A 55,474-nucleotide genomic window follows, 5' to 3' on the forward strand; every position below is an offset into this window, starting at 1 on the left:
GAGACTTCTTCAACATCTTCAACCCCAACGCCGCTTTCACCCTACTAGTTATCGCCATCCCAACCCCGGTCGGTTTCGGTGATCCGGGACCCGACAAACCCGAACCCGACCCGGATCCATTTCCATCTCCCGATCCATCCGATGACGAAATTGCTGCCGTTCTACCACCAAACCCCGGCGATGACCTACACGCCGTGAAGAAAATCTCGTAAGCTGCCTCTCGAAAATCGTCTCGATCGAGTCCTTCCAGATCTCCGAATGGCCATACGAGATCGACCACGATGATCGGGTCATCCGATTGGTGAGGATTCGGGTCAGATTTTTTAGCGGGCTGAGTTTTTATTGTTTGGGGAAGGTAAAATTGAGGCGGCATTGCGGGTTGATTACGGCGACGACGAGGAGAAGTTTTTATTTTATTTATTGTCGAATGTCAGGCGGAAGAGGGAAGCAGATGAGCATTATATATTGAAGTGGAAGCTTTTTGTGACGGAGAAAATGGAAGAAAAAAAATAGAAAAGATTTGATTGAGACAAAGAGAAATGGAGAAGAGAAAAGAATGGTTAAATTTTGATTTTTTTGTGAAGAAAATGAGAAGCAAAGGCCGTTGCTAAGTGGCGCGAAATACGTATTTTTCGGTTTATCATGCAATGTAAGGGGCGGAATTAGGTAGAGCTAAAGAGGTTTATTCGAATTTTTTCTTCGAACGAAAAATTATAATATTTGTATATGATTAAATAGTGTTTGCACAGTATAACTTAATTAATTCCTAAATTGTATATTGGGATTTTGAAACTCAAGCAAATTTCTTGAATATCATGAATCGTTGGTTGGTTTTATTTGTTAATCTTCGAATTCTAGCACTATTTGTTGGAGGGATTTTGTTCAATTTTTTATTTTTTTGGGTGTCAAAGAAATAGTTAATAACTTTTATAAAAGTAGCTAATATTTGATAACAAGTACTAAAAGTGGCTCTATTTACTAAAAAGAAAAAATTGGATAGAAAAATTATCTAAATATATAACTTATTTTACTATATTCTCTAAAATTTTCTACCATTTGAAAAAATTATAAAAGTCTCTATTCTCTCTTATTATCGGATACATCACTTTACGTGATATACTAGGACGTACGTGATGTATCGGAATGTTGAGTGATGTATCCAAAATTGAGACGCGATGTATCGGGACGTTGAGGAATGTATCCAGAATCGAAACGCGATGTATCAAGATTTTTTGGGATGTATCCGGATTCCATCAAATTTAAGAGATTTTTGTATTGAAAAAAAATAGAAATAGAATATAATTAACTGTTAACACTATGAGATTTGTGTAATTCCTACCCAATATGATTAGGGTTGCTCAAGTTATTGGGTCGAAGCTAGAGTTAATGCCCAACCTAAACTAGATATCCATTTGATCAGCCCAAATAACTGACCTATTGGGCTGGGATTGGCCATTCTTGTAAAGGCAATGTTCATTTGAGTTGTAAATCATATTAATTAAGAAGAAAAGAATGAAAGTTTACTAGCAATGGTGGGGATCCTTAGTCAATTATATCGTATTTGAGCTTTGAAAATTGAGAATTTCTTAGTAGAAAACGCTTTACCTTGTATAGTAGGCATACCTAACATGAAACCAAATTAATCTGGTTCATAATTTTGAAAATAGATGATTATATATATATATATATATATATATATATATATATATATATTATTTTAAAAGAAAAAGAGTGTTTGTTTGACGGGTAACTTACATAAATCTCATTAGTTGAGGAGCTAATTATTTAGATACACACTAGTTTTTAATATTACGAACCTTACCACCAAATTTTGGTGCGATCAGATACATGTATCTCGAGATACATGGATTCAAAATTAGGTGTAATTTGTTCTAGATTTATTGTATCGAAGTGAAATTGTATTTATTTGGGACACATAAATAAATCTCGCTCGCCTCCCGCTCATCTCGTTCGCCTCCCTCCCATCTCGCTCACGTATTTGGTATCCCAGATACATACATGTATCTAGTGTGATTCGCATTCATATGGGATACATAGATCAATCTAGCTCGCCTCCCTCCTGTTCTCGCTCGCCTCTCTCTCTATTTCAGTGTATTTAGTAGCAAAAAATATGCATCTAGATATATCTGACATGAAATTTCATATGAAATTATTATTAGTGATATAAAGTGTAATTATTTCAAACTATAAGGAGAATTAGTAAATATAGTAAGAATGTTTGTGTAATTAAGTAGTTTCTCCTTATATGATCGGATGCAGAATAATCTTTGATAGGTTCATTTACTAGGGTTATCATGGGTGAGTTATGTTAAATTTAGACGGGTTAAAATGAATTATTTTGACAAATGGACGAGTCAAAAGTTTTGAATAAAAATGGCGGATCATAAGTACCTAATAATTTTTTTTAGAAAATTGTCAAAAAGTGTCTATAATTTGAGGTTTATTAGCAATCTATATTTTGGATATTTATTATTTATCATTCATAACAATAATTTGAGATGCTAGGCAAAAATTTAAATTAAAAAACTCTATCAATGAATACAAGTTATATGCAGATTCTATCAATGAATATAATTCATATCAACAAATACAGTTCGCATGTATACAAACAAAAAAAAAAAATTACAACTTGTTGAATTTCTTTTAGATGGATACATATGTCGAATGGGCTAAAACAATCATTAATTCGTTAATCTAGACTTTGACATATCATGGGACGGTTAATCCAACTATAAAACAAATACAAACCTAAACATAAAAAAATGTCATGCTGCTGTTAAGTCCAGTTGGTTAGGTAGGTAGTCGATTTAAAAGTAACATGTTTTATTTTTTAAATATTTTTATACATTAAAATAACATATGTTATATAATGCAACTTGATCTGCAATATTATTGTAAGACGTAAAAAAAGTCTTCGTTGAAATGACCACAAAGACTTCAAATAATTTGGTTAATCATAACATATTTGAATTATTAGGTATTTATATTTTTTATATAAAATTATCATCAATTATTTATTAAAATAAACTTTATTGAATACAACAAATATTTAAATACAATCATCAAAAGATGTGTAACAGATTAATCCCATAAAATTCCGTCCACTTGAAAGCTCATTAATTTTGATATGATGGACAGAGCTGTTTATCATTTTTCTACTATAAGTTTGTTAATAATTTAAGTAATGATGGACTTGAAAGAAAATAAAAAGTATAAGGATTCGTTTAACTACGAGAATTATTTAGGTCTTTTAAAAAACAAATTATTTCTGTTGTGATTCGAGTCTACACTCTGGTCAAGCCATGGTATCTAAAATCATAAGTGATTCCAAGCTAATTTTTGGCATAATATATTTAAGCACATCATAAGAAAATTAAAGTGGAAGCTATAACAAATGTCAATATATGATACTTAAACAAATAGTTTAAATAATCCATGAGACTGAAAATCTATTGTCTGAAACAGCATATACTATCTGGAACAAGAAATACATTGTCGGGAGATGACCCCCAACTACCTTTAAAAAAAAATCTAAAGACTACATAAAATAAATCTAACTATTAAACCCGTGGAGTCCTTAAATGAGTAGGACTCACCAACTGACTGAAAATGGTGCAACTTTACTAGCCACAAGTTTGAGAACAGTACTAGAGTCCACATCATAATATGATCTAGCACAAAGAAAAGTATGCATCAGTACGTGGAATATACTAAGTATATAAGGGAACACTGATATAATCATATTAAATAGTATATGTAGGAACAGTGAAATAGGATTTCCAAAATCATAAGACATTATAAAAGAATCGAAAGAAAAACAATCGTAGTTCATGCATAAGTATCAAGTAAACCTTCATTTAAAAGCATATGTAAGGATGGATCTAATTCAGTAGCCTTGTATAATCATATTCATAAAATAGCATACTTAAATAAACCATATAAAGTTAAGAACATATCGTAAAAAGATGCATAAACTAGAGAGTTTCTGATAACTTAGGGTATAAGATCATATCATATCTATGTGGATCGTCTAGTTTGTGCCTCTTAAGGTCATATGGAATTGTCCGACAAAACGGTATACTCAAGTCCTACTATGGCACGCAGCTATGGAACTTAGAGATGCTACTAAAGGTCCACGGACGTTAAACGACAGATGAATGGCTTGATTCTACTTTTTTTTACCTATTGATCGACAGTCTAATTAAATAATAGTTACATATATTTCCACTCTTATCTTATCTTTATCTTAATAAAGAAACTCAATAACTAAACTTCTCCATTGTCTTTATCCTCTTGTTCTGAGCCTTCCACCTATCTAGCCGAATAGAGCCTTTCACCTTAGGTGCTACAACTTCACTCTTAATCTGTATTATTTGATAAAAGCAGAGAAATAATTTTCTTATTCCGATTCAGTTTTTCTCTTCGATACAGAAATTAAATCTAAAAATTTCAATTCTTACAAACCTTTTTGCCTAGTGTCTTTCTAATATATTGAATTATCATTCCTAATCTAAGATATCATGATGCCACCAACAATCGATCGATTTGTTAGATTGCTCCCCTTAATTGAATCTTCAGGCCTATCAAAGACTGTCCACTTACAAAATAGGCCTAAACCTATATGAATGAACTCATGACATCCATACACTAAGTCGTCAAATGACGCACATTAACAAGACCCAAGCTTACATGCACAGGCTCATCCCACAAAGTCCTACATATTAAGACTTGGGCCTATTAAATCAACTTTCCTCAATTCAAGTCCAGTGAAAAGAAAAGCATAAGAAGAATCTAACGATAGCCGGTCTTTAAAGGCCCTTAAGAAAGAGGCTTAAGTCATTCATTTCAAACCGATAACACTTTTCTTTTTGTTGGCATGCCGCTTCGCGAGCAAGGAGCAAGCTAAGTTAAATCTTACCTAAAACTGAGTGAGATTCCATTATTTTTTCTTTGCCTTTATGTTTTGTCATTTTTTTCCTCTTTGATCCCAATTAGAACACATGAGATTTAATGAAAGAGGGATAAATATGGAAAAAAAATAACGAAGGACAAATATAATTTATTTTTAAATGTACAGGGGGGCAATCTGACCTTTTTCCTCGTAGATTACTCATCTACTTCAAGGGGAACACTAAACAGACAACATAGAAATGTTCTAAAACGTTTTCATTATGTCTCATGAACATCCAATACTAACGTGACATATAAATTTTGAAGTTGCTTAGATGATTATTTTGTAAGTAGGAGTATTCAACTGACACATTAGAGATGACTTGAGGTGTTTAAATGAGTATACTCAAAATTGAAGTGTTACTTGTTCAAGCTAAATTCAAATATTTGTTTATGTATTATGCTTAAAATAAAATACTAGTAATTTGTTAGAAATACATTTTAAATTACGACAATTAATAATATGGATAATGAGTTCTAATAAATTAATTGAATTTCCTTCGCCAAAAAAAATATATTATAGATCTAAATAAAAAGAATTATACGATATTTACAACTTGTTGAATTTCTTTTATTAAAGCTGTTGGCTATGTGTTGGTCTCTGACACTATGATGATTCAACATTTGCAACAAATTAACAAGGTTAGAATAATCATTCATTAATCTATTATTGACATGTTAGGGGAAACGTCTAAACCAATTTAGTTTTTTTATAGAATAAATACAAACATAAACATAAAAAATATCACGATCTAATGGAATCTAATTGGTTAGGTAGGTAGTACTTTTACAAGTTACATATTTTATTATTTTAATATTTTTATACATTGGTTATATTATGCAACTTGATCTGTGTATTCTATTCACTCACATATGAGTTATGACCTTTCTCAATTTTCTATTATTTTCATTTCTTCAAGAAAAAACTAGACCAGTTATAAATTAGTGTTTTTTTATGGTAATTAACTAGTTATGCATTTACAAATAGATAATGGTCAAAATTACTTTTTTTCCGAGCTTCGTATTTGAATTATTAAGTATTTGTATTTTCTGTTTAAACTATCATCAACTATTTATAAATAAAAAAAACTATTTATTAAATCATACCTTGATGCTAATTAGACCTAGTATTTGAATACAATTGCCAAAATACGAGTGACAACTCAATTTGCCCATATTAAAATTTCGTTTACATGACAACTTGATCGTCATATTGTATTTTAAGACATAAAAAGTCTTCGTTCAAATAATTTTTTTAATCAATAACATGTTTGAATTATTAGGTATTTATGTTTCATATTTGACCTATCATTAATTATTTATCAAAACATATCTCGAAAACTGACAAGATCAAATATTTGAATACAAGAGCCAAAAAATACGTGACAACTTAATTTGTCCATAAAATTTCGTCCACATGACAATTCATTGATTTTGATGCGTGTTCTGATTCAAAAAACTATCCACAACTTAATGAATTTCTTCTATTATATTACACATATATAAGTTAAAAATAATAATACTAATATATGCAACTTGTTGAATTTCTTTTATTATATTACACATATAAAGTATATATATATATAAAAGTGTACCCCCAAACTATATTTCTATCTACAGTTTGAATCATTCCAATATTCCTCTACAACCTGTTGGTGCTATAGTTGCGCGTCGCAGATTATGTCACGGCCATGCAAAAATTCTTCAGGTACCGGCCAGATACGTCGGTATCCCAATTCCGATAGCACCATCATCCCTTTCATTAAATTCGGTCCGTTGTTTGGACAAGATGAAGAGGGCAGTAGTGTCAAAAGAGCTAAAGAAGCAGCATGGGAACATGTTGTGCAGTTCTCCTACTCCAATACGGCAGCTGTCAAAGAGATGTACATATCTTCCATTAGAAATATCGAAGATAAAGCAAAAGAGTCCTATGTCCCGGATCCTGTACTGGACGAACTGTCCAATACAGATTTCCGGGACATGATGCTAAAGGATAGTTGTTTATTCCTCCAACTTTCTTTCTCTCTATTCGGTAAAAGTAGTGTTGACAACAACAACCATGATGAGGTCAAATTAGTTGATTTTCCTCATCTGAGAAATATTAGCTTATCGAACAGGAAAAAATGGGTCGAGTCTATGCTTCATGTAGGAAACCAGATTCCCCTTGTGGTTATAAGGGAAGTACTAAAAATGAGTTACTTTAGAGAAGTTGTTAAAAATGAAAATTGGAAGGAGCCTTCTTTTGATCCGGTTAAAAAGGCGTTGTTTCGAATTTTGCTTTCACCAGCTCTACATAATGGGTGGCACATGAAATTTCCTTGTGTTGGACAACGCACCGAAAGATTGATGCATTGGACACAACAGTTGAAAGAATGTTGTGATGTGTTACATGGTATCCACTTACTCCTCCTTGGACCAGAAATTGATCCTGAAAAAGAAGAATATGACGATGATGATGATCATCATGATGATGATGTAGAAGAAAACAAAGGACTTAATGATGAAAACATCGTGACAAATAATAACAATGCTGGAGGCAGCAATGCTAGTGAAAAAAAAGATAATAATAATAATAATAATGGTCATGATGACGCCTACACCAACCTTAAGAATGTCATAAAGTTGAAACAAGCGGGGATTCATTTTTGCTTCACAAAAAAAGAAGGGATCAGAGGAATCAGATTCAAAAGCAATTTGATTTACCCTAAACTTTACTTGCCCCCATTGTTTATTGGATCACATACTCAACTTCTTCTTGAACGTCTCAGACAGTACGAGCTAAACCTCGATCCTAGCCTACGTGAGGTTAACTCGTACTTGATGTTCATGCGCGATTTAGTTCGCACATCTCAAGATGCCAAAATTCTTGCCTCAGATGGGATCATAAAAGGAAACCGCAAGTATATACAAAAACTACCAGCCATTCTTGTAGACCTTGTTCCTCCCAATGACAAAATAATCGATACGAGTACTCTCGGCCCTGTAAGGATCGAAATCAACAGCTTTTACCGCCCTCCCTGGGTTACCGCCTACTTCACCATTGCCTTCGTAATCACCTTTTTCACAATGATAATCTCTATTGTTCAGACAGTTTACGCCATGCTAGCGTACCACAAACCCGCTCATAAGTAACATTTTTCCAATGTATTCTCCTGTATTGTTTGAATGAATTCAACGATTTGTATCGCTTTTTGTTGTTACGTATATAATGTCACACATTAACAATTTAAAGAATAACCTATAAGAAAAGTAAAGTAATGATGTGATCACACCAAATCGGTCGTCACTCAAACCCATTTCCTCGGCTTTCTCTGGTTGGGAGTTTGTCCTTAGAGGAACAAAGGGAGATAGATCAGTTGGTTCGCCAGGAAAGTAAGGAAGGGGATCTTTGATGCGGCATTGCAAAGGGCTGACTTTCCATTTTGGAGAGTCAACTTCGCTTTCCCTTACTAGGTTTAGGAATCTGTAATTCTTCAAGAAGACGAGATTAACCCGGATCAAAAGAAAGCTTCTTATTGAGTGACAGATTACCTCAAAAGTGATGTGATTCCCGGAGGGATCAGGAAGGAGATATAGCACTACACGACCTATTTTGAGCTTGCATTTTTATTTTGTTACGTAACAATAAATTTAACGATACGATAAAATTTATGTAACAACACAATACAATAAAATAGGTAACAACTATTCTATTAATGTATTCACCGCCAAAGACTAAAAAAAATCAAATTAATCTTTGAGACTTTGATACGTGTGCACATATATTACGAAAAAAGAATCATATTTGTTTTTGTATTCTATGTGACATGTGGGTTAGATTCTTAGTATATTTAGTTAGATTTTTATGAAGCCAGAATAACCGTGAAGAAGAAAGAATCGGGTCGGGTCGGTTTTTAAAATGGATTTGGGTAATTAAAATGAGTGATCAAATATATTTGGAAAAGAATTCATGTTCTGAATGACAAAATTTAGGTGCAAAAAGCTTTTTTCTGATGAACAGCTTGATTCTATTTTTCTTACCTATTGTTCACTAGTCTAATTAAATAATAATTACATATATTTTCTCTTTTATCTTATCCTTATCTTAATAAAGGAACTAAACTTCTTCATTGTCTTTATCCTCTTGTTCTCGGCCTGCCACCTATCGAGCCGAATAGAGCCTTTCACATTAGGTGGGGTAGCTTCATTCTTAACCGTCATTATTTAATAAAAGCATAAAAATAATTATATTCCCTCATTCCAACTCAATTTCTCTCTCTGATACAGAAAATCTAGCAATTTCAATTCTTACGAACCTTAACAAGCGATCGATTTGTTAGATTGCTCCCTTTAATTGAATCTTCAAGCCTACCAAAGACTGTCCACTTACAAAATAGGCCTAAGCCTATATGAATGAACTCGTGACATCCATACACTGTTGTCAAATGACGCATATCAAGAAGACCCAAATCTACATGCACGGGCTCATCCGACAAAGTCCTAAAATGAAGACTTGGTCCTATCAAGCCTACTTTCTTCGATCCAAGTCCGGTGAAAAGCAAAGCATAAGAAGAGTTCAACAATGGCCGGTCTTTAAAAGTCCTTAAGAAAGAGGATTAAGTCATAGATTCCAATCCGATAAAGCTTTTCTTTTTATTGGTATGCCACTCCGCGAGCAAGAAGCAAGCTAAGTTAAATCTTACCTAAAAATGAGCGAGATTCAGTACTTTTTCCTTTGGTTTTTTGTTTTGTCATTTTTTTTCTTTATGATCCCAATTAGGAAACATGAGATTTAATGAAAGAGGGATAAATATGGGGATATATAACGAAGGATAAATATAATTTATTTTTAAAAATACAGAGGCAATCTGACTTTTTTCCTGGTATATTACTCATCTATTTCAAGGAGGACACTAAACAGACAACTTAGAAACATTCTAACTCGTTTTCATTGTGTCTCATGAACATCCGATGCTGACGTGACATATAAATTTTGAAAGTGTTTAGATGGTTATTTTGTAAGTAGGAGTATTCAACTGACACAATGGAGATAACTTGAGGTGTCTAAATGTGCATACTCAAAATTAAAGTGTTTACTTACTTGTTGAGGCTAAATTCAATTTATTTATGTATTATGCCTAAAATTAAATACTAATAGTTTGTTAGAAATACATTTTAAATGTACGACAATTAATAATATGGATGATAGAGTATTAACGAATTAATTGAATTTCCTTCGCCCAAAAAATTGTATTAAAGATCCAAATAAAAAGAATTAAACGATATTTACAACTTATTAATTTTTTTTTATTTATTATAAAATAAACTAACTTAGTAATTTAATAAGAAAGAGAAATAGTAATAAACAGTAAGAGAAAGAGAGAATTTTGCAGTGAATTCGTATGTTATTGTTGTATAACTGCAGTGGTTATTTATAGCCACTGCGAATGGAAAAAGTATACAAGTTGGGGGAGGGGACAAAATTTGGTGGAGGAAAAAGGAGAAGGAGAAAAGAAAGAAAAGCAAAAAAGGAAAGGGACGTCCACAAAGTGGGCATCCACTTTCACAACTCTCCCCCTTGGATGTCCACTTGTAGTGTGTCTCATTAAAAACTTTACAATAAACAATATACATAGTTATCTTGAACACCCATAGATATTGTGCCTTATTAAAATCTTACTAGAAAAAATTCAATGAGAAAAATCCTAGTGAAGGAATACGAGTACACACATCTGGCAATACGCCTTGAGTGCTGCATCATTAAAAACCTTACCAAAAAAATTCAGTGGGACAAAATCTTGGTTAAAGAAAAAAGAGTACAGCGCGTATTTTATTCCTCTTGATGAAAACTTCATTTGATATTTTGGAGATGACGCATTCCAATCTTATATCTTAGTTTCTCAGAAGTTGATGTTGGTAATGCATTTGTGAATAAATCTACAAGATTATCACTAGAACGAACTTGTTGTACATCAATATCACCATTCTTCTGGAGATCATGTGTGAAAAATAATTTTGGTGAAATATATTTCATTTTGTCTCCTTTTATGAAGCCACCTTTCAATTGAGCTATGCACACAACATTATTTTAGAATATAACTATGGGTACTTTGACATCACTTTCCAGGCCACATCTTTCTTTGATGAACTGTATCATCGATCTCAACCACACACATTCTCTACTTGTTTCATGAATTGCTATTATTTCAGCATGATTTGAAGAAGTAGCAACAATAGACTGCTTTGTAGATTGATGTGATATAGCAGTTTCTCCGTGTGTAAATAGATAGCCTGTTTAAGATCGAGCTTTATGTGGGTCTGATAAATAACCTGCATTTGCATAACTAATAAGGTCTGCATAGCCTTTGTTAGTATAAAACAAACTCATATCAATAGTACCTTTTAGGTATTGCAAAATATGTTTGATACCGTTCCAATGCCTTCGCGTTGGGGATGAACTATACCTTGCCATCAAATTAACAGAGAATGTTATATCAGGCTTGGTTGCGTTAGCAAGGTACATCAGTGCACGAATAGCACTGAGATATGGTACTTCAGGACCAAGAAGTTCTTCATCATCTTCTAGAGGTCGAAATGGATCTTTTTCCACTTCAAGTGATCGAACAACCATTGAAGTACTTAATAGATATGCTTTGTCCATGTAAAATCGTTTTAAGATTTTTTCAGTATAGGCAGATTGGTGGACAAAGATCCCGTCTGCTAAAAATTCAATTTGTAGACCTAGACAAAATTTTGTCTTTTCAAGGTCTTTCATCTCAAATTCTTTCTTTAGATATTCAATCGTCTTTTGGACCTCTTCAGGGATTCCAATGAGATTTATGTCATCAACATAAACGACGAGTATAACAAACTCTGATTCCACTTTCTTAATAAAAATACATGGACAAATGACATTATTTGTATAACATTCATTTATCAAGTACTCACTAAGGCGATTATACCATATACGCCCTGATTATTTTAGACCATATAATGATCTTTGCAGTTATATGCTTCAGGCAATTTTAATCCTTCTGTATTTTCATGTAAATTTTATTATCAAGTGAACCATAAAGGTAAGTTGTAACTACATTCATTAGATGTATTTCAAGATTTTTATGTACAACTAAACTGATAAGATATCAAAATGTTATTTCATCCATAACAGGTGAATATGTTTCTTCATAGTTAACCCCGGGTCTTTGAGAGAATCCTTGTGCAACAAGGCATGCCTTGTATCTTACAATTTTATTTCTCTCATTTCATTTTCGGATAAAACCCCATTTATAGTCAACTAATTTTACACATTTAGGGGTTTGGGCTACAGGTCCAAAAATCTCGCGTTTAGCAAGTGAGTCTAATTCTGATTGAATTGCCTTTTGTCATTCTGTCCAATCACATCTACGTCGACATTATTCGACAGATTTAGGCTCAAGACTTTCACTATCTTGCATGAGGTTAAGTGCAACATTATATGCAAAAATATTGTCCACTGTAATTTTCGATCGATCTAAATTTATCTCATCACCAGTAGAACTTATTGAAAGTTCTTCATTCACTTGAGTCTTAGGTTCATTGATTTCTTCAAGAATGTCAGGATTACTCAAATCTTGACCTTCTTTGGGGGTTTCTTTTGTAGTATTATTTTTGTTATTCCTTAAGCTTCTCTTTCTAGGATTTTTATCTTTTGAACCCAACGGTCTACCATGCTTCAGGTATGTTTGGAATTCAGAAGCTATGATACTAGTAGATGGTCCTTTTGGAACATCAATTCGGATAGGCATATTCACTGTAAGGATATGTGACTTAGTTATCCGTTTCAAATCAGAAAATGCATCTGGCATTTGATTTGCTATGTTCTGTATGTGGATGATCTTTTGGACCTCCTACTCACATGTGTGGATACGTAGATCAAAATGAGATAGTGATGAAACCTTTCACGCAATTTCTCTTAGGGGTCTTTTATCTCTCCCCTTAATGGCGAAAAAATTATTTCATCAAACCGACAATCTGCAAATCGAGCAGTAAATAAATCTCCTGTCAACTGTTCAAGATAGCGAATTATGGAGGGTGAGTCAAACCCAACATATATGTCCAACCTTCGTTGAGGGTCCATTTTTGTACGTTGTGATGGTGCTACAGGCACATATACAGCACAACCAAAAATTCGTAGATGGGCTATATTTGGCTCATGACCAAATACTAATTGTAATAAAGAGTATTTATTATAATGTGTCGGTCTGAGATGTACAAGTGCTGTTGCATATAAGATAGCATGACCCCAAATAGTAATTGGCAATTTGTTTTCATTAGTAAAGGTCTGGCTATCAATTGTATGCGCTTAATAAATGACTCTGCAAGGCCATTTTGAGTATGAACATGAGCAACAGGATGTTTAATTTTTATCCCAATTGATAAAAAATAATCATCAAAAGCTTGGGATGTAAATTCTCCAGCATTATCAAGTCGAATAATTTTAATTGAATAGTCTGAGAATTGTGCCTTTTATCTTATTATTTATGCTAACATCTTCGCAAACACCAGGTTGCGAGATGATAAAAGGCACACATGAGACCATCTAGACGATGCATCTATTAGGACCATAAAATATCTAAACAATCCACTAGGTGGATGAATAGGTCCACATATATCTCCATGTATACGCTCTAAAAAGTCAGGAGATTCGATTCCAAACTTCAGGGTCGATGGTCTAGCAATTAATTTGCCTTGATAACAAGTAGCACATGAAAATTCATCATTCGTAAGAATCTTTTGATTCTTTAACGGATGTCTAGTTGAATTTTCAAGAATTCGTCTTATCATTATTGATCCAAGATGACCTATCCGATCATGTAATAGCACAAATATATTTAGATTAGTAAACTTTTGGTTTACGATCATATGTGCTTCAATTGCACTAATTTTTGCATAATATAAGCCAGATGAAAAAGTTGGTAATTTTTTCAAAATATATTTCTGGCCTGAGACACTTTTGGTTATACCAAGGTATGCAGTATTCATTTCATATAGTGTCTCAACATAATATCCATTTCTGCGGATATCTTTAAAACTTAACAAGTTTCTTGGGGATTTAGAAGAGAATAATGCATCTTCTATAACAATCTTTGTCCCCTTAGGCAGAAATATAGTAGCTCTTTCGGAGCCTTCAATCATTTTTGAATTACCAGAAATTGTAGTAACATTTGTTTTTCTTCTAAGTAAGTTGAAAAAATATTTCTCATTTTTAAAAATGACATTAGTTGTTTCACTATCAATTACACAAATATCCTCATGATTGATCATTGATCCAAACAAAATTTGAGGCATATCCATATTTTTCTTCAAAAAGAAATAAGGTAAATATTATAATTAATACATGGCTCATTATACAACTTTTATTTATTTACATGGACTAGAAATACAAATAAAAAGAAAATTATTTAAATATTTTTAGGGTTATCAATATTCATATTTTCTTCTGGAAAATTAAAGAAATCAGCTACATCCAGATGCATAGGCTCAATATTATCTTCAGAGATAAAGTTTGTCCTTGAATTATTTTCTGCCCTCTTCAAGGATGTCTGATATAGCTGAACCAGACATTTTGATGATCGGCAAGTCCGTGAGCAGTGCCCATACCTCCACATATATGAAATATATTTTTTGAATTTTTCTTTGGTAAAGCTTCTGGCTTTTCACTCTTCTTTTTGTACTGTTGATCATTTCTCGGTGTCAACCGAGCATCATGATTATAATTTCTTCTTCGATAATGACCACGACCACGACTGGGGCCATGACCTATTTCTCGTTGGTTATAATTTTCTCTGATTCACTTCAAGGAGTGGCAAAGAACCAGCGGGTCGACTATCATGATGTTTCATTAACAGTTCATTGTGGTGTTCAGCAATAAAAAAGTGAAAAAATAATTCAGAATATTTTTTATGAAAAAAAAAAGGAAAGAGAAAAGAAAGAAAAGCAAAAAAGATAAGGGACAAAATGGACATCCACAGCACAACATTATTAAAATTGTTGGCTATGTGTTGGTCTCTGATACTATGATTGATTCAACATTTGCAACAAATTAACAAGGTTAAAATAATCATTCACTAATCTATTATTGACATGTTAGGGTAAACGTCTAATCAAATTTAGTTTTTTTATAGAATAAATACAAACATAAACATAAAAAATATCACGATCTAATGGAATCTAATTGGTTAGGTAGGTAGTAGTTTTACAAGTTACATATTTTATTATTTTAATATTTTTATACATTGGTTATATTATGCAACTTGATCTGTGTATTCTATTCATTCACATATGAGTTATGACCTTTCTCAATTTTCTATTATTTTCATTTCTTCAAGAAAAAACTAGACCAGTAATAAATTAGTGTTTTTTTTTGGTAATTAACTAGTTATGCATTTACAAATAGATAATGGTCAAAGTGCATTTTCTATTTAAACTATCATCAACTATTTATAAAAAAAAAACTATTTATTAAATCATACGTTGATGCTAACTAGACCTAGTATTTGAATACAATTGCTAAAAGGCGAGTGACAACTCAATTTGCCCATATTAAAATTTCGTTTACATGAAAATGACTCATTAATTTTGATGCATATAAATAATTGATAATAATTCAAATAAAAAACACAAACACATGACGGTTCAAAAAATAAACTCACAAAAAGAGAATCTTGCACCATACTCTGTATGTTTCTTAGACACCTAAACGATAACTTATATTTTCATGTTTTCTTGCAAAGGCAATATGCCCAACTTGCAAAACTCTAAAATTAATAGGTCCCAAATAGACGATACAGATGGGCTTATACTTTTAAATTTATGAATTTTTATAACGATTTTAAATTAATATACAGTAATAATTACTAAATTATGATTGATTATTCATTAATATTTAATAATTTTTGTATTACATATAGAAAGTTCACGCATAAGCTACTGATCGTTCACATAAATCTATAAGTTTCTCTTAAGATCCACCCTGCCCTGCCCTGGATAATGACGAAACTATATACGGAAAAGGGTCAAAATTACCCCTGAATTTTAAAAAATAGTTTATTTATGCCCTTCGTTATACTTTAGGGCCAATTATACCCTTACCGTTATACTTTGGGCCAAATATGCCCTTGAATATAACGGAGTGCCACATGTCGGTTTCTCAGTGGCCAACTTATTTCCCCTCTTATTTACACAAATTTTAAAAAACAGATTTAAACAAATAGATTTAAAAAGCAGATTTAAAAACAGATAAAAAAAATAGATTTAAAAAACATATAAAAAAATAGATTTTAAAAAACAGATAAAAAAACAGATTTAAAAAAATAGATTTTAAAAAATGATTTAAAAACAGATAAAAAAAGGGAACAAATTTAAAAAGTAGATTTAAAAACAGATTAAAAAATAGATTTAAAAAACAGCTTAAAAAATAATAATTTAAAAACAGATTTAAAAAAATAGATTTTTAAAAAAGATTTAAAAACAGATTAAAAAACGGAACAGATTTTAAAAAAAACAGATAAAAAAAATAGATTTTAAAAACAGATAAAAGAATAGATTTTAAAAACAGATTTAAAAAAAAAACAAAAAAAAACAGATTTAAAAGGGGAAATAAGTTGGCCACTGAGAAACCGACACGTGGCACTCCGTTATACTCAAGGGCATATTTGGCCCAAAGTATAACGGTAAGGGTATAATTGGCCCTAAAGTATAACGAAGGGCATGAATAAACTATTTTTCAAAGTTCAGGAATAATTTTGGCCCTTTTTCGAACTATATATGTATGTTGAAAGAGCTAAGTTTAATCAAATTTTCTTAGTCAAATATTAATTAAGAATAAATTATCTACAACTTGTTGAATCTCTTCAATTATATTACACACATCTCTACAACTTGTTTAATTTTTTTTATTAAGATTACTGACTCTATCTAAACTATTATGTTCATATAAATCCATAAGTCAATCAATTTATTTTAACCAATTTTTTTTATTGAATTTCTTTTTATATGTTTTCTTAATATTTTAGGTGAGTTATACATCTGTCAACAGAGCTAAGACAATCATTAATTCATTAATTTAGCCTTAACACATCATGGGACGGTTGATCCAACTACAAAACAAATACAAACATAAACATAAAAAATATGAAGGAAACTCTTTAATTCTTTATCAGGATAGCTATTCTTGAATCTTACCACAAAATCTCTTGTTCTATCTTTTCTATATATTCTATATTTTTTGTATTTTTTTTGTGTGTTTTTCTGTGTATTGAAAATAACCTACCAACATCCTTATTTATAATAGTAAGAAATCAAATTAAATTAGGACTATAAAGCTTATTCCTATATAAACTAGGACAAACAAATTCTAACTAAACATTAATTAAACAAATATCAAAAATAATAAATTCTAAACAACTTAAAATTCCTATTCCGAATTATTATTCCAATAAAATATCATGCTCCAATTATGTGTAGTTGGCTAGGTATCTAGTCTATTTAGAAGTAACGTGTCTTATTATTTTAATTTTTTTTGTACATTAAAATAACATATGTTAAGACATATTATGCAACTTGATCGGCCTATTGAATTTTAAAACATAAAAAGTCTTCATTCAAATAATTTGGTTAATCAATAACATTTTTGAATTATTAGGTATTTGTGTTTTATATTTGAACTATTATTAATTATTTATTAAAACATATCTCGAAAATTGACGAGATCAAATATTTGAATACAAGCGCCAAAAGACACGTGAGAACTTAATTTGTCCATAAAATTTCGTCCACGTGACAACTTTGCTCTTCCGATGAATGGTGTACACCCTATTACGATCGTGACTAAATGTGTAATATACACGTACCAAAAATAGTCTTGCCAAATGATCATCATAAATAAGGTATTAGAGTATCCTATCTCGTCGAATTAATAAATCACATATCACTATTTTTTTTATAAATAAATATTTATGATTACTACATGTTATTACAAACTTTCAAATAAATATAATTTTAAAAAGATTCATTCGTCCAATAAATCGACAATAATAGTATAACCATTCTTTGATAAATTTTCTTACCTGGTACAAACAATCTCTTAACGTCAAACATGAATTATTATTTTTTTATAAAATTTAGTATGGGTCTTTTCTCTTCTTTTTTGTAAAAATTAATTTATGGGTCAAGTTTTATATCTAAAAAATTGAAATCACAATTTAGAATTCCAAATTCAATTCTAGAGAATTAGAGATTTGAAGTTGAATTCTGTGCAAATTTCATAAACAAACACAGATTTGAAATCAAGCTTCCAAATCCTAGGGCCAAACCCCTACTTTGTTTTTGTTTTTTTAGAAGTTGTGTATCAGCGGTAGCGGAGCCAGAAATTCGACGAAGAATGTGCAATTTTCTTCTCAGTTGTGTTAAGGGTATGCAAAATTATATGTATCACGCGTAATAGCTAATATTTAACCTCATATATACCGCATAATAATTTTCCAATGACGAGTGTGCACCATACCACCCTTCGCCTAAGGTGGCTCTAGCCATGTGTATCAATACAAACTAAGTATGAAGAAGGGAACAAAAATGAAAGATAAGAAGAGGGATAAGTGGATGTAATGCATAAACTTTGACATCTTTTATTTGAAGTTTAAGTGATTATGATGTTATAAACCTACAAGAAGAAGTGAGTTGGGTACAAGAAGAAACTTGTTTCTAATTTTATGTACAAGAGATGTTCATTTGTACATCAAGCACAAGACATTTGAAAAGATTAAATTTTAAGTTGATAATCAATCAAGTATTATGAGAGAAGGCGTAGACTTGACGTTTTCGTATCTCTGAGAAACCTTTTGAGTAAATGGTTTAGGCATCTTTATCATCTTGAATTCGTGAAGAGAGTCGAGAAATTCTGAATTATCTGGGAGCGTTTCCAGTTTATTGCAGTGTTCAATTTTGAGATGAGAAAGCCTTGGCATGGCTAACATTTCCACCTTCCATTCCTTGAAGTTGAATAATCTTGAGAGTTGCAAGTGTTTGAGCTCTGGAAAACCCGCAGCAGAACATACCATCTTTTCCCCTTGGAAAGCATCATCGTCGAGCACTAGAAGCCTTAGCTTGACAAGCTTCTCTAGTGTTGTCATTGGATCTATCACGAGTTGAGTGCTATGAAGGACAATCTCCGTGAAACTTTGAGAGATATCATCGTGTGGTGGTAGTTGGCCAATATGACCCTGAAAAGACAGTATTGGTGGAACCCCGGATTTTAATAACTCACGAAAGACAATATGCTTTGTTTCTGTATAACAATCGAAGTTTTTAACTTCGATGGAGGAACGAAGCCACATTTGGTCATGATCAGTATTTTTCATAAGGTCAGTTATTGACTTGAGATCCTCAAGACTCCCTTCAACCTTTGCATCTATGTTCTGGAGTTTTTTCAATTTGAAGAGATCGTGTATTTCACACAACTTGGAGTTGAAGTTCTTCAGTGTCTGAAGCTTTGCCAATCCATCAAGTCGGAGTTTTTTCTTATTTTGAGATTGGAATGCTCGTGGAAGATACAAATGTTGCAACCTTCCCATTTTCTGCAACACGTCTGGTAAGATAATGTTGCAAGTATCTTTGATTCTCAAATCAAGGACTTGCAAGTATGACAAGTTGCTGATAGACGAGGGTAACTCCGTCAGGAAGCATCCTTCGAAACTCAGATACCTCAAGAATGGTAGATCAAAAATGCCTCCGGGGAGTTTCCCTTTTGGAAAGTCTACCCTCCCAAAATCAAGAATCCTTAACCCCTTGAATTTCTTGATATTTGACATTATTATGGATGGCCATACAAACTCCTCTAGTTGTTGATGATTATGTACTCTGATGATTCGAAGACTCCAAAGGTTTGGAGCTAACTCCGGTGTAACTCGAGCATCATACTTCCCTAGATAAATCACGAGCCTACGTGTCTTGCTATAAGAAAAGGAAGGTTGATTATGATCTCCAGTACTCATTTGTAAATCCAAGACCTTGAGAAAACCTGTCTCTTCCGCTTTTGACAGGCACATATCTCCCATTAATCCTACAAGGCTGCAAGACTTGATCACCTCTATTATCTGTCTCACGTCTATCATTCGCTTCTGATCTAGAACCATCAACCGTTCTTGTGTTATGTCAAAAGTTGTCATCTCACTTCCATAACTCTGCGATGATATCAAACCTTCAAGTTCCCATAAATGAGACAACTTCTCTGGTTCTATCTGTGGATCTTCTCTAAAATGCCCCAAGTAAAGAAAATATAGTTTTTGATCGTCCAACAACTCGCCATAACTTGGAGCCATAACTTGGGAAAGATATCGTCGGGCATTTTTCTGCACCGTCTCCCACTCACTTGGATTCTTTCCTTTTAACTGTTTCGCAAGTGCAACAATCGCCCCCGGTATACCTTCACACAGTTTTACCATTTGCGTACCCATTCTCTCCTTTGCTGGTTCGATTTCAGCTCCTGATCATAAAAAAAGACATGTCATAAGATACCATTTAACTTACTCGAGGTTAGTATGTACGCAGATCTTACCCCTACTTGGCAGGTATAGAGGTTGTTTTGGATAGAACCTCAGCTCAAACAAAAAACATAACAAAGCAGTTCGGGTTCTCTGATATTAAACTATATAGTATAAAACTTTGTTTCCCTTCCTCTACAAAATTAATATGTTAAACGAAAGCATGATCAGAGTTCTCTAATTGCAAGTATCAACAACATAGAACCTGCCTCAGAGGACCCTCGGCTCAAGGACAAGTATATCAAAGCAGTTTGGGAAAAGAAATAACATAATTGAAGAAGCCACACAGACAAAATACCGAAGATAGCATACTGAAAAGAAGGGGAAAAATGGAACACTAATTAACTACAAAAATAATACTAGTAGTTTAATCGAAGTACAAGGAACAACAGATAGTACTAGAAATCAAAGAACAAGCATTACCTGGATCCATTTCAGGCCAAACTATATTCTTAAGCAACGTCCAGCTGTTTACTACATTTAAAGGCCTCTTTTGATGAATATACACTGTGTGAGTTATACTTTCTGCTACTTCTCTTGCTCGAGTCGTAAACAGTATTCTGCAATCTTTAGCTCTCAGGACAGAAGGCAACATCCGCCAATCATCAATTGATCGTACGTCTTCTAGAACAATCAACGTCCTCGACTCTTGGAGATGTTGGCTGACACATTTTTCCAAATTTATTGTGGGCATTGCAGCATACCTATCATCTACATGATCTTCAAATGATTTAAGAACATGTAGAAGTGCATCATGGGGATTGATGTTATCAGATACACGAATCTTGACCCGATGATGTCTGAACTCATCAACAATTCGAGTGTCCTTGTATATTTCATTAGCAAGAATCATCTTTCCAGTGCCACTATGTCCCCATATGGAAATTGCTAGGAAGTCGAGTACTTTTGAACCATCAGCTAACAAAACCTGTATAATCAGGTCTTTTTCTTCATCCAATCCAACAGGTACACCGTCTTCATGCTTGTACACAAAGTTGTTGTTTTGCGTGATCAATTGTTGGTTGATGTTGTAGTGCATGTGCACGACATGATGAGGTGAAGCAAATTGTTTGATCTTTGTACACAAAGTAGTGATCTCAGACTTGGCCTGTTTCTGGGAAGCAGCGCGATGTCTCTTGGAAACGCCATAAGTTTGGATCACATGCTCAATGCTATAGACTAGCTCTTCAATTTCCTTCACTCGCTCCGTATCTGTTATTTGCAAATTCATCATAGACTCAACTGTGTTGATGATTTCGTCGTATGCTCCAGATCCAATCAGTTCTGTTTCTTCAGCCAAAGCCAAATGTTTAAGCTTCTTTGTTGCAGCTAATATCTCCATTTGCACCTACTAATCCTCTGCACTTTTAGTTAGTTACTCTTTCCCCGTTGTTGTATCAACAAAGATATATATGATTTTCTGCAACTCTTGGGTTCGAGCTCCGATATTAGCTAAGAAATGTGCCAATTGGAAAGCCAATTTAAAAAATCGTTAACTTAATATTTTGTCTTTTACTTATTATTTAATAATTTTATTTTACGGAAAAGAGTTTAAAATGCCCTCAACAATTCGAATTGGTACAAAATTACACTCCATCCACCTTTTGGCCTCAAATACCCTCGACGTCAACCTTTTAGCTCAAAGGAATTTGAGGGCCAAAAGATGGACAAATGATAATTTTGTACCAATTCAAATAGTTGACGGGCATTTTAGGCTCTCCTCTGTTTAATTTATTCTTCACCTTACATTTTTTATAGCAGCTCTACCCATTTTCATTTGTGGAGCGACTAAGAATAATATAATATATTCAAATATTATATTCATTACAATAATATAATGAAACAAAAAGCTCAATCCCTATTCCATTTTGTGTAACGACGATTGAATAATACAATTTATTCAAATATTATATTCTCTGTAATAATATAATACAGTAGATTATGAAACAGTAACAGTGATGAGAACAAAAAAAAACAAAAATGAGATTGGTGAAGTTGGAGTCAACTTGTGAAAAAATTGGTCTCTTTCTCTTTCTCTCCACACAGAGAGAGAGAAACAGCAAAAATGGCGGATACAACAGTGGAGTTTGTGTTAAATAAATTGACGGAGCAATTGCGGGATAGTGCAGATCTAATTGCTTCGATAGAGGATGAATTGACTTGTCTGTTAAGTGAGCTTGATCATTTGAGAGCTTTTCTAATCGAAGCGAACAGAAATCGGAGAGGTAGTGAAATTCTGAAACATTTTGTCAAAGAGTTGAACAGACAAGTCAATAAAGCTGAGAATTCGATTGATAAATTCATGATTGAAGCCAAATTAAATAAGGAAAAGCGATCGATATTTAAGATTTTCGATCTGTGTTATGTCGTGAAAGGTAAGCGTTGTGGAGTAGAGATCAGATTGATTATGGAGAAATTGAAAGAAATTCGAAAAGATGCTGCTTATGGACTTTCTATGTCTTTTCAATATGATGATTCAAAACAAACTGCTCTTCAGCTCACAAGGGTAACCATCTTTCCCTTTCAAGTTATTTCAGCTTTTGAATTTGAATTTGAATTTTTAAGTTTCCAGTTTATCGAAAACAACATCAATATGCTAAGAGTACACTTTATTCTCTCAGACCTCACTTTGTAAATAACTTATCTATCTCTAAAGTCTGTGTACGTTCTTCTATTCTTCCAACCTCACTTTGTAAACAACCTCTCTCTGAATATGTTGTTGTTGTGTATTTTTGTGTTTGGTTTTGCATTTTAAATGAATTTATTTTATCTTCTTTCTCAATCGAAGTCTCAAAAAACGAGTATGATCAACTTGAAAATATTTAAAAATTTGATCAAATAGATATGTAAAAATTTATGCCAAATGCTAACTAAGAATTAGTAGTACTAAATTCTTGAGGTTTGTGGATCCTCTTAATTCTTTACTCTAATTTTCATTAAAGTTTATAGAATTAAAAAAAAAATAACACATGCCTACTAAAAATAAGGGTAAATTTCATAGATGACACATATTTACACTTTATTTTTTAGGGAGGGGGAGGGGGGCAATATTTCCTTGTAATTTAGAATGAATATATCCTTGTTAAATATATAGTGCATATTTATCCTTTCGGTTAACCATCCGAATTTTAAAAAAATTCTAAACTTGATTTTTTAACTCTAAGATTATCAAATGGTTTAAAAACTTACCTTGCTCAGTTTTTTACCTCTTCAAAACCGACAAAGTGAAAAAAAAAAAAAAAAAACTCAATCCCTCTATATCATTAAATGAGTTTGGGTCAAGTCTGAATTAAAGAGAGATTGAGGTTTTTTTTATTGGGTTGGGTTTGTGCAGATAAAAAAAAAGTATGAGATAATTTTTTGAAGCCATGTGACATTTTTGAAATTAAAAAAACTAGTGTTAGAATATTTTTTTAGTGCAGTCTATTAACAAAAAGGGTAAATATTGACCATTTCGTAAACGACGAGTATATATATACATCATTCATTAGACGGCGAGGATATATATGCACCACTTTTTTTAACGAATGGTATATTTGCTCTAAAATCGCAAAGTTGAAGGTACATTTGCCCCCTTTTTCACTATAGTTACTTAACTATATTTTCTAAAACAAAAATCACAAAACTTTGAGTATGTAAAAATTAATGGAAAAAGGGTTTGATATACTCCTTAACTTTGTCACTTAGAGCTGATTTACTCCTTGTTACAAAAGTGGTCCACATATACCGTTACAAAAATGCTCATATATATCCTTATCGTTACAAAAGTGGTTCACATATACCCTTTTATCTAACGGAAGTAAAAAATAATAATTTAAAATTTATTTTTTTGATATTTAATTTTTTAAAAAAACATGTAGAAGTATATATGATTCTTTTCAAACATGATTTTTTTTACTTCTTTGACTATCATTATTTGAGTTTCTTATTCTCATTTTATTTTTTCTTTCATTCTTTAGTGTAAGAATATGAGGGGGGGAAAAGTGTGAATGAAAAAAGAGAAAAAAGTAAGGATAAACATTTAAAACTAATTATGTTCCAGATTGTAATTTATTTTTACCTATAAAATAATTGGGGCAAATATAATAAATTTTATAAGAAAGTTAGTGAAAAAATAAATTTGACCATCAAAATAATAAATTCAAACTAACCGTTCAATCAGAAAAAACAAAAAACAATACGTGAGAAGTATAAAATATACCCCTACATGAATTTTTTCTTAATAAAAATTTTTAAAAACTAAATTTAAAATTGATTTTTCACTTCTGTTAGAGGTAAAAGGTATATGTGAGTCATTGTGTAACAGTAAGTGTGTACATGAGTCACTTTTATAACAAGGATATATCAGCTCTAAATAACAAAGGTGTGGACATATATATCATACCCTTTTCCCAAAATTAATATATTAAAGAAACAGAACCCACCCTTCCCCAAACTATCCAAAATCTTTTTGTATATGATCCATTTTCATGAATGGGAATAATATAAATAGTAGTTAATTTACTTGAAACAACTTTTTTTCAATCTTACAGCATTTTTACATTTTGTTGGATGGTAAGAAATTGAATTTTTATGGAGTAATAGTTACTACTACTGTTTCTTTTTTTCTTTTTTGTTTTATCCCTCCCGAAGAGCTCCCACTCTTTTGCTCCCTTGGTGACACTTAGGGTTGAAGCTGGAGGGTGCTTGCTTACCACTTGAGCAACCCTTTTTTGTATTTTCATTTCTGCATATGGATCACCTATGAAATTTACCCCTAAAAATTATATCAGTAGTTTGATTAAGCAATCTTGCTATGCTATCTAGCTCGTTTAAAATGTACGTCTTCGTTTTCAATGTTGCTTAAACTCATCCATCAAATCTCAATTGCTCGTGTTTCATCTCAGGCTCCTGTAATAGAGGAAGATGACGTTGTAGGCTTTGATGAAGAGGCGAATATAATAATCAACCGTCTTCTTGGAGGATCAGATGATCTGGAGTATATCCCGATCGTTGGAATGCCCGGTCTGGGCAAAACAACTCTCGCAAATAAGATTTTCAAGAAAGTTAGCTATGAGTTCTTCAATCAAATCTGGGTGTATGTCTCTCAATCATACACCCGAAGGGACCTGTTTCTTAACATCATCAACCAATTCACCAGAAATACTGAACAATATCAAAATGTAACTGATGAGGCTCTAGGTGATGTAATACGCAAACATTTGTCTCCAGAAAAGTATCTGATTGTATTGGATGATGTGTGGACATTGGATGCTTTGGAGGATGTCAAAATTGCTTTACCCAACAACATGAAACGAAGTCGAGTCTTGTTGACCACTCGAGACGGCAACTTGGCTAAGTACCCTCATCATTTAAAATTCCTAACAGACGCCGAATGTTGGGAGCTACTACAAAAGAAGGTTTTCCACAAGGAAATATGTCCCTCGGACTTGAAAGAACTCGGGAAGTGCATAGCTCAGAAATGCATGGGACTTCCCCTCGCAGCTTTGGTGATTGCAGGAGCCCTAACCGGGAGAGGCAAGACAAAAAGTGAGTGGGAAAGAGTGCATCAAGGTGTGAGTGAACACATTATTGGTAGTGATATTTCAATGACCAAGAAATTGGTGCAGATGAGCTGTGATAGTTTGCATGTCAAGTTGAAGGCTTGCTTCTTATATTGCGGTGTTTTTCCTAGAGGTTCCGACATCCCTGCTTGGAAGATAATCCGGTTGTGGATTGCGGAAGGGTTCATTCGAGAAACAATGCAATCAACCATTGAAACTGTAGCAGAGGACTACTTGAATGAACTTGTCAGCAAGAGCTTACTGATGGTAACACAAAGGACCTCCAATGGCCAAATAAAATCATTCCGTGTGCATGACATGTTACATGAGTTCTGTACGCTTGAAGCAAGTGAGGAAAATCTTTTCAAAGAAATAAAACTAGGCGTCAAGCAATCTTTCCCTAGAAATCAGGAATTAGCCACCTTTCGCCGCCTTAGCATTGATTCTTCTGTTCAAGAATTCATTTCTACCAAGCCTTATGGTGAAGGAATTCGTTCATTCCTCTGTTTCTCCTCTCGGAAGATTAAGATGTCCCAAGATGAGTTGGAGACAATCCCGAAATCCTTTCCACTACTCAGGGTTCTCGACATTGAGTCCATCTTAATCCCTAGATTGCAAAAGCAGTTTTTTCAGCTATATCATTTGAGATACATTGCTATATCGAGTTATTCGTTAAAGATCCTTCCTAAATTCATGGAGGACCTGTGGAATCTACAAACCCTCATAATTTCGACTCAACAAGAGACATTGGACATACACGCAGACATATGTAACATGCCACAACTTAGGCATCTTCACACAAATGCCTCTGCTGAATTGCATCCCTCTGACATAAAAACACACAATCATAGTGCTTTACAAACCCTTTCTATAATTGAACCTGAAAGCTTCACAGAGAATGTGTTTGAAAGGTGTCAAAATCTGAAAAAGTTGGGTATTCGTGGGGATATAACCAATCTGGTTGGCCTGTACAAGTTAGAATACCTTGAAAAATTGAAGATAATGTATGTAGCAGGCAGGTTGCACCTTCGTTCAGAATATCTATTCCCGAGGAGGTTGAAGCAGTTAAATTTATCAGGTACCATGTTAGACTGGAATGAGATGGACAGATTACTTGGCAATTTGGAGTTCCTCGAAGTCCTCAAGCTGAAAGAAAATGCATTTGTGGGTCATTATTGGGAGTTAAAGGATTACATTTTTTCTTGTCTTAAGGTATTGTGGATTGAAAAGTCAGAACTAGTTTATTGGGAGGCTTCTGATAGGAATTTTCCGAGTTTAGAGAGGCTTGTCCTTTGTAATCTAGATAAGCTTGAGAAAGTCCCTATACAATTTGCGGAGATAAGCAACCTGCAAATGATGGAACTGGAGTATACATCCAGATCAACGGTTAAATCTGCCCGGGAAATACAATCCTGCAGTGTATGCACTGGATTCAAGCTAAACATTTTCCCTTCCGATTCAATCTCTGATTGAGACTAATGAAATCTCTTCTTTCAGAGGTCAGACAAGTTCTTTTTTTTTTTGTCTTGTTTACATATTTTAATTCAATCTGCTTAAAGATTTCTTTCTCATCTCGATTTCTATGACATACTTTTCGAATATAATAGTTTATACTTTTCTTGACTAAGTTGATAGTTAAAACACATTTATCCTTGCTTACACTGACGACATTGCATTGCATTCCTTTATTAACACTATTTGATCTGTCAAGCTTCAAGTCTTCAACTGAATGTTGTCTCGTTAACAGTGTTTGTGTCCCTCCTTGCAGCTCTTGTCGATCCTTCTTTTGGTGTTGTTTGCACTTTGTCTAGTATTCTCCGAGGCTTCGTCTCTGTGGGGTTTTGGCATTGAAGTTTCTATACGTATTGGTTGTATCTGGAATGTTGTGTGGGTGTTCTCAGCTGCACATTACTTTATTCTCCTATTGGTTTTGCCATTTTGACTTTTTGTAAAGATTATTATGACTCTTCTTGGCTTGCAGTGTACCTAATCTTATTGTTCATAGCTTGCTTTCAGAGTTTGTGCTGTTTTGTGATTGGTATATATCTGCTCTTATGTTTCTTCTTTTATGTCCTTTTTTTGTGTAATGAATTCTATGGCCATGGTTGGTGGTTATTGAGGGAGCTACCACGGTCATGGGAGGTTTAAGTTTTTTGTGAAAACTCCACCGGTATGGCTTATGGCCAGTTGGTCTACCGAAAACTACCTCTCTACCTTCACAAGGTAAGAATAATCCTCTTCAGATCTCACTTGTGGGATTTCACTAAGTTTGTCGTTATTGTATGGCTAATGGCCACATGTGATGAAAGATTTCGGTGATTGTTAAGGGAGCTACCGTGGTCATTAGAGGTTTAGGATTTTTGTGAAAATTCCACCGGTATGGCTAATGGCCAATTGGTCTACCGAAAGCAGTCTCTCACAAGACAGGAGTAAAATTGCGTATTGACCATCCTCTTCAGACCTCATTCGTGGGATTTCACTGAGTTTGTTGTTATTGTATGGCTAATGGCCATATGTGATGAGAGAATTAAGTGGTACACCACTCAGGGGCGGACCTACGTGGTGTAGGTGAACCCCCTCGGTAAAATGTATATATAAGGTAGATTTTCAATATTTTTATACATATATTAAATTTGAACCACCTAAATCAAAGAGGAGAGATAGTCCAATGGTACTAGATTGCATAACTTGGGCTGCGAATACCATCCCTAGTTTGTAGGTTCAATACTTGATGGGTATGACATTTATATTTTTATTTTTTTAAACCCCCAAATAAAAATTCTGGATCTGCCACTGACACCACTAGCTCAAACTTGAACTAAATGGCTATTTTGGGATGGAGTTTATAAATTATCTCATTAATGTTGCTCGGTTTAAGAGATTAGATAGGATTATCACGATATAAATTTTATCCCGTATTTAGTCCGAGGTATTAACTTAAACAATATTGTTTCTTTTTTTGTTTGTAACAAACTGCGAACCATTAACATTAATAAAACATTGCACATTCAAGAGCACCTAGTATTCTAACCACGTTCTGGTAGGATTGCGTATTAGTCGATTTAGTTCGGTTTTGAAGTTTATCGGTTCGATTTTTCGATTATCAACTTGTAGACATGCGAAACTATTATAGAATAATTAAAATGTTGGCTTATCGATTATTGATCATTACCAGTTCGGTTATCGGTTTAAGCATTAAGATTTGACATAAAAAATTATTGAAAATTACTTTAAAACAAGGTGACAAATCAAATTAACCATGCACATAATTTGACAGATTGTATCTTGCTCAAAAATAACCCTATCACATTATATAATAATTGAGAGTTTCAGACAGACAAAAATAAAAGTAGCCCTTTTTACACCCTTTAAAAATGTTCTCAATCTTTGGGAAACAACTACTGTTTTTTTCCTAATTATCAACTTAATGCTAACTTTATAGTTACCTATACTATTTTTCATACTATTATATCATATATACTTTTAACATTAGTTTGCTTTACTTATGAATATTTATATTTTCTACAATCTATAAGACCTTAATTATTTAGTTTAAGTTTGTTCGGTTAATTATTTTTAATGGATCTTAAAGGATGTCTTACTCCTTTTTTTTTGGATTAATTGAACTCTTATGTTAGAATCTCTAATTAGTTAGATAAATCTTAAACCGGAGTTAATATTATAAAGTTTAGGTGTCCTAACTCAACTTGATAATAGGTAGGTGGCGACTTGTTTAAATTAAGTGATTTATTTTAGAAATCATCAATATATTGTATACTAATTTGACCTCGATTAAAATGGGGTATAATAAGATATACTCAAATTGATTTAAATTGTGCCATGTAAGACACGTATTATGTCATTTAGGATGTGTATCTCTACATATTAAACTTTATACAAAGTTATATTATGAGAAATTTTATTTCAATGTATGACTTTTTCTCTGAACATATTAATTTTCTATCGAAATATTTAACTATTATTTTTGTTATCATGATAGAATGGTCCCCAATAAAATTAATTATTGATTTTATTTTTTTTCTAAAAAATTACAATAACTACATCATTTGATAGATACCGAAAATTATATCTCCAACAAAAATGATTATGCAAGCTAATTTGATAAGGTTGACCGGCTTTTGAAAGAAAACAAAATTGAATTACTATAATCACCATTTACCAAAAATTGAGTGACTTATAACTCCAATAAGCTATAATCTATTTTAAAAATAAAATTACAACTAGCACACCATTAAATAAAGGCAATACCTCCTACTTCCCTTTTCTGTTCATTTTAAAAATAATATTTCAGTCATATTTTGATAATTCTTTAATTTAATTTTTTTTTCTGTTACATATTTAAAACTACCAACAATAACATAATCCGTGAAATCCCACAAAGATGTTGTTTCTCAAAGGTCTTCTGATCAAGCAAATCAAAACAGTGATTAAAAGAAAAAATGATAGTAAAAATAAAAATAACAACTAATAGCAAAGCAGTTCAGATTATTAGAAACCATAACGATAATAACAAGGTGCAATTACCTAAATAGAGTAAACCACAGATGATATATATTAGATACCAAAATCCACATACTATATAAATAGGCTAATACGACTACGGACAAGGTGCTCTATGGTACCACCAAACCAAATACATGAATAGGCTAGTAATAAGACAATGTTCAACTACCTACTAAGACCACAAAATTAAAAAATATTTTATTATATTTCACATATTTTTAATTAGACATAATACATAAACGTGTTATTTAACTTGATCTTAGTTTATATCTATGTCCTCTTTAATGTATACAAATAAATATTTAAATTTATATAAAGTTGAACAAATAAACACACGTATCTCCTACTGGGCGTCCGACATGTATTATGTCACTTGTGTCTACTTATTTAATTAAGTGTTTACTTGTGCACAAATAAAATTTAAGCTGAAACGCATATTTATGTATTATTACTTGCACATTATTAATTAAAACGAATGGATGGAGTGACAAGTTTATTAATGATTGAACCTTAAACAAATGAAATAATTTCGACAACAAGGTTTAGATATATTTTGATAGCAAAGCAAAGCGTTGACAAGGATGTCGGAGATAGTTCTCCGGTCGGCCGTTGAAAGGCTTCGGAGTTTACAGTTAGATGAAACGGCGCCATTGAATGAATCTGCTAAAGGATATTTGAAAGTCATACTAACAAAGCTACAATCAATGTATGTTTTATTGAAAGGAAAAAACAGAGTAAATGAAATTGAAAAGAGAGTGAGACAAATTGAACAGCTCAATTATCAAATCGAAGACGAGATCGAATCGTCAAAGAGATGGGAATGGGAAGAAACTAATTTTCTCAAAATGCTTTGGATAATGAAACGTCTTAGTTTCAGTATCCAGAAGATCAAATCAAAGATGGAGACTATCATAAAACAAATCGAAGATATAGCTATTGAGACGGGAAACAGGAGCCCTGCTCCTCTTTCGCAGCAGTTACCAGACCATTTGCAACCATGCTTTATTTACTTAGGTCATTTCCTGGAAGATCAATCCATAGATCCAGAAAAGTTGTCCCATTTATGGATCATTGAAGGGTTATTATGGAGAGGACAACGTGCTAATGAGGAGAGCATGAATGACATGATAGAGCGATATCTGATAGATCTAGCTCGTGAAGGTATGGTAGAGTTGCAAGAAGAGGAAGTTCCCGCCACCAAGAAATTCAAGGCTTGCCGTTTTGTTCAAGGTATGAAAAACCTTTGTATCTCTAATTGTGAAGAAAAATGTTTTCTCAAAATCATAGATTTAAGACAAGAGGACTGTTCTCTCTCATCTACGAGTGATGGACCATATCGACTCGTGATATATCTAGGTAACCATAATGTTGATATTCCTACTAAACTTGCTAAAACTATCCGTAGTCTTCGAGTGGCTCTTCATAGAAACCAGCATGAATTGGTCGCCCCTACTAAAATGTTAACCTATAAAGATTTCAAACTACTCAGAGTTGTTGATTTCGATGGGATTAACTTTCCAAGACCGAAACTAGTTGAGGATATTTTCAATCTTGAGTTCTTGAGGTATCTGAGCTTCAAAGGGTGTGTCCTAGAGGAGTTGCCATCATCTATTAGCAAGTTGTCCAACTTGCAAGTACTTGATTTGAGAGTGGAAGGAGTAGGCGAAATAAAGATCACAAACGTTCTATGGAAGATGAGAAGGCTGAACCATTTATACCTTCCACTAAAATTTGCAACTCAAAATGGTGAAAAGTTGCAACTCTATAGCTTGACAGAACTTAAAACCTTGGTGAACTTCAACACAAGGTTGTGTAGAGCTAATGATGTCTTGACACTTAATAAACTACGGTACTTGGAAGCAAAAGTTGAAGAGAATTTCTCCGACTTTGAATCAATCACTAGTTACATGACAACTAGTACTTCAAACAAGTGCCCACTACAATGCTGCATTGATGTCATAGATTTGGATTGCTATGCAGAGGAAATGAATACTGTTCTACTAGAATTCTTTAGGTGTAAAGTACTTCGAACCTTGAAATTCAAAGGACATATTGGCCACCTACCACCGTGTGATAACATCTCCCAGAATCTCTCTCAGTTAGTTCTTAATAAGTCTTGTCTTGGAGTAGATCCCATGCCAATCTTGGAGAAGCTTCCTAGTTTAGGGATTCTTATCCTCTCTGATAATGCTTATATGGGGAAGAAAATGGTGTGTTCTGCTAAAGGTTTCCCTCAGCTGAAATGTTTACGACTCCTGAATTTGTCTGAGCTGAAGAGAGTCGAGGTGGACAATACAGCCATGCCTATTCTTTCCAATGTAGAAATCAATAACTGCCAGCAACTTGATATCAACAACATTCCCATGCGTCTACGCAGTGCTGCTTGAAAAAAAAAAAAGATCCTGAAACAATGTTTTCTAGTCCTATTCTTCTCTTTATTTGGCATTTCCATTGTAATGTTGCTTCTTTTTCATACAATTGTTATGTTGCTTGAGACAATATGTTTTTGGGGGTTCGATTTATCAAAGTTTGAACATTTAAGTAGTCATTTTTTAGCACATTCATTTGAAAGAAATGCAATATCCAGGAGTAGGTGAACCCAAGTTAATCTCTGATATTGATGCAGTCATGTATGAATATCAACTTTGCAGAAATTGTTATCGTCTTTGTAGTTGGGATCACCTTGTATTGTAATTGGAAACTCAATCGCAATAAACCAATAGAATTTTTTCAATTCGATTTTTGCACACCCATACGGACTGCGTTGGCCCCCAAATTTGGTAAAGACAGGCCTCACAAATCCTTTTTATCCAACTCAAGTCGAATGGCAAACCAAAAAGAGTTCATTTCTCTTCTAACTGGTACCAAGTATCCTGCTTGGGAAGGCACAGACGGTTTAAGCAGTCGAAAACTAAATTCATAACCAATAGCTACTGAAATAAAATAACCATAAGCAAGCCAAATTAAACTATAGTTAACAGAAAATATTACGAAATAGGAAAAACTACTGACAATTACTTATTGTAAACTAGAAATAACTGCAAACTACAAAAATTAAAGCAATCCAACCAATCCCATTTAGCACATAATGCTTGCAAGAGTTAACTGTCTGTGGAACGAAACCAGTAGCGTGAAACCCTCTACTCCAGCAAACGGGAAGTTCTCAGATGAAATCAAGCACTATGATCAGTGTTGTTGAGCCTGCCGACTTGGTGCACCACCATAGCCACCACCATAGCCAATTTGGCCACCATGGGGTCCATTTTGCTGAGCACCATAATTACCAGAACCTTGTGAGGTATCAGATCTCAATGTTGAATTTCCATTAGCATCACCATAGCCACTGCCCATGTAACCTCCACCTGATTGCATGTCTCCCGATGCACCACCTCCAACAGCTGAATTTCCATAACCACCATCATTTCCACCGTAGCCATAACCTTGATTTCCATATCCCGCGGCTCCAGTTGGAGACTGACCAGTAACAGATCCTCCGTTAGCAGGCCCATCTCCACCACCAGCACTTGAAGCACCCCAGGATACATTACCATAGCCCATATTCCCATATCCAGAAGGAACCTGAGAGCCCCACGAGCTTCTTGGTCCACCAGCTTGACCACTACCATAACCAGTACCAGGCACATTTGAATTTCCGTAGGCAGCAACTGCAGGACCACCATATCCAGGATTGACACCCCCATAGCCAGGATTGGCTCCACCGTAACTTCCATAAGCACCATAACCCATGCCATTGTTGGATGATCCATAACCATAACCTGCGGTACCGTATCCGGAGGAACCATAAGGTGGATAACCACCTCCAGTGTTTTGTGATTGCATGTATCTGTTGGTATCCATTCTGTCATAAGAACTGGGATTGTCACCAGATGCACCATACCCCTGGTAACTTCCACCACCCATACCACTACCACCGTTGCCTGTGGAACGACCACCAAAACCAGAATTACCATCTTTAGGAAGAGCACGTTTTACTTCCACTTGTTTCCCACTGAGATCATGATATGTCTTGTGCAAAACCCTATCTACTGAGTCTTCAGAATCAAATGAAATGAAGCCAAATCCACGAGGTCGGTTGGTCTGTTGATCATACATAATTGCTACATCAGTGACATCACCGTAAGTTTCAAAGTAAGTTCTGAAGTCATCCTCAGTCAGAGTGGGAGGCAACCCCCCAACAAATATTTTCTTGGTCCTGTTATTTCCACCGCCTCCAAAACTTCTAGCACTACCCATATTTCCAGATTTTGGACCCTGTTGTTCCTCTCTGGACAAGGCCCTCTTAGCCTCAACCTATACAGAAAAAAATGTCATTGAGCAGGAAACAATCATCCCACTTCCCAGCCACTGCATCAATTGTGTGGCTTGATAATGAAAACACTTTGCTGCACAATTCCATCTTTGGAAGGCACAACAGAGACACACCACCTAGCAAAATTATGCGCTTATACAAAACTGACCACCATGCAGGAGAAGCAAGAAATTGTACAACAACAACTACTACTGCTACTACGCATCGATCCCAAGCAACTCCACCCATTGTATAACCAGTGATTTAATTCGAGAATCTTACAAATTTACAACTCTATTCACCACATTGTTATATGCGGTCCTCTAATCCAGAAAGAGGGAACATCAACTTAATATATATTTTTGAAATGGTAAAGATATAACACCAACCTAATATTAACCATAATGTTGCTCTAAACAGTATCACTGCAAAACTTATTGTGAGAAAACCATTATCTATTTTCAAACTAAAGAGGCCATACTGATTAAATAAACCAACCTGCACTCTATTAACATAAAGAAGAAAATGTATCTCTATCTGCAAGACCACTCATTGTATAACTTCACATGAAACTAACAGTTTTACTAGTTACTACTCTATTCACCACATTGTATAAATATCTTTTTTAAGAAGAAGAATAATATCACGAAATGCAGCTAAAGAACATAAAGGAGCATAATTCTAATGAGCCCCCTATTGCATCAAAGTGAATGACTCGATCAACGGAAGGAATTCAGTCACATAATTCTAGCTTCCAAAGGCACAACAGCAACACACACTATAGCAAAAATCATCTCACATATGCAAAACACCATTACACAGCACAACAGCAACACACCATGTTTGACACACATGGCACTCAAATGCATGACAGAACTACTGCAACGAATTAGCCAACCTCATTCACAGTTTTCACAGCAAAAAAGAACATATGCAACGCATTGTCTAGTCAAAAAAATTGATTCGAGAGGAACTACTACTTAATTTAAAAAAAACACAATATAAAAGATGCAGACTTCACTTTAAATATCAGGAGAATCTGTCTACTCACAAAATTGACTCGAGAGAAACTATTATTAATTATAAGAAACCACAAAATAAAAGATGTGCCTTTACTTTAAATATAGGGAGATACAAAAGCACAACCAGAAAAAGGTAACAAAACCATAACAAAAAATTGCATAAGCATAAACCAGCTCAAGAAATGAAGTAATCTGAGACCCAAAAACCTAAACTTTAGTACCCAAAGAGCATAATCAAACTAAGATCACATCTGAATCAGAACTCAACAAAGATAAAGACACGCTTAAAATGGATAATCAAAGACCAAATAAAGACCCCACTAAAAAACACCTCAAATGTCATGAACAGAGACACAAAAAGACATTCTAAATTAGAAATGCCACATTAGGAAACACCCACAAAAAAAAGCACATTTAACCAAAACTCCACAACGGAGGAAGAAAAAAAAACAGATATATAAACAACACCCAGAAGCCACAAATAAAAGAGGAACTTCACATCATGTTAATAGAAGCAAAAACACATCCTGAATTGAAAATGTCACATCAGGAAATGCCCAAAAAACAATCACAAAATCATCACACAAGTACAAAATCTCAAGAAAACAACAATCACGAAAACAGCCCAAAATTATGAACACCCAGAAGCTAAAACAGAGAAACAATCCAAAATAATGAAACCCAAGAAGCTAAACTACAGAAATAACACAAAGTAAGTGAAACCCCAGAAGTTAAGACAGAGAATCAATCCAAAATAATGAAAATCCAGAAGCTAAAATAGAGAAATAAACAAAATTAATGAAAACCCATAAGCTAAAATCACGAAATAAACAAAAATAAAGCATAAAAAATCTCACCGTACGTCCATCAATTACATGGGTATCTTGAAGAACCCTATCAAGAACATTAGGATCTGCAAATACAACAAACCCAAATCCTCTAGGCTTTCCAGTAATCTTATCCCTCATTACTACAGTCTGTAAAACATCACCATAACCTTGAAAATACTCCTTCATCTTCTCCTCTGATGTTTCCCATGATATCCCACCAATAAAAAGCTTTCCTTGATCTGAATCCATAATTTTTCTATACTTTTTCTCTCTCTCTATCTCTCTCTCTCTATATATATATATATATGTATAACACAAAAAAATGAAGATTTTTGAGTGTGAAGGAGAAGAGAGAGTGAGGGTTTGTGTAAGAGAAAATCTGGAAAAGAGGCGCCGATTGGGAAAGAGAATAGTAGTGAATGAATATGAATTTGGGACAAGGAATGAACGGTTTTGATTTGATGAGATCAATGGTAGTGATTCATTTTTGGAGAGCACATTTGATATTTTAGATATTTTTTGGAAGAGCGCTAATATAAGTACTCGAGTTCACCTTCGATAGTAAAGAGGTTTGAATTTTCCTCAATCGAATTAGTCACACAAGACTATATAATATATTTATACTTTTATATAATTTACAAGTTATTATATATGAGCAAGTTTATTTTGTGTGCATATGAAAGATAGTAATTATGATTTTTCTTGAAATTTTTTTTAAAAAAAAGAATTTAAATTTGATTCTTTAGCCATGAGAATTATTTGTATTTTTTACTTTATTTAAATATTATTCTCTTTATTTCATATTAAGTGAATTTATAAGGCAATGCACATATATTAAGAAAAAACATTCAAAGATATATTTTGAACCATACTTTCCACTATTGTCTCTGGTAAAATCATAAATATAATTTTGCAACTACTGTGATTTATCTCCTAGAAAATATAAAATTTCAATAAATAAAAGGGCAAATATGCAAAAAGCTTCATACATCTATCTTGATATTTGAACAATTTAATTATTTTGAACAATGAAAAATTTCTCAAAAATTCACTTAATATGGAATGGAGGAAGTATTATTTAATTATAAAATTTAAATTTTAACTTAGAGTTCGATTTCAAATTTGAAATTTTTTTTCAACTTCGTATTTATAAAATTCAAATAAAGTATTATTTTCTCTAGTTTATAAAAAAAAAAGCATAAATTTATTTTCAACTCGAACTTCATAAATTTCAAATAAAATAAAAAATATTAAAAATCTATGAATAAACACCTATGTAATCTAATAGGTCAATCTTTAAAATCTTTTCATTACTTCATTATACATTTTTATGTGTTTATATTTATTATTTTTTTGCATTTATTTTCAACTCGAACTTCATAAATTTCAAATAAAATAAAAAATATTAAAAATCTATGAAGAAACACCTATGTAATCTACTAGGTCAATCTTTAAAATCTTTTCATTACTTCATTATACATTTTTATGTGTTTATATTTATTATTATTTTGCTTATAAATAACAAAAGATTCAAGAAGATAAATTGTATCATTTGCTTACAACTAATAATCATGTTTCAATCCTAAAGAAATTAGAACTGACAATATAAATTTTTATTGGTCATATTATGCGTTGTAATCAAGAAAATAGAGAGTTCAACTTGCTTATTTTTAAGGAAAAAAAAAATCAAAAAACAATAGTGCGTAAGGAGAGTATTCTTTTTGAAAATAAAATAGAATTGAAGGACTTATTCAACTATGGTGAACCCTAACTTATAATAGGTGATTTTCGTGTTTAAGTGATTTGTGGGATGCTTAATACTTTTTTTTAATCTTTAATTAGAAATTTTGGAGTCGAATATATTATGGACAAAAAGTTTTCTTAAATAGAAAGTGTGTACCTCTTCAAAATTAAATTCTCACAATAAATTAAAATTAATTGAATTTCAAAATGTGTATTGAGCTTCAACTAAGAAGAGTTCAAGAAAAGTACCAATTAACACAATTAGGTTTAAATCCAACAAATTTACGAGTTAAAACACACATAAAATTCAAGACACCGTGTAGTACTACATATTTACTTTAAATCTTTTATATAAACAACAATAACATACCTAGTGATATTCCACAAGTGGGGTCTGGGGAGGGTAGGAGTTACGCAGACCTTACCACTATCTCATGGAGGTAGAGAGGCTGTTTTCGAAAGACCTTCGGATCAAAAGTTACAGTTTCAAGTACGAGAGAAAAACAATATATATAGCATAATGAAAATAAATAACAAATAAATAAATAAAATAAAATAAAAATAAAATGCAATGCAAAATTTACAAGACAAGAACAATAATGATAGCAAAGTACTTCGATAATCAAATGCAATAGCAACACAACTATAAAGGAACGCCTAGGCCTACGACCACCCTAAACCGACACACGGCAAGACATCATTCTATCTCTACTAGCCTTCTACCCTAATCCGCGACCTCCACTCTTTTCTATCTAAGGTCATGTCCTCGATGATATGGAGTAGCACCATATCTTGTCTAATCACCTCTCTCCAATACTTTTTCGGTCTACCCTTACCCCTCTGCATACCCCACAAATCTAACCGCTCGCAACTCTTAATTGGGGCGTCGACACCCCTCCTCTACACATGCTTAAACCATCTCAGTCTCGCTTCTCTCATCTTGTCGAACACAGATGCCACTCCCACCTTCTCTCGAACAACCTCATTCTTGATCTTATCACTCCTAGTGTGTCCACACATCCATCTTAGCATCCTCATTTCGGCAACATATATCTTCTAAACATGAGAGTTCTTTACTGGCCAGCACTTCACTCCATATAACAATGCCGGTCTAATCACCATTCTGTAGAACTTACCTTTAAGTTTAGGTGGTACTTTCTTATCACACAAGACTCCAAAGGCTAGTCTCCATTTCAACCATGTTGCCCCAATGAGGTGCGTGACATCATCATCGATGTCCCAGTACTCTGGATGATGGATCCAAGATATTTAAAGCTTTATATCTTAGGGATGGGTTGGGTGGCAAGCCTCACTTCCCTGCCCTCTTCATCCATCGCAACACTAAATTTTCACTCCAAGTATTCTATTTTAGTCGTGCTTAATTTGAACCTTTGGACTCCAGCGTTTGTCTCCAAACCTCCAACCTATCATTAACTCTGTCCCGAGTCTCATCAATCAAAACTATATCGTCCGCAAGTAGCATACACCATGGAACCTCTTCCTGAATAGACCGTGTCAGCTCATCTATCACCAAGGCAAAAAGAAAAGGGTTTAGCACAGATCCGTGATGTAGTCCCACCTCAATAGAAAAATGCTCTGAGTCACCTCCCACCATCCTAACTCGAGTCTTGGCTCCAACATACATGTCCTCTATCGCCCTAATATACACCATTGGGACATCTTTAGCCTCCAAACACCTCTAGAGAACATCCCTTGGAACTTTGTCATAAGCCTTTTCAAAGTTAATGAACACCATATGGAGATCCCTTTTTCTTTCTCTAAATTTCTCCACCAGTCTTCGCATAAGATGGATTGCTTCAGTAGTCGACTTCCCCGACATGAATTCAAACTGGTTCTCTAAGATAGACACTCCTCTCCTCACCCTCCACCACTCTCTCCCAAATCTTCATAGTGTGGCTTAGTAGTTTGATACCCTTGTAATTATTACAATTTTGGATATCACCCTTGTTCTTGTACAATGGAACCATAGTACTCCACCTCCATTCATCAGGCATCTTAGCAGTTTTTAAAATAAAATTAAACAACTTAGTCAACCATTTCAACTTGCCTTGTCAGTACTCTTCCAAAAGTCCACTGGAATCTCATTTGGCTCAGTCGCTCTCCCCCTCCTCATCTTGTTAACAACACGTCTAACCTCCTCAACCTTAAAACACCTGCAGTACCCAAAGTCTCGAAGACTTTGAGAGTACGCCAAATTACTCAGTACAATGTCTCTGTCTCCTTTTTCATTTGGGAGTCTGTGGAAGTAAGTTTGCCACCTTTGCTTGATAGAGGTCTCATCCACTAACATTTCACCTTCTTCATCCTTGATGCACTTTACTAAATCCAGATCGCGTGCTTTTCTCTCTCTTTCTTTGTCAAGCCTATACAATCTCTTATCCCCACCTTTTCCCCTAATTCGGCATACAGGCGTTCAAAAACTATCATCTTAGCACCAGTGATCGTCGACTTCACTTCTGTCTTTGCCTTCTTATAGATATCTTTAAGCTTATTCTTCTCCTTCTCATCCATGCACTTCAACCATTCCGTATAGTCAACCTTCTTGGCTTTCACTTTGCCTTGTGCTTCTCCATTCCACCACTAATCTCCTTGACGACCATCAAAAATTTCTCTCGATACCCTAAGAACCTCGGTAGCTGCTTTTCTAATGCAACTAGCTGTCATGTACCACATGTAGTTCACAACCCCGCTACTACTCCAAGCCCTAAACCATTCAATTTCTTCTCTATCTCCTGAGAAAAGGCGTGAGTTAGGCTCCCCATCGAATCCTCGGTCGATCATAAAGGGTCTTTTTTCTCCTATCCCTCTTAATTTCCAAGTCCATCACCAAAAGCTTATGTTGGGTGGTAATATTTTCACTCAGAATAACCTTGCAATCCTTACAAAGGCCTCTATCACCCTTCCGAAGGAGTAAGTAGTCAATCTGAGTCCTAGCTATCATGCTATTAAAGGTGACCAATTGGTTATCCCTCTTCAAAAAATACGAATTAGCAATAACCAACTCAAAAGCTTTGGCAAACTCCAAGAGAGAAACCCTGCCGCCATTCCTTTCCCCAAAACCAAAGCCTCCATAGACATCATCAAAACCATTAGAAGTTGTACCGATATGACCATTGAAATCTCTACCAATGAAAATCTTTTCGGTACTAGGTATACCTCTCAGTCCTTCCTCCAAATTCTCTCAAAAGAGCATTTGGACTTCTTCATCGAGACCCACATGGGGTGCATACACACTAACAATGAAAAGTTGTTTTTTAGCAACTTGGAATTCATGTTTAATAATTCGTAACTGACTAGCCACACTTTGTCTTGACACTTCTACAATGAAAAAAAAATATGATGATAGTTTTTTTTTTTGGTTTAGTTAAACTAAATAACAAATCTTACTAGCATAATATATTTATAAGCAAACCTTAATCTTGTTTATTTCTAACTTAATGCAGTCCATTTTGCAGGTTATCACATGACAGAGATCTTCTCATGTGGTTCTTAGTTCTTACTACTTGCTCCAATTGTTTAAAATTTGCTTACATATGATTAAAGAACTTTTGCTCTTTTCCTCCCTTCCGTCACTGTTTTGATACCCGTACTAGAATTCAATTAAATTTGAATTGCTGAGTTTATTTTTTGGAACAACGTTTTTAATATAATTTTTTTCATGCTACTAGCAGTTTTTTTTATTCCTAGAGATTCGAATTCAAGACATCTGATTAAAAGCGAAGAGATCTCAATCATCTTACTACATCTGGTTAAAGACAAAAGATCTCAACCATTTCAATGCAAACTATATTGATAACTTCTTATGTTCTTGCTTGTACAACGCTTCACATGATGTTGCACTCAATGAGGGTGTGAGCTGTGACTTAATAATCGATGAATTGAGTCAAAAGTCATAAAGTCTTGCACTTAAATTTCAATAGAAATAAAAAATATTTTTTCATCTGTCTTAGCATCCAAATACCACAATTATAAAAATAAAAATACTTCACTTGTGTTGGTCAAACTTATGAAGTTAATTCTCTTCATATATTCTCACCTCTCTCTTACCTAGTGAATATTTTTTCCACTCTATGAGTTGTTTTTTGTTTTTATTAGTAGTATATAATATTTTGTTCTCATTCTCTTCAAATACTAAGATATTCTATTCATAATAAAAAAATAATTATTCCTTGCTCTACATCTCATGTAACAATTTTTCCTTTTTTTTTTTTTTTTTTTTTAAAAAAAGGATGTCACTTTCACATTTTTGTGTGAAACTCTAAATTTTAAAAATTCGATTATGTTTCAACCTTACAATAACAATAATAACAATTCAGTGAAATTACATAACATAAAGTCTGAGAAAGATAAAATGTACGCAGACCTTAATCCTACCAAGATCGGTCGTATGAACCATAATGCCAATGAGCCATAATAACAGTTTTTATAACTATAAAAATATTTATAATGGATTTAACAACATAAAGTCTTTTTTAAAATAAATAAATTCATCTGATCATGTCTAATCAAACACAGTTACATAATAGGGACCATCACTTTCTCCTTAAAAAAGATTAACTATTTTCTAATAAAATAATTTCCACTTTTTCATAAAAAGGGATAATTTTGTAAAGTATATTATTATTATTATCAAATATGGTGAGGTGAATGAAGTTATTTTATTTTAATTAGAAATCTTAAATTTAAATTTTGAATATAAAAATAATTCTTAATAAATGCTTTTTCTGGAATGAGACCTTATATTATTCAAATTCAAATTAATTACACTCCAACAAAATACCAAACATTCAATGAGAAAATTAAAAAAAAAGATAAATCATCTCATGTGTACTACTACTACTAGTAGAGATAATCTCTATCTTCTGCACAATAAAAGAGAAAGTTGAATTACACCACCAAGACAAGGCTCCCTTTTTTGAGAAAGAAAAAACAGCAAATAAACCCTTCAACATTTCCTCATTTCACTTTACAAAAACCTCAGCTTGAAATCGTTATCCAAACAATGGAATAATCCATCAAGAATCCACAAAATGGGTTTGCCTTCAAAGCCATTTTGCATATTCTCTCTTTTCTTAGTTATATTTACCATTTTCAAACGAACCCCACAAGCTAAATCTGATTCTGATATCACTAAGTTGGTTTACAAGGGCTGTGCAAAGCAAGATTTATCAGATCCATCTGGGGTTTACTCACAAGCCCTTTCATCCCTTTTTGGTACTCTTGTTTTACAGTCTTCAAAGTCCAAGTTCTATAAGACCAGTACTGGTAGTGGACAATCCACAATTTCTGGTCTTTTTCAGTGTAGAGGTGACCTTTCTAATGTTGATTGCTATAAATGTGTGAGTGGTTTGCCAATACTCATTGATAAGCTATGTGGTAGCAAACCTGTTGCTTCAAGAATCCAGCTTTATGGCTGTTACATGCTCTATGAGGTTGCTGGTTTCCCTCAAATCTCTGGAATGGAAATGCTGTTCAAGACTTGTAGTGGAAAAAATGCTCCAGGTAGCTTAGGCAGATTCAAGATTTGAACTTTACTTTCAGTGTTTTGAGTTTTTAGTGTTTCTTGCATATATAGTTTTACTGCTAGGTAGCCGTGTCGTATTCAGAATTATTTAAAGTTTATAGGTTCGCTCTTTAGTAATGTTAGTGGGCAGTTCACTAATGAGGGATACTCTGTGCACCGGGGCTGTCCTTTTAGTGGGTAGTCCACAATTTCTGGTCTTTTTCAGTGTAGATGTGACCTCTCTAATGTTGACTGCTATAAATGTGTAAGTGGTTTGCCAATACTCATAGATAAGCTCTGTGGCAGCAAGCATGTTGCTGCAAGAATCCAGCTTTATGGTTGTTGCATGCTCTATGAGGTTGCCGGTTTCCCTCAAATCTCTGAAATGGAGATGCTGTGCAAGACTTGTAGTGGGAAAAATGCTCCCGGTAGCATAGGCAGATTCAAGATTTAAACTTTACGAGTTCAATTTTAAATCTTTTTATCGGAAAACTACATGCTCGGGCTCAAATTTTGATATTCTTTTCAAGTTTTGGTGTTTCTTGCATATATAGTTATACTATGTGTTGAAGTCGGATTCAGAATTTAAAGTTTATAAGTTCGCTCTTTAGTACTGGTAGTTGGAAGTCCACAATTTCTGGTCTTTTTCACTGTAGAGGTGACCTTTCTAAGGTTGATTGCTATGATGTGTGAGTGGTTTGCCAATACTCATAGATAAGCTCTGTGGTAGCAAGTCTGTTGCTACAAGAATCCAGCTTTATGGCTGTTACATGCTCTATGAGGTTGCTCGTTTCCCTCAAATCTGTGGAATGGAGATGCTGTACAAGACTTGTAGTGGGAAAAATGCTCCAGGTAGCATAGGCAGATTAAAGATTTAAACTTTACGAGTTCAAATTGTTAGATTTTTACCGCTGAACCCGTTGTGCTTTTCAAAATATGGGTTAAAGATTTAGTATTTCTTGAATTTCTAGTGATTTTGTTACATATATTTGTGTTCTGTCTCGAAAATTCTGGTGTAGGTCTAACATGTTACTTATACCCTACATACATCCACCACTGCTAGGTAGCTGTATCAGAGTCAGAATTTAAGTTTCATGGGTTCGATATTTAGTATTTACCACCTTACCCATTACACTTTTCAAATTACACATTCAAGATTTAGTATTTTTTTTAAAAAAAATTGAAAATACTGTCAGGTAGTGGGTTCGAGGAAAGAAGGGATACTGCTTTTTCCACATTGGAAAATGGCATGGCTAGTAGCAATGGCTTCTACACAACAAGCTATCAGTCTGTTTATACCTTAGGGCAATGTGAAGGGGATATTGGCTCAGCTGATTGTGCTGATTGTGTGAAAAATGCTGTCCAAAAAGCTCAGGTGGAATGTGGAAGCTCCGTGTCTGGCCAAATCTTTCTGCACAAATGTTTTATTAGTTATAGTAATTCTCCAAATGGGGTCCCTAAAACATCATCGTCGTCTTCAGATTGGTCTCCTTCTTCATCTTCAGGTAATAGATATACTGATACGTAATCTCCTGTCTAGCTTTAAATGCTCGGGCTCTTCAAAGATGCCGCAGGTTGTGTGTCAGATCCTCCAAAATTAGTGCATTTTGGGAGGATCTGACATGGGCATGATCACATTTTTGGGAAGTCTTTCCTAATTGTTTTGCTGAAGTTACCATTCTACTAAATTGACGCTTATGTTTTTGCTAGTGTAAAACAAAGTCAAGCTAATAAACTTTTGTATTCTTGGACCTTTGAGCTGGCTGCTTCATAAATTAGTTGTACAGATGATAAAAGGTCTGAATCATCAGTGCTATTAAGTTGATTATATCAAACCCCTCTTTAGCACCAACCCGACAGACGATTTCCAACTACTCTTCATGAATTGGAAGAGCAGGAAGATGAGCTAGAGTAAAACTTTCTTCTCTATACAGAGAGACAGTCTCTTTTACTTGATCGGAGACAACCCGAACTTCAGTTATTTCAATGGACCTTTTTCTTTCCTTAGATAAATCAAAACTTTGTTCTCCTTAGATTTGCCAGCCGTTCTTTCGATTTGTTGTCTACAATAATATTGTAAAAAGACCTGCATTTAATAATTGTTTTGTAGGGTCAGGGCAAAATGTGGGGAAGACAGTGGCTATAATACTAGGAGGGGTAGCTGGAGTAGGGTTTATACTCATATGCCTGCTGTTTGCAAGGAATCTAATGAAGAAACATGATGGTACGCCTAATTTGACTAAAGTACTATATTGTTTTCAATAGTTTGGAAAATTGTCTCTTTGCTTATGCTGTTAAACCTGTGCATTATTTGCTGCAGATTATTGAAGGGGGCAGATTTGTTTACTATTACCGGCAACTCTTTCCTGAGGTGGATTCTTTTTTTTTTGCGATTCTCTTCTTGAAAGGAAAATAATTTTCTTTTCCGAATCCTTGAGAAATAGAAATCAAAGGATTTTGTGGCTGTAATTCTTGGTATTCTTAGTTAAACAAGAAAACAAAAACTGTTTGAAAGAGAGTAGTTTTTGGGCTATGAAAATTGAGATGTATGGTGATAAGTTCTTGAAACAAATATGTGAACTTCAATTGTTAGTTCAATTATTAACAAGATTAGAAAGAGTCCAATTGAGACGAGGGTCTATCAGAAACAATCCCTCTGCCCCTCAAAGGTAGAGGTAATGTCTGCGTCCATCCTACCTTTTCTAGACCCCACTTATGAGATTACACGGGATATATTGTTGTTCTTATTAGAAAGAGTCTTAGAGCCCGTTTGGATTGACTTAAAAAAAGTAACTTTTATGTATGAAGTGCTTTTAGAACTTTGAAGTGCTGAAAGTTATTTTTATAAATAAGCAGTTGAGTGTTTGGATAAAAGTGCTTATGATGTGAATTTTAGGGTTAAAAGAATAAAAAAAGGTAGTTTGGAAATTTAGTTAAAATACAAGGGATATAAAAGTAATTTCCATGGTCAAAGAAAATGACTTTAAGCACTTTGGAAAAAAAAAGTTAGGAATCCTAACTTTTCATTTTTGACTGACTTTAAGAACTTTATGGCTTAAAGTCAGCATTAGGCAAACACGTCCAAAAGCTAAAAAGGGGCTTTAAGTTGATTTTGACCAACTTAAAGCCAATCCAAACGGGCTCTTATTCGTTTTTACTTTTTCTCCAATTGCCATGTGCGTACTTTACAGAAAGTGCTTTGTTTTCTGTTCATTTCTAGGCTGTATATGTTTGTCTGAATTTTAGTCTTTTATTTTATATCGATATGTTTATGCTAGTCCATTCAAACTCCAATACTGACTGCAACTCATCAAAAACTCCCAAGATTAACAACAAGGTGTATCATATTCAGCAGTTCATTGCATATGTTTTATCCCCTCAACTCGAAAAGGAGAAAAAGAACTAAGGACACAGTGATGGAAGGAGGTTTTTGATGGTTCATGCCATGATAATGAAGGGAGAAGGGAGTCTTGTATGCCTCAGATTGTCGGAGTTGGCCTCACTTTTGTGAGTAAGAAAACATCGGAACTGATTCTTAGTTTTTTACTGCATCGTCAACTGGAATATATTCATCCAAGCTTGCTTGCTTTTGTTAATCTCCGGAACATCTTCTATTACCTTACATCATATTTTGCTAACTTGCACAAGGTTTATGATTCATAATGAGCATTTGGTTATTAGGATTTATTTCTGTTCTTTGTTTTTTTACATTGGGTGCTGATTTTGAAGCACAATGCCTAGACGATACGTGAAGCTCTTCTGACTTCTCATCAGGTAAGAACAATGGTAACCATCTCTGATCAAACACGCGTTTCTTGCCTGTATCAAAGAGCCTATTTTGAGTGTTAAAGAACATGTAGTTAGCTACATATCATATTGTAGTGCAGAGAACTGAGGAGATGAAAATTGCATATACCTACACACCATATTGAGCAAATTTCCAGTATTGAGTATTTGAAAAGTGATGAAGTGATGAACCTATAAAGGAATTAATGATTATTACAAAAAGAATCTACTATTTCTTTTGTTTCTCACTTCGTGTTCAGTACTTGTATTGGAATTTGACTAATTCAAATTCGCATCATAAGTTCAATTAAAAGGGAAAACACTCCATACTCTTAATGAATTAAGAACGGATCAAGGAGTACTGACCCCCTTTTAGCTACTCCTTGATCCATTCTTTTCTTTTATCGAAATTGATTGGCTCGACTAATTAAAGTTTAATTTGATTATGTCTCACTAGGTTCTAATAAGTGGTCACTACATCTCATAGAAAACTTATACTTCGTTGTAATATTGAACAAAAATAAATATCAGCCAAGTAGATTTTTATGTGTAAAAAATCACAGAATAATGATTTTTCCACTATCAAAATTAATTAATATTGTGGTTCTTACGATATCATCGAATTAATTTTTAATAATCGTGATGTCTCCATTTATCTCTAGTATCTCCAATTAAGAGTAGTAATTTTCTCCCAAATTAACCCTTGGTAGCAATTCAATAGACTCATAAAGACTAAGCCATTACAGCAAAAGAATTAGTAGTAAAGATTTTTATTTTAGCGACAATATTTATTACAATGAAAATATTTAACGATAATTGGGTTAATGTCAATTCATTGAAAGTTGCTAAATTTTTTAGTGATATTTGTATAGACTATTGGTTATAATTATACAAATCTAATATTATTATCGTTAAATATAACATAAAGATAATTATATATATTATTATCGCTAAATAATTAATGCAAAATTTTTTAATTGTTGTAGTGTGTTAAAGTTGTGTTAATTTCACTCTGTGCAATTACTTTCTTAATTACTTAAATAGAAAAAGATATAACGATACATAGAGTTCTTCAATTATATATATATATATATATATATATATATATATATATATATATATATAATAGAATCTACAGAACAATTCAATTGCATATGCACAATAAAAAAAGATTCACCCGATAATTAGTTCTACTCATGTAGAAAATATCATTCGGTTGGTGTATTATACAATTCATGTGAAATTGATAAAAATTTGGGAAATAACAACTTTAGTCTTTGTATTATTGCATAATTTCAGTTTTGGTTCTCGAATTATTTGACTATGTATATTTAAATTTCAATTATTTGAAGTATGCGATTTTGGTCCTTGAAGTTAACTATTTAACAAAATGATTATTTGAAAATATATAAAATAAAATAAAAGGTTGGTAATTATAAATGCTTGATGAAATATATATATATATATATAATTTAGTTGCTGCCATGTGACCAGGAGGTCACGGGTTCAAGCCTTGGAAACAGCCTCTGGCAGAAATGCAAGGTAAGGCTGCGTACAACAGACCCTTGTGGTCGGCCCCTTCCCCGGACCCTGCGCATAGCGGGAGCTTAAGTGCATCAGACTGCCCTTTTATATATATATATAATTAAAATTATTTTTTATATATTTTTTAAAAAATATACAATTAAAATGATTATTTTAAATATATAAATTGATCCATTTGCTTCTCTGTTTGCTCAGTCTTTGATTCACTAGCAACTCGTTTTTCCTCTCTTTTTCAATGGTTATCAATCTAGATCGAATACAATTACATTTAAAAGTGTTTAGTAGGTGGACATGCTTGTTAAGGCTATCAATGATATCCTAACAACTTTAGTTTTTAAAAAATTTAACATTTAATTTTAATTAAATTCATTTTTTTATACACATAATTCTTCAAGCATCTAAAATCACCAACCCTTCAATTCATTTTATATATTTTAAAATAATCATTTGTGAAATAGTTTACTATTATTAATTTCAAGGACAAAAATCTTACACTTCAAATAATTGAAGGTTAAATATGCATAGTCAAATAATTAATAAGGGAACTAAAACTGATATTCTGCAATAATACAAAGACTAAAACCACTATTTTCCCATATAAATTCGAATTGTTGGGCTTGAAATATGAATTTGATATGTGGGTTTATTCTATTATATTTTATTGATAAAAAATATAATAATTTTTCGTCATATTTTGCGTAGTTGAAACAATGTTAAAGGCTTAAGTTGTTATATTTAGTAATTTTAATTTTTTAACCTTAAAATTACATTTTCATTATCAAGTTAAAATTTAGCTTTTTAATTGGTGTTAATGAATTTCCGTAAATAATTGATCATAAAATATAAATATTTTTCTCTTCATTCGGTATGTACATTAAAATATTTGTTATTCAAGTTAGATTTTAGATTTGATTTACTTAAAAAGCTTGTTGAAAGTTTGACTTTCATTATAGTTATTCATTAAAATATTTACTATTCAAGTTAAATTTTTAATTATATTTAATGTCATTTCAAATTATATGGATTAACATTCCATAAAATCTGAATATTTTTCTCTCTTTCCGTAAGTACATTTAATTATTTGCTAATTCAAATTAAAACTTTGAATTTGATTCACTTAAAAATGCTTGTTGAAAGTTTGACTTTCATTATGATTATTCATTAAAATATTTACTATTCAAGTTAAATTTATAATTATATTTAATATTTGGAATGACATTCCATAAAATTTGAAGAGTTTTCTCTTCTTTCAGTAAGTACATTTAAATGTATGCTAATTCAAATCAAATGTTAGATTTGATTTACACAAAATGCTTGTGAAAGTTTGACTTTCATTATGGGTGTTCATTAAATTATTTACTATTCAAATTAAGTTTTAAATTATATTTACTGTCATTTCAAATTATAAGGATGCTAATCCATGTGAAGGATCTATTTATGATTAAACCTTTAAGCATATTTATACATTTTTATTTCAAGTATAATGATAGATTTGTTTCGCTTTGAGCAAGTGCAGAATTTGATTTAGTTACTTTAAAATATTTGAAGATTTTGGTACGTAATTTATATTCCATCAAATTATATTTATTCACTATGGTTAATTATTAAATTTCATATAGCACATAAAATAATTTATTTATTTTAACTTAAAATTTTTAATTTTTAATTGTTACCATAAGAAAATTTGGAGTATCAATTCAATATAAATTTTCTACTATAATTTCATTATGAGGAAAGGATTTCTTTCCACTGTAATATTTGGCTACAACTTTAATAACCATCATAAAAAGTTTTCACTTTTTTGTATATAAATACTCATGATATTTCATTTTTTTTGTGTAAGTCATATTTCTTAAAACAATTGAGCAATATAATTTATTGTCTTCTAGCATGGAGGGTAAAAAAGGAGCAATACGTCGAAAATTTTCAATGGTGAAAATAAAAAATAAAGTTGTTCGAATTGCTGTATTTTCAAGGGGTCGCTTGAGTTTGTATAAGCAATCAAGTGAAGCTGCTAGAGAATCTAATGGCAATCTTGCCATAAATATTTCTTCACCAATAGGTAAATCATTTTTCTTTATTCATCCAACTTTTAATACGGTCATCGGCTATTTTATGTATTTAATAACAAAATTAATTGTAGGTACACAATGTGTTGTTGCACAAGCATGCAACAATGTAATAAAAAACGACGATAGGTTTGATGAATTTGATACAGGAGAAAAGATTATAAATGAAAAAATACGTTTGTTGGATCAAATGAACGAGACTACAGATAGAGGTTGGTGGGAGTCTATGGAGCAATTCAATGCCGATGATATAATCAAGTTTGAAGAAATGCTAAATTACAGTGAATTTATGATAAACTATCTATTGAAGCAGCAAGAAAATGGAGCTTCATCCTCCTCACAGTTCACACAAGAGGATGCAAACAATTAGTCTAGTGCTTCGTAAATGAATCATCTTTGGGTGTATTTTTTTATTGAAGCCTTATGCAACAAAATGAAACTTTAAATTTATTTTATTTTTGTGTGATTTTTATTTTCTTGATGTTGTTGAAAAAAATAAATCAATGATGGTACGTACTAAATGTACTTTGCAATGATTTCTATTAATGATATTTATGTTTATTAGTATTTGGTGTCTCCTACATGTTAAATGTTTTAATATTGTATTATAAATTTAAATTATACGTACTATAATATATCAATCTCAAAGTATCTTAGACTATTATTTGAAACATGTCATACAAAAATAATTATTTTTTTTTAAAAAAGAAGGCAAGAGATATGCTCGAATGAAAATGAATCAAATACAAAATAGTTCGACTCTTTATGACGAAAAAATTTTGATAACGATATTTATAGAAAAACTCAAGTTTGCAAGTTTTATTTCACAAGTTCAAAAAGTCCGTTATTTGGATATTCCTATACAATCATATAATTATTTTATTATAAATATGCAAATGTTATCGGGAATAAATTGACATGGTATGTATAGTTTACATTACTAATAGTTTGTTTTGGCAAATTTTAGAAAATCAAAAGTACTTATTTTAGAAAATTGAAGTTCTTGGTGAAGTTTTTTTTTTTAAAAAAAATTAATTAAAATAAGATTCTTAGATGGTAACAAAAGTCGCTTTTCAAAAATTAAAAAGAATAAAATTTTTTTCAAAAACGCTTTTTAAATCTTGATCAGACACAAATTGTTGTTTGATATTGATAAGAGTACTTTTTATATTGATTAGTTAAACACAAATTGTTGTTGTTCAAAAGTATTTTTTTGAAAATCACTTATCATAAACGAATTTTCAAACTAAGAAATTTTTGAAAGTTTGACCTAATAAATAAGCTATAAGTTTCCTTTGTGTTAGAAATAATCTTTCTGTATAATTCCTTTGTAGGAGTCGAGGAAAGCTTGGGAAAAATGAATAAAATAAAAAGAAATCCCAATTTGGGGCTTCATATAACCTAAGTAAAATAATATAAGTCTCCCCGCATATAACCTAAGTAAAATGATTTTAACTTTTTATAGTAACATACAAATAATAACCATTCAAATAAATTTTCTCAATTAGATCATGTTCTACTTTGGATATCCTCACTAATAACTTTTGTCTAAACTATTTTTTCTGACTTACAAATTAAACATAAAATTTAAGTATCACACACCTATTCAACAAGTTAAAGACATATTTGCACAACTTAGAAAACGAAAATAAATGTGAATCTTACAAAAAAATTATATAGTATTTTAATTTTTGCATAATAAAAAGCAATGACATTAAACATTTGCAGATAAAAATATTAGGATACCGAAAACCCTAACCAATTAGGTGTACAATTTCTATATTTATCGTAAATCTCGTAATCTAAATTTATCATACACATACATGACCAAAAATACATATTACCATATTTATATTGAATACCCTCTCCCCCCACACAATTCGTGCATGAGGATTTCAAATGCTCAAGTTGTCAAGTAACTGTTCATATTGCAACTTTTCCAACGTCTTGGTAAAGATATCAGTCAATTGTTCATGATGAGTGGCAATGTAACTAAGGGAGATACTATAACCAAGTAGTTCATTCTGATCATAGTGAAATTACACTTGAATATATTTGGTCAATTCATGTAAAACTAGATTCCGTGCAATATGCAATATTGTTTAAATGTCATAGTAAATGCTCATCAGACACTCATGATTTTACACCCAAATTGTGCAAAACACCTTTCAACATTTTTAATTCACAAACAACATTGTCATTGATCTTTATTTTGCCTCAATCAAGGAGCGAGACACTATATATTGTTCTTAGTATTCCAAGATATAGGCGAGCTTCCGATTGGTCCTTGGGCACTCAGCTCGTAGGAGTTTGGAGGTTCTAAAGAAGATAAAAATATTGTAAAGCATGTTTCTTTTTCAAAAAGGAAGAGAAAACGTTTGATGATAGACGTGGGGTTCGAACACACAACTCTAGTGTGGGAAAGCATTTCCATGTCCCCTTCCTTACCATGAACCGTCAATTAGTTTTGTCAGGGACTAGATTCACAAGTTAATATATATTTATTCAACAAATATAAAATCTGTAGAAAAAGCTACTGGATTCGTCCAAATCCCACTTGTTTTATGAATTGAGGCACGACATGCACGCTATATGATATCCTTAGCTAGGTGAAGCAAAGATAATAAGTAGACCCACCAATTACGATAGGTTAGGTCTAATCCACTGGCTAGTGCTAATTGGAGATTTTGTTCCATAGGATGACTGATAGGCTTGACTCCTAATAGTCCAACCTAAGACATTGACTAATGAACTCATTTCCATTATTGGGTATTTTAAAAGTCATCAAGTGATGACCTACAAAAGGATTAGTACAAAAATTAATAATCAACTATTTTTTTCCACTCAATATTCAGTATTCATATTGAGAATGTAGCTAATTAATAGATCAAGGAGTACTGAATAAGCATTGACCACCTTCTGATACTCCTTGATTCATTCTTTTCTTTTATCAGAATTTATTGGCTTAATTAACTAATTAAGGTTTAATTTGATTATGTCCCACTATTCTCTAATAAAAGATAATAAGCGGCCACTACAAATATAATTTGACTTACGTGTCTTGGGATTGATCTCATAGAAAACTTATACTTAGTTGTAACTGTTAAGAAGCAGTGAATGTCTATTCTAGATCCACTAATTAGCATAATGGATGTCATTTCTAGATTCACTAATTAGCAAGTCGACAACTTTCTTTCACTTGTCTTTTCCTCCTATTACTATATATATATATATATATATATATATATGGCCATTCTTGTAATGAAAAGAAAAGAAAATAGAACACAAAGAAAGCATAGAATATACATACACAGCAATTCCTCTTTTCTCTCTTCCGTTCTTTCTTTCATACACTATCTTTCTGTCTAATTAATTGTTAAGTTAGTGTGTTTCATAATAGTATTATTGAATAAAAATAAATATCAACTAAGTAGATTTTAGATTGTAAAAAAGTCGGGTTCGAGCCCCGTCAGATTAAATAAATATATCAAAAAATTTCTCTCTTTTATAAAGGAGATCAGTAGAATAATGATTTTTTCACTATCAAAAGTAATTAATAATGTAGTTCCTACAATATCCTGAGAATAATTTTTAATGATCATTATGTCTCCATTTATCTCTAGTATCTTCCAATTAAGAGCAATAATTTTTTTAAAAAAAATCTTTCGAATTAACCCTAGGTAGCAATTCCACAGACTCGCAAAGACTATGTCACTACAACAAAAGAATTAATATCAATAGATTTTTACTTTAGAGGCAATATTTATTATCACAAAAATATTTAACGGTAATAGAGTTAATGTCATTTTTTGAAAGTCGATAAAATCTTTAGTGATATTTGTACAGACTGTTGGTTATAATTATATCAATATTATAGTATTGCCTTAAATATAATATAGAGACAATTATATATATTATTGTCGCAAATAATTACCGCAAAATTCTTTAATTGTTATAGTGTGTTAAAATTACGCTAATTTCACTCTGCGCAATTAATCCCTTAATTACTTAAGTAGAAAAGATATAACGATATATCATACACAATGACAAA

General features: G+C 32.7%; 6 protein-coding genes across 10 annotated transcripts in view; 3 read left to right on the forward strand and 3 right to left on the reverse strand.

The window, feature by feature from the left end:
* The window catches only part of LOC129895596 (protein unc-13 homolog), a 5,310-nt gene extending 4,776 nt beyond the window's left edge, over window positions 1–534 (reverse strand). The window contains exon 1 of the mRNA XM_055971322.1: window positions 1–534. This exon is cut by the window's left edge and continues 209 nt beyond it. Within this exon, the coding sequence (XP_055827297.1) occupies window positions 1–373 (373 nt within the window). The 5' untranslated portion in view covers window positions 374–534.
* An 18,110-nt stretch (window positions 535–18,644) lies between these two features.
* LOC129895530 (probable disease resistance protein RF9) lies at window positions 18,645–21,937 on the reverse strand. The gene is made up of 2 exons (XM_055971253.1): window positions 20,952–21,937; window positions 18,645–20,470 (listed from the first exon to the last, which is right to left on the reverse strand). The coding sequence occupies exons 1-2, from the start codon at window positions 21,868–21,870 to the stop codon at window positions 18,768–18,770; spliced, it is 2,622 nt and encodes an 873-aa protein (XP_055827228.1). The 5' UTR covers window positions 21,871–21,937; the 3' UTR covers window positions 18,645–18,767.
* A 560-nt stretch (window positions 21,938–22,497) lies between these two features.
* LOC129893854 (putative late blight resistance protein homolog R1A-3) lies at window positions 22,498–28,086 on the forward strand. Its single transcript, XM_055969274.1, has 3 exons — window positions 22,498–23,034; window positions 25,415–27,570; window positions 27,840–28,086. Exons 1-2 carry the CDS (start codon window positions 22,594–22,596, stop codon window positions 27,542–27,544), a joined length of 2,571 nt encoding a protein of 856 aa, XP_055825249.1. The 5' UTR covers window positions 22,498–22,593; the 3' UTR covers window positions 27,545–27,570; window positions 27,840–28,086.
* Window positions 28,087–31,136: 3,050 nt separating this feature from the next.
* LOC129893855 (probable disease resistance protein RXW24L) lies at window positions 31,137–33,419 on the forward strand. Its single transcript, XM_055969276.1, has one exon. The coding sequence runs from the start codon at window positions 31,177–31,179 to the stop codon at window positions 32,980–32,982; it is 1,806 nt and encodes a 601-aa protein (XP_055825251.1). The 5' UTR covers window positions 31,137–31,176; the 3' UTR covers window positions 32,983–33,419.
* Window positions 33,420–33,490: 71 nt separating this feature from the next.
* Window positions 33,491–37,164, reverse strand: LOC129893856 (heterogeneous nuclear ribonucleoprotein 1-like). Its single transcript, XM_055969277.1, has 2 exons — window positions 36,784–37,164; window positions 33,491–34,906 (listed from the first exon to the last, which is right to left on the reverse strand). Exons 1-2 carry the CDS (start codon window positions 37,003–37,005, stop codon window positions 33,782–33,784), a joined length of 1,347 nt encoding a protein of 448 aa, XP_055825252.1. The 5' UTR covers window positions 37,006–37,164; the 3' UTR covers window positions 33,491–33,781.
* A 6,216-nt stretch (window positions 37,165–43,380) lies between these two features.
* Window positions 43,381–47,710, forward strand: LOC129896537 (plasmodesmata-located protein 2-like). 5 transcript variants are annotated; one of them, XM_055972467.1, is made up of 5 exons: window positions 43,381–44,022; window positions 45,220–45,528; window positions 46,140–46,247; window positions 46,344–46,394; window positions 47,302–47,710. In XM_055972467.1, the coding sequence occupies exons 1-4, from the start codon at window positions 43,551–43,553 to the stop codon at window positions 46,349–46,351; spliced, it is 897 nt and encodes a 298-aa protein (XP_055828442.1). In that variant the 5' UTR covers window positions 43,381–43,550; the 3' UTR covers window positions 46,352–46,394; window positions 47,302–47,710. The 5 variants fall into 5 exon arrangements, with proteins under 5 accessions (XP_055828442.1, XP_055828439.1, XP_055828440.1 ...); XM_055972464.1 differs by having other exon boundaries at window positions 43,383–44,022; window positions 46,134–46,247; XM_055972465.1 differs by having other exon boundaries at window positions 43,383–44,022; window positions 46,134–46,247; window positions 47,349–47,710.
* The last annotated feature ends 7,764 nt before the right edge of the window (window positions 47,711–55,474 follow it).

The sequence above is a fragment of the Solanum dulcamara genome, chromosome 7, assembly GCF_947179165.1.
Source record: "Solanum dulcamara chromosome 7, daSolDulc1.2, whole genome shotgun sequence".
Lineage (NCBI taxonomy): Eukaryota > Viridiplantae > Streptophyta > Magnoliopsida > Solanales > Solanaceae > Solanum > Solanum dulcamara.

Coding starts and splice junctions, on each gene's coding strand:
- LOC129895530 (XM_055971253.1), bottom strand. CDS start 21,870: ATGGAGATATTAGCTGCAACAAAGAAGCTTAAACATTTGGCTTTGGCT. Junction 20,471..20,951: donor TTGGCCTGAAATGGATCCAG/GTAATGCTTGTT, acceptor TTTTATGATCAG/GAGCTGAAATCGAACCAGCA.
- LOC129893854 (XM_055969274.1), top strand. CDS start 22,594: ATGGCGGATACAACAGTGGAGTTTGTGTTAAATAAATTGACGGAGCAA. Junction 23,035..25,414: donor CTGCTCTTCAGCTCACAAGG/GTAACCATCTTT, acceptor GTTTCATCTCAG/GCTCCTGTAATAGAGGAAGA.
- LOC129893855 (XM_055969276.1), top strand. CDS start 31,177: ATGTCGGAGATAGTTCTCCGGTCGGCCGTTGAAAGGCTTCGGAGTTTA.
- LOC129893856 (XM_055969277.1), bottom strand. CDS start 37,005: ATGGATTCAGATCAAGGAAAGCTTTTTATTGGTGGGATATCATGGGAA. Junction 34,907..36,783: donor ATGTAATTGATGGACGTACG/GTGAGATTTTTT, acceptor TTTTCTGTATAG/GTTGAGGCTAAGAGGGCCTT.
- LOC129896537 (XM_055972464.1), top strand. CDS start 43,551: ATGGGTTTGCCTTCAAAGCCATTTTGCATATTCTCTCTTTTCTTAGTT. Junction 44,023..45,219: donor TAGTGGAAAAAATGCTCCAG/GTAGCTTAGGCA, acceptor AAATACTGTCAG/GTAGTGGGTTCGAGGAAAGA. Junction 45,529..46,133: donor GTCTCCTTCTTCATCTTCAG/GTAATAGATATA, acceptor ATTGTTTTGTAG/GGTCAGGGCAAAATGTGGGG.